At 36.1% G+C, this 72089-nt stretch overlaps 1 protein-coding gene and 2 pseudogenes across 1 annotated transcript; 1 reads left to right on the top strand and 2 right to left on the bottom strand.

Moving 5' to 3' along the window:
• Positions 1-42577: 42577 nt before the first annotated feature.
• Positions 42578-43416, bottom strand: LOC120263144 (annotated as a pseudogene).
• Positions 43417-46839: 3423 nt separating this feature from the next.
• Positions 46840-48853, top strand: LOC120263142. The gene is made up of 3 exons (XM_039271040.1): positions 46840-46984; positions 47748-47819; positions 47919-48853. Exons 1-3 carry the CDS (start codon positions 46840-46842, stop codon positions 48734-48736), a joined length of 1035 nt encoding a protein of 344 aa, XP_039126974.1. The 3' UTR covers positions 48737-48853.
• Positions 48854-59674: 10821 nt separating this feature from the next.
• On the bottom strand, positions 59675-70958 carry LOC120263141 (annotated as a pseudogene).
• Positions 70959-72089: the final 1131 nt, after the last annotated feature.

Genomic DNA, 72089 nt, shown 5'->3' with positions numbered 1-72089 from the left:
AAGTTAATTTCAATAACAATTTTAAATTAAAAATAATGTATTTAAATGTATTTATCTGATCAAACTTGGATAAGATTCATAATATTTATAAATTTTAAATGTTATTAGATAATTCATGAATTATGAATAATAATGTATATATTAGACTATAACTTATGATTGTATACTATTTCCCAAACTTATCAAATAATGTTTAATTTAATTACATGGAAAATGTGAAAATGGGTATGCTATATATTTTATATGTATATATACTATCTATATAAATATCTTCCGATAAAAGATACACTACATTAAGTTACATAAAATATTAAAAAATTCGATACACCATACTATACATGAACTAGGTTGTTTACAAAGATAAGGTAGGTCTTCAAATGGTTGTCTGCTATTTTTTTCCCTAATGGTCTTGCAATCTCAAACTCAAAACACAACCAATGATGTGTTAGCGTATTGGGTTTATTTTTTAATTGTCTAATTTTATATGGGTATTATAGTCTTTTTATATTTATGTTTAGTTTGACTTTATATACTCTTTATTTTCTATTCATTATTATCTTTTCTCCCACTGCAATAGAAAAACCCTAATTTTCTCTTCTCTTCTTACCTTTGGTTTCTTTGCACAAATTCTTTTTATAGATTTGATTTGTTTATCATAATAACAAAGAAATTAATCCATTGTACAACTTTCGCGGATCTCACGAGATTCTCATCAATTTGATTTGCATTTACATAGCCTGGTTGCCTTTGCATCAATCGATTCGTCTTCCTTTGGATTCCGTTTCTTTATTTGATTGGTAATTTATTTCCTATCTCTACTTGTCTACTTGATTGGCTTGGCTTGTATTTGAAGTGTCATAGCTGCAATGACTCGTGAAAGAGATGATTCACTTGAGTCAGTAGTATGCGATTGAACAGCGTAGAATTATTCATAGTGGAGTTGCGATGATGAGAAATCTTTTGAGAGGAAAAACTTATATGCGGGGATATCGTTTCGGCACTTTTGCTAAACCTACAGATGTTGGGGATGAGAGGTACGCAGTATGCATATGAGATATTTGGGATGTGCTTTGTAATTCCAGAACATCATTTGGACAAACAATTTGCATCGCAATCAATAGGCATCCAACTGCACAATGTAAGAGACAACCAAAGAGGTCGCTGGGACCATTTTAGAAAGATTGTATACTCGGGCCTAATTTCTTTTCAGCAATATCAATTAGCGATGAGATATCAGTGTTCTTGCGAGAAATAACATGAGATATTCAAGAGTTTTATTCTACATAATGCTCAATCTGGGATCGAAAACTGGCTTTTGAGCGGAGTCAGCGCGAGCTATGCAAAATTTGCACCATATATTACTTGTTGTGAAGAGCTAGCGCTTTGGTCCGATCATACCTAATGGCTCTTTCGAGATGATTTTGAAGATCCTGTGGCACTATTTTGCATCACAATCCACTTCTCTGCTGACTCTGTTGTAAATGAATTATCGGGCTGAAGATCCGCTTGAGTCACGAGTTGATAAAGGAATTCTTTTCTTCTCCTTATTCATCAGTGTTTGTAGTTCCTCCTAGGCTTCCTTCCAATAACCAAAAGCAAACTCAAAACAAAGATCGGATATGATGAGTGTATTTTTACAAGACAAAGGGTCATTGAAAGCACTAGTGTTGAAGCTACTAAAACTGAACATAACAGACAGCAATCCTCTTATAAATTTCAGTAATTAGTCACAACGACAATGTTTTAGGACCTTCATCACCCAATATGGCGGCAGTTGTTCCACCTATAGATTCAGGAATCACCCAAACTTTCAATACTACTAGTTGCTCGACCTCACCGAGTAGTTTCATAAGCTTTCTTGCTTCCCTGTAGCAAGTCTCGCACCCTCATTTCCTAATATAGGTTTGTCTTCTAGTAATAAATCAGGTATATCTTCTCATATATAGATCCTTGATTCTGGAGCTTCACATCGTATGTGACCTAATTTTAATTCTTTTATATCTATAAATTCTCCTTCTTGTGTGTCTATCATGGCCGGTAATGGCACTCCTTTGCCATTAGCAGGTGTTGGTTCAATTTGCAAGCCTAACTTGTCTCTTTTAGATGTTTATCATATCCCTAATTTTTCCTTGAATCTTGTCTCTATTGATCAATTATGTGATTCAGGTTTCTTAGTTTTATTTACTTCTTCTTCTTACTACGTGCAGGTGATGCTTTCAAGAAGCGTGATTAGAGATAAATTTCGTAGGGCGGAGGGATTGTACATTTTAGATGAGATGAGAGTTCGATGTTGCGCCTTCTACTATTGATTTGTCTTCCTTTTGTTTAAGTTCTTCTTCTTCTAGTTTTTACTTATGGCATTCTAGCCTTAGACATGTTTCTACTTCTCATTTGAAGTACCTCGCTTCTATGAGTGGTCTGGGAAAATTGAAAACTCTGATATTTCAGACTGTTGTAGTTGCAAATTAGCTAAATTTTCTTCTTTCCTTTTTCTAAAAAGTGTTCTGCTTTCTCAAGTGCACCATTTGATTTAATTCATTCTGATGTGTGGGGACTTTGCATCTATCCCTACATAAGGTGGATCACGATGTTATGTTTCTTTCATTACATGATTATTCTCATTATTGTTGGGATCACCATTGATGATATTATGTTATCCCTACAAAAGGTGGATCACCATTTATTTTGTACTTTTATCAAAACCCAACATAATGTTGTTATCAAATGTTTTCAATGTTATTTAAGTGGTGAATGTATACCTCTAATAGATTTTCTGAATTGCTTGCTTCGGATGGAACTTTTCATCAAACCTCTTATACTGATACCCTATAACAAAATGGTGTTGCGAGAGAAAAGCACTGAGACATATTTTTGAAACTACACGCTCTCTCTTATTGTCCACCAATGTTCCTAGGAAATTTTGGGGAGAAGCCATCCTTACTGTTATACATTTAATCAATAGAATTCCCTATTCCATCACTTCAAGGTTTGTCATCCTTGAAACAATTATATTGTCATGCTCGATTACCTCGTGTCGAGGGTTTTTGTTCTACTTGTCTTGTTCTTTGACCTCATGTTGAACGTAATAAACTTACTTCTCATTCTACTCTCTGTGTTTTTCTTAGTTATAGTGAGAGTCAATGATTGAAGAACTATCTGCTTTATATAAGATGGGTATTTTGGTAGGTTGTATAGTGTATCTCACTATCACTAGGCCTGATATTGCTTATGTAGTTCATATTGTTAGCTAGGTCTCCATTATATCGTTGTGCTCAGTATTCTCGTGACCTTCGAGGAACACAATTTCAAAGTCTCACTTTTTATCCTTCCACATCTACTTTAGAGCTACAAGCCTACTCGCATGTAGATTGGGATGGTGATTCTTCGATCTCAAAGTCTACCATAGGTTTCGTATATTTTTGGGTGATTCTCTCATCTCTTGAAGAGAAAAATACAAACTATTATCTCTGCTCATCTACTAAAAGTAGAATCATCGCGAGTGGCTATCCACTATAGCTAAAATTGTTTGGTTGCATTGGCTACTTGCGGATATAGGTGTTTCTCTTTCAAACCCCACTCCTATGTATTGTGACAATACTAGTGCTATTTCCGGGATCACATGTAACTTTGTTTTTCATGAGCGTACCAAACATATGGAGATAGATTGTCATTTCACTCTTCATTATCAAAGTAGCACCATCACATTACCTATTATTTCTACTTCCATGCTGACTCATGACTTGTTCCCAAGGTGCATTCCACTCCACTTTCGATTTTTAGTTAGTAAACTCTCGATGCTTTACGTTAATGCATTAGTGAGTTTAGCAGGGGATGTTAGCGTATTGGGTTTATTTATTAATTATCTAATTTTATATGGGTTAGTCTTTTTATATTTATTTTTAGTTTGACTTTATATACTCTTTATTTTGTATTAATTATTATCTTTTCTCCCTCTACAATAGAAAACCCCTAATTTTCTCTTCTCTTCATCCCTCTGGTTTCTTTGTACAAATTCTTTTTGCAGATTTGATTTGTTTATTATAATGCACAAAATCTCTTAATCAATATTTAATAAACAAATATTGAATATTAAGGATAGCCCATGATTTCACTAATACTCGCTCTACATCTCGAACCACAACCACTTATTTTTCAAAAGAGCGATAGGCCGTGAGGCCCTTGAAAGCTGCTTTCCCTCGCTATTGCAAGACCGTCTCAACCTTCTTAATATGGTGCACCCTTGTTGCTTTCATCTTCGACCTTAGTCTTCACTACTGCCAATCTGGCAATGTTGCTGCGGTAGATAGAGCATTCATTCTGAAGTAGATCACCTATACTTACCAAGTTCAATCTTCTTCTTGATTGCATGATTCCGAAAACAATATACATATCCAATGATTGCATAGACATTAGTTTGGAAGTGCAAGAGTGTATATATAAATGATATTTTATTATATATACACAAAACAAATTTGGAAAAACTACGAAGTTACAAAAAATTGAATGGTGTTTTTTGAATTAATCTTGTTATTGGATTTAGGACACTATGTTATTTATATACTGCATTTAGACATTATTGCATTTATGTTGGCAGTTATGACCCTTGTTATTTTTTAAATTGCATTTGCATTTAGGATTATGTTTGGACAAGTTTGTTGGTTTGAATCTGTTTAGTTTCTTAGTGGATAAAGAATGTGGTTTGAATTCAGTTATTAATATCAATGATAAAAAGACAGAAAATACGGGAGTTTGTTACCACTTCAAAAATATTGTTCTTCTTCATAGAGTATGGGCATGTGTTTTGTTTTTTCTCTGATCCTTTCTAATAGTTTTGAAGTATAATACAATCAATATAATCCTCTGGAACCTCCTCCAACCTTCCCTTGGATTCATGCAGGAGCTTCTCCACCTTTCGATCTTGCACCATGCATAGCTGCTTGAAAGCCCATTCCAGTATGGTGAGCAACTCTGCCTAAGCGAGTTCCTCGATGTTCGGCACATGGAGTGCAATGTAGCAGAGCAAGATGAGTGCCCCCATTTGAACACCTTGCTCTCCGAATTACACATGCTGAATGAGGTGCTTTGTTCCTCTAGCCTTGCGGATGGCCTTGGAGTGATCATGGTGGGGATAGTTCTCAGTACATGCGAATTTGGATAGCACTACCGCCACCACTTTAATCATCACCTCGTCTCTGTTGTCTAGGAAGCCCATCAATGGGCAGATGATCCTCGTCTCCATTATTCTAAATGTTCTTGATAAGCATTTGAGTGCTATAATGCTTAGAATGAGGAGCTCATCGTGCTATGGTTTCTCGGAGAGAATGATATATTCTTAGTAATTGGCTTACCATCGCCTTTGCTGACAGGGTTGTGGACTATGAAGCAAAGAAGGGCTTTTGATTCGGTGATGCTCTTAGAGATGGCGAGGTTGCCTTTAGCCAGCTATGAGAGGGCTCTAGCGGCCATGGCTTCCATATAATTGTTCTTTGTATTTGGGTCCTCGTATTCCCTTCCTTTGATGCTCGCTCCGAAGAGGGATCCATTGTTAGATCTCAAGGGCTTCGCTGCATCGTCAGCTGAGCTACCAGGTGGCCATGATTCCCACTCTCAAACAAGTCATCAATCATTAATGTGAGGTGGTTTCCCACTGCTGCTGATGTCCTTATTGGCAAGCACGATGGAGTGGATGGAGTTCACCTTTGACTGGAGCACGTACTTGTTGTGGTCTTGCATGGTCTCGAAGGCGAGATGACCAATGAAAACCATATGACATTATTATGTGCAAAGCCATCCTCCGAATTAGGGTAGATGCTAACGAGCTCTGTAACTGCCTAGCAACCGTGGCTTGAACCTTCATGGGGGCATCATTGAGGACCTTCGTGAAGGGAAAGCAAACACCGGCCTAGACCATTCGATCGATGCACTCGACGTCTCATGACAGGAGTCCGTCCGATGACTTGTGCCGCATTCTCCTAACCCTCCATGCAGCCTTCTTTGACGAGCTGAAGTAACAGGTATATACTGTCCCCCTCAACAATGTGCTTCTCATACCGTTATTGTCCCAAGAGACTTTCTTTGGTGACGATAACAAGTGGCAGGTGATAATGGTGGCAACAGTGGCAGACGAGGTGACCACAATGAACATGTTTTATTATTATTATTTAGTAATATGTATATATATTTGTATTAGCTTTATCCGGTTGTTTCCTCTCACTCCTTCACGTGATTTTATTTTTATTATTTATTTATTTATTATAATTATTATTTCTTTTTATTTGTCGCGTGATTTGTATTCGTAAAGTAAATCTTGGGATTTGGGAAATTAGGTAGCCTTGACATCTATGCTTTTTAGATGATTACTGAGATTTATGTATTTTTAGACGCTTTCTGATTTTTGGTTGATCTTGAGATTTGAATATTTTGGATCACCTCAATATATGTGCTCTTGGGCTGCTCTTGAGATTTGTGATTTTTAGATCGCCTTGAGATCGTGTTCTTGAGTTAATCTTGAGATTTGTGTATTTTAGATCACCTTGAGATCGCATGTTCTTGGTTGATCTTAAGATTTGTGTATTTTAGGTCTCCTCGAGATCAGTGCTATCAACTAATCTTGAGATTTATGTATTTTAGACCACCTTGAGATCTGTGCTCTTGGTTGATCTTGAGATTTTAATATTTTAGATCGTTTCGAGATCTGTACTCTTAGCTGATCATGAGATTTGTGTATTTTAGATCGCCTTGAGATCTATATTTTCAGCTAATCTTGAGATTTATGTATTTTAGACTGCCTTGAGATCTGTCATCTTGGCTGATCTTGAGATTGGAATATTTTGGATCTCCTCGAGATATGTGCTCTTGTCTAATCGTGAGATTTGTTTATTTTAGATTGTCTAGAGATCTGTACTCTTAGGCAATCTTGGAATATATCCAAATATTATCAAATTTGTTTATCTTAACCATATATTATAGTAATTCCATTATGATTTGGGCTGCATGTGATTAAGATAAACATATTTTAAAATTTTGATTTTGATTTAAATTAGGAAATGTATTTGATATATGAATATTTTTTATTTATAATAATTAATTAATTAAATATATATAAACACATGGGTTTTTAACTCGTTGGATGATAATCCAATGGCTACTAGCGGATATCCTTACATTTTAAAATCTAGGGGACGTCTCTCGATGATGGGTCCTCTATATTAAGGGAAATAATCAATCATGGTGTTGATTATGTTAAAAAGATATTCGAGATCATTAATCGAGGTGCTAATTACGTTAAGAAAAATATTCATGGTGCTATTTATGGCAATGAGATAATCATGGTGATATTTATTGGAGATTTGTTTTATAGGGATAATTATGAAGATAATTGGGAGTAACTTGAGGAGAAAGTTAGGGTGATTTCGCATTTGTATTCTCTATATAAAGGTTCAAACCTTCTTGTAATCACATATACTTACACATTTACAATTCAATTTTCTTCTCATCAATTCAATTGTTTTTTCCATATTAAATTTGCTTTTCATGGTACCGGAGCTGCTTTTTAGGTTTCTCTCGAAGGTGCATCACCTTGGGAATATCATATTTTCTATATTTTCTCATATACATCTACATCTACTTCAAAAATTCCCCAATTTCATCTTCCTCATCTACATCCAAAGCTGAAATTCCATCTCCATCAAAAATTTCCAATACTAGCAACACAATCATAAACCACCTTTTTTGTTCAAGAATTTCTTGATGCTATCATCACCACTAGAAAAAATTATTGTTGTAGAAGACATTTTGCAAGTAATTTTTCCTAACTAGAGTTACTTTATCTCTTCACAAAAAAAAATTGATGGCAACATTAAAAGATATTACACAACTAATTTCAATATTTCTTGATGGCCATAACTACACACAATGGGATACATATATGTGGAGTTGTTTAAAAGGAATGAAGTTGTGGCTTTGTTGTCACCGTGAACAAACAACACCAATCAAACAACCCGATGAATCAATGACAAGTTTGCTAATCGACTTGAGGGACTGGGAAAGTAAAAATGATAGGATCCTCACATGGTTTTGCCAATACAATAATTCCTTCTATCAATGTTCATTTCTGGGTGTTTTGCACTTGCAAAAATAAGCCCGGGATTTTTATTACTACATGGTACAACTCTTCTACCCTTTCTCATCAATATTATCTTATGATTACATTGTCTTAACTTCGACAAGAATTAGGTTAGTCTATTGATGAATTCCATTCCAAAATGTAACATTTGTGGGATATGCCTGGGTGTTCTGAGCCAAACTTCAAACATAAGCAAGATATTTTTCTTACTTATTGAAATCAAATTTGACTTATTCAACTTTCTTATGGCTGTACAAGATGAGTTTGAAAATACTAGGTCTTCACTTTTGGGTAGACATCCTTTCACCTACCTAGAGAATGCTCTAACATAATTAATATATGAAGAAACCCGATTAGCCATGACTCACATTCATCATCCAGATGTTGTGGTTGTTATTACTCCAAATTTCTCCTTTCGGGTTCTACTCGACCCTTGTTGTAAATATGGGCTAACTAATCAACTTGTTGCCCAATTTAAGGCCAGCTTTCATGCAAATGGGACACGACTTTCGAACTCTTAAGTACCACGGAATCCTTCTACTTTAACATCTTTCACAACTACATTTTCTCGTTGTTGAAGAACAAATCATCCTCTTACTCAATGTAAAGCTGTATATCATAACAATGGAAGTCAGCTTTCTACTCCTCATACAGCTGTAGCTACTACAACACCTAAAGCGGAATCCACATCAGAGTCTTCTGGTAAATTTACACTTTCTTCAGATGACCTTCAAGTCTTGATTGATCAAATAATGTCCAAATCTTAACATACTGCAACGTCTGCCCCACTCCATTTAGTAAAACTTGGTTTTTGAATCCCTTTGTGGAAATCATATGACTTCTGATCCTTCATTATTTAAGAACACATTGCCTATACCAAATATTTCCAACATTACAACTTCTAATGGTTCTACCTAGCGACAGCTCACATTGGTAATATAGATACTTCCACTTTTTTCTACCTAACACTCACCTTGTTCCTTACCTCGCCTTCAATTTTGAATTTTTATTGGCCAACTTTTGTGATCTTGGTCTTGATTTACATTTTTCAACCGTTATGGATGTGATTGTATAGGATCCTCGGATCGATCGAGAAAGTTCGGGACATGGTATAGATTAGAACACTATTTGAACTTGAAAGCCTAAAAGTTCCATCACATTTCATTAATCTTTGCTACACCTAACTCCAATTCCTCTTCTACTTCTTAGATCAGTGGCACTCTAGATTTGGTCATGAATCTTTTTATTGTGTTAAATCTTTAGCTTCTCTTTGGTGTTTTTAAGGCACATTGCAAAATAACACTTTTTGAATGTTTGTCTTGTCAACTTGGAAAACAACATGCATTACCATTCAATAATAGTGAATCCTCTTCTACTTCACCATTTGATTTAGTTCATTCTAATATATGGGGACATGCTCCAATTTCTACTTTGGGAGGATCATGGTATTTTCTCATTTTTATTGATGGTTTCTCACGATATACTTGGTTACATTTGTTTAAAAATGATCTAAACTCTTATCAATTTTCATGAATTTAATAACATGATCAAGACTCAGTTTCCAGCACAATAAAAAATTTTCAATCTGACAATGCTGCTGAATATACTTCTGCTAACATTTGTAATATAGTAAAGAATCATGGCACTATCTCTCATTGGTCATGTCCTCATACTTCCCAACAAAATTGTTGAGCAGAAAGAAAACATTGGCACATAGTTGACACTGTTCATATTCTCCTAGTTTCTTCTTCACTTCCTGAAAAATTTTGGAGAGAAGCTGCTCTTACTACAGTATACACCATTAATTGAGTTCCCACACCAGTTCTAGGTACACGATCCCCTTACGAATGCTTATATAATAAAATTCATGATTATCATTTTCTTAAGGTTTTTGGGTGTATTTGTTTTGTTGTTTTTACTACGGATCATGAAAAGAGAACTAAACTTGAGCCTCGTGCTTGATTATCTTTGTTTCTTGGGCTATGGTATAGAACAAAAAGGATATGGGTGTTTCAGATCAATCTATAAAGCACTTCGTATTTCCTGCCATGTGGTCTTTTGGGAACATAAACAATATGCTAGTATATACCCTTTGTCTTCACAATCTCCGTCTTTACATATTTTCACTGATATATCTTTTGATCAATCACCCATTGATGAAACCTATGTAGGATCTTCTCGTTCAAATAATGATCCATCTTCCTTGACTTCTTCAACTTCTGATCTAAATGAGGTTTCTAATTATACATCTGTGACTTCCCCACATACATCTCTTCCTCTTCGTCAATCCACCAAAGTCCGGGAACCAAACACACAACTTCGTGATTTTTATTGTTATTATGCTCTTGCCACACTACATGAACCACGTACTTTCCAAGAGGCCTCTTCTAATCCCATGTAGCGGAGTAATGTCGGAGGAGTTACAAGCGCTTGACAAAAATCACAATTGGGACGATTGTTGATCGACCACTAGACTTATAGATCAGTTTGACTGTAAGTGGATTTACAAGATCAAGACTAGGTTCGGATGGCTCATTGGAGCGTTATAAAGGGGTGTCATGTTGCTCGAGGCTTTACACAAGAATATGGTATTGATTATGAAGAGACTTTTGCTCCAGTTGCTCGTCTTACATCTGTTCGTGCTGTTTTAGCTGTTGTTGCTGCTAATGCATGGCCAACATATCAAATAGATGTTAAGAATGCTTTTCTAAATGGTAACCTCACGGGGAAGTCTATACAAAAGCCATCTCCTGGTTCCTCTCTACCATCTAATAAAGTTTGTAGTCTTCATTTGATAACTATATGAGCCTTAAACAATCTCCTCAGTGCAGTTTTCGAGTCCACTATTTCTCACAACTAGGCTTTGTATCAAGTGATCATGATCCTGAGCTTTTTACTCGAAAAACAAGACATGGTACCATACTTCTTTTACTTTATGTGGATGACATTATTATTACATACGATGATGTGGATGATATTCAAACCCTAAAGACTTTTCTCCATTCTCAGTTTGAGATGAAAGATCCGGGTTCCTTGAGGTATTTCCTAGGTCTTGAAGTTAATGATGACACTACAGGTGTACACTTATCCCAAAAAAAGTATGCTTCTGATCTTATTGCTAAAGCTGCATTGGTAGGGAGTATTGTTTATCAAACAGTTACTCATCCAGATATTGCTTATGCTATCCATTTAGTTAGTCAGTTTCTCTCTTCTCCTCGATCCACTCATTTTGCTACAGTTCTTCGTATTCTCATATATGTAAAGGGTACCATGTTTCATGGGCGATATTTTTCTTCTGGCTCATCTTTGGATTTAAAATGTTATGATGACGTAGATTTGGTAGGGGATCACACCGATCGCCATTCCACTACTGGTTATTGTTCTTTCTAGGGTCGTCACTTATCTCTTGGCCAAGTAAGAAGCAAACATTTGTCTCCCGCTTTAGCATTGAGGCTTAATATCATACTCTTGCAAATGCAACATCCAAATTAGTATGGTCACGATGGCTTCTTCAAGACATGGGTGTTTCTCATCATTCCAGCATTCACATTCATTGTGATAATCAAAGTGCTATTCAGATAGCTCATAATGATGTCTTTCATGAGCGTACTAAGCATATCGAGATTGGTTTTCACTTTGTTCGTCATCATTTGCTTCAATAGACACTTCAACTCACTCCTATTACTACTCAAGTTCAGAAAGTTGATATTTTTACCAAGTCATTTCCCCTAGTTAATTTCTTACACAAGTTTTCAAACTCAAGTTGGTTTCTACATTACCACCTTGACAGCGAGAGAGAGAGAGAGAGAGAGAGAGAGAGAGAGAGGGAGGGGTAAAGGACATAATCAATTATGGTGTTGATTATGTTAAGAAGATATTCAAGATCATCAATCACGATGCTAATTACATTAAGAAAACATTCATGGTGCTATTTATGGCAATGAGATAATCCTGGTGACATTGATTGGAGATTCTTATAGAGTTAATTATGAAGATAATTGGAAGTAACTTGAGGAGAAAGTGTGGATGATTTCTCATTTGTATTCTCTATACAAAGGTTCAAACTTTCTTGGAATCGCATATACTTACACATTTATGATTCAATTTTCTTCTCATCAATTTAATAACATTTTCCATATTCAATTTGCTTTTCACTCTATATATATATTATAAACATATTTATTTATTGATTTATAAGAAGTTATATTTAATTTGCTTTCCACTCTATATATATATATTATAAACATATTTATTTGTTGATTTATAAGAAGTTATAATACAATGAATAGTGAGAAAAAAAATCATATTATAAAACATTAATGAAGTGAATGGCTATTAATACATGACTCTTCATTTTCCCTAACTCTTAAAATTTTCTAAATTATTAATCTTGTTTTTTAAATTTTTTTATAATATTTATGAGTAAGTTTAATACATTTGACTTTTCATATGACTTGGTTTTATAATTTTATAGCATACACATATAATACTGAAGTGAATGAAAAAAATTGGTTGTTTTCTTTTTCTTTTTGGGATATTGTGTTTATTTACTTTCTTAATTTTATAATAATATAAAATGACTAGTAAAACTAACTCAACATGCCATAGTTTATTAATGGTAAATTAAACTCCAGGAATCTAAGGTATCAAAAATTTTTAAAAAGTTAAAGAAATCCAACAATTTTGAATTATATTAAGAATGTTAGAAGCAATAAAAAATATGAGATATCTAATTATTATATTAATCATATATTAATATATATTAATAAAAGGATAAGTATTTATTGGGATATACTTTCCATATCCTAATGAGTGGATAAACACATTATTCTACTCTACTTGTCTCATGCAAAACTTACATTGATAAACCAAGTCCTGTATTTTCATTGAAATTGAGTAATTTTACTTAAATTTAGAATAAGAATCACTACACCAAAGTAGACTTTTTGAGGCGTTTATTTTTTAATTTACCGGCTTTATAAGCGCCGCTAACTACACTACCGGTGCATTTACAAAACGCCGGCCAAAATGCCGGTGATACATTCGTCGGGATCTTACCGGCGTTTAACATTTAAATCGCGCCATAATAGTGCATGTTTATACCAATAAGCGCCGATAGTATTGCGGTGAAGATCTCAACATCAACAAAGATATTCCTAGTGTTTATAAATATAAACGCGGCAATTTGTTAAGCGCCACGGTAGCGCCTATATAGTAAACGCCGCTCACTCTATCGATGTTATCCCGCGATAATATTTGAAAACGCCCTGCAGATTTCGAATTCTGTGATTTTTTATTTTTCATTAGCGGCATTTATTATAGAAAACGCCGCGAACAATTATACCGAATTGTTTGATTTTTGGCATAATTCACATCCCGAGCATTTTGTATTGATTCCATCTGAAATACCGGAATAAACATTGGTATTATAACACTCACATATATACCTGTTTACACACAAACCATTAACCATATACAATAGTTGATAATTTCTAATATTAATCCACATTAATTCCAACAACAAGTCACATTTTAGAGATTCCAATCATAAGACAATAAGTTTCATGAACACCAAATTAACTAATATCAATGTCTGTTATTCTTGTTCTTGTTCCACATAAAGTCATTGCATAACACATATATAAATGACTACAGACCTCCAAGCATCACAAACACCATTACTTAAAAATTTGCAGAAGGGTTATCCTACAAATAAAATAAAATCATTAGTAGATGGACCTAGCTAGGCATAACCAAAATAATTCGTGCAATGTTAAAATACCTGCGACTGTGAGGATGAACCAATATTGTTAATTCCGGGAATAGAAACGCCAAGAAACTGATTTTGTAGAAAGGTAAGTAGAGCATTGTATTGAGTATTTTATTGTTCTACTTGAGCTCGTTCTTGCATACGCTCGTCTTTCATTTTTTGCATTTCTTGTTCCATTTAATGAAGTCGGTCAACAAGTTCACTTGATTGAATGTTTGAGTCGGTAGACTTTCGGGTTGTCAAGCCTCCATAATAGCTTTTAGGCGTTGGACCTAACCCGACGCCTCTCACTCGGCCACATCGTTCTTTTCCAATAACTTGTGTTAAAATTTCACTCTCAACCATTTGCATATCCTCATCTATTGTTTGGCATCCAACTAACTTCTCATTTGCCGACTCCTATATCAATAAACAATTTTTAAAAGAAATAATATGCTTTAAAACAAATTGTAAATTGATTAAAGAACACTAAAAACATAGGTATAATTACCATAATTTGTTCGGTTTTCGCATTCATGTGAGACCCATCCTTCTTCGTATGGGTTGCTTTAAAAAGTTCTATGCGACCTACTTTTCTTCCTGTGCTAACCTCCTACAAAAAATTGAACACAAAATTAGTTTGAATGACAAACATAAAAAGTTTATAGTCACATACCATTTCTTTTTCCTTTCTCGCGAAACTCTTTGATCCACAAGTTTGTATTTATTTTTGTTGCTTTCTACTAGCAACCCCAAGTTTTTCTGAATCCTACATACGACATGCATTTTAAATTATAAATAACAAAGATAAGTTACTTTCATTGAAATAAGCAAAATATTTACTCGAATCTCTCCTTTTTTTGAATACCAAAAGTCAACTAATTGTTCCCATTGCCATCGAATAGTAGCACTTGGATGTTTGTCCTTGTTTGCATCTAGACCTTGTTCTCGCTTGAAATGTTTTGTTTCATATCATGCTTATAATCCCTCCATTTCTTCCCCAAAGATTTGAGCACATACTCTCTTGAAATTTCAAGAGAAAATCGTAACTATATGAAAACATTATAAACCATTTGGATTAGTAAAAAAAGATGCTTGCATATTTATAAGCATAATATACATTTGAAGAATTTAGTTAAGTGAATTTACCTCAATAAATTTAAATAGTTCATCTTTCAATGTCTTTGGTACTTTATGCCAACTCTGATATTGGAGGCCAATATGTTGACCCGATCGAGCAAGCATACCTAGAAATGTAGCCAATAATTGTGCTTCGGGTCCAATTGGTTGTCCTAATTGATTGGAACTCACTAAAAATCCTTTTCTTGAGGAGGTCATGTCCATAACTCTTTTTATAGTAGTTCGACCTCTTTTTCTTTGTTGTCCTTCATTATCAACTATAATAATATATATACATATCATAAGTTATAAGTAAAAAATCCAAATACAGTGAATTTTAATTGCAATTGAAGACCATGAATTACCTTAATTTAAATCACTGCCTTCATTTATTGGGTGGAGATTATCTAATCTTGTGCATGTGTTATTGGTTCCAATTTCATCATTATGGTTTGAATCATCTGATGAAGATGGAGTTGAGCTATGTGGAGTAACGTCAGATAATGGAGCAGACCTTGTAGAATCAACATTGACTGATGGAATCGAGCTATGTGAAGTAATGTCAGGTGATGGAGCAGATTTTGTAGCACCAGCAGCACATCCACTTGTATTTTTTGCAGCATAGTCAGATTGGACCATCTTGATATCCTTCAACTTTGCTCTCCGCATGTTTTTCTTTGTCTACAAAAAAAGGAAAAAATGATACAGTTAAATGCTGATAGAAGTGCAGGTCCATCAATACGCTGATAGAGCATTATCAAGTGATGACAATAACTATTGTTCTTCTATATATTCTTCACACAATAAGGCAATTTCCATAGCATTGAAGTCAACAGTCAAGAGTGAAAAAATTCAAGAAAAAACCTGAAATATTAATATAGTTGATGTTGGCGAGTGTCAATAGTCAAAACTGAAAATATCTACAACTCAAAACTGAGTGGTGAGTGTCAACATTCATAAATGTCATCGTCACCATCCTGACGAGCCCAATGGCCGGCATCATGTGTACTGAAAATACCCTCATCAATAGAAGGAAAACATTCAGTTGTAGGTCCAAGATCTGCAATTTCATCACCCATGTTGTACACCTCTCTCTGCTGATTGCGTGCATCACAATGAACCAACCGAGTTCTTTTGGGTCTTCGTAATAAAAACTTGCTTCACTTGAGATGAAAGTACATATGGCTCATTGAGAATGTGTTCGCCCGTGTGAATTGTGCAAGAAAAATTAACCATTGTAGAACCCATAGCTTATCATTCTTGATTCTACTATTGGTCACATCAGCCCAATCACATTTGAAATAGCACAACCTTGAACTTGTTGAAATAATCCAACTCAATTATATCGACTCAATATACCATAATAGTCGACATTTCTTCTAATGGACTAGCATCCCGCTGAATCGGCATAGCTCATCGTGGAAGAAGTAACAAGAACTCCAGAATTTTGTGTTCTCCTACATCTTTCCTGAGATTTTGTATGAAATCGATATCCATTAATGATGAGCCCTTTATACCTTTTTATAATTCTCGTTTGGACCTTTTTGAGGGAATTTAATGTCTTCAATCACCCTCACTACGATTAGAAATTCGCCCAAATTACATGTATGTAATTAAACATATCTATTTGAATGTACAAATATAAATGGGGAGTTGATATACATAAAAGGTTTCGAATTGCTTACATTTTGCCCTAACCATTCATGGAAAGTTTCAGTAAATTTCCTATCAACATCCCGTGCGATTGAACGTCGACCACGCATTTGATATCTAAATATGTTTTTATACTCACTGCAAGTAAGGATATTATAGCATGTGAACGCACAATTCCATCACCAAATAAAAAAACCAAAAATGTTTGGCTTACTCCTGGAATGGTTCAATAGCTTCATGATGTAATAGCACATAACGATGTGCTTGTGCCCATGATCTATCATCCAACTCCACCACATCAATTTTCCCTATTGGCTCTCCGCCACTTTGGAATAGATAACAACTTGCAATACTCTCATCATGAACTTGTCTTAGATTTCTCGCAGGTTTATCAAATACAGTTTCAACATCAACCAAATACCTTGAACAAAAAGTTACACATTCTTCTGCCAAATAAGCTTCTGCAATAGACCCTTCAGGAAATCTCTTATTTCGGACATAATTTTTTAATTTGAGCAAAAACCTACAACAATAAGCTAAAAATATTAAGCGTCCAAATTTTTCTTGATAATATATTATAAAAATTATTGAACGCGGAAACTAATACCGTTCGATTGGATACATCCATCGATAATAAACGGGACCTCCGAGCTTAGACTCCAATGGAAGATGTATAACCAAGTGCACCATTATAGTGAAGAATGAAGGTGGGAAAATCTTTTCCAAGTTGCATAAAGCTATTGCAACTCGATCTTGAAGCTTGTCAATGTCTTCCACCTTAAGTACTTTACCACAAAGGATTTTGAATATATTTGAAAGTTCTGTAATGGCAAGAGTCACTTGTTTTGACATGGATGAGCGCAAAGCAATTGGGAGCAAATCATGTAGTAATATATGATAGTCATGAGATTTTAACCCTTGAAGTTTTCGTTCTTTCTCATTCACTGCTTTGGAATATTTGAAGAGTATGCATCTGGAACTTTTATATTCCTTAATACATGACAAAAGAAATCTTTTTCAACATTGGACATGGAAAAGGATGCCGGTGGTAGTCTTGTATTTCCATTGGAAAGATATTCGGGATGAAGCTCTCGACGAATGCCCAATTCCACCAAATCTAGTCTACTTTTTAAATTGTCTTTTGATTTCCCATCCACATTAAGAACTGTTCCAACAATATTTTGACAAATATTTTTCTCGATGTGCATGACGTCGAGATTGTGGCTAAAAGATTATACTCCCAATAAGGTAATTCAAAGAAAATGGATCGCTTCTTCCATAGTATTGCCGCATGTGATTCATCTTCCTCTATCCCATCTTCATCATTGTCTCACGGCGACATTGGACGCTTGATGTTGTCTTTTCACTGATGTAGAATTAGATTTGGATTTCTTCAAATTACATTTCGTCCCTTTACCATATGTAAATTTCAAATCTTTTAACAGTAACAAAGTATTTGATCCAGAAATTGCTGAAGGAGCTCCACACATCTCAACTGTGCCATCAAACATATGTTTTTGTAATCAGAATGGATGATCATTTTCTAACCACCGTAGATGTGCCATGAAACAAAACTTTCTCCCATTAGATAACCATCTTGAAGAAGTTTGTGCCACACAACAAGGACATGCATATTTTTCTTTGGTACTCCAACCTGATAAATTTGCGTAAGCTGGAAAATCGTTAATAGTCCATAATAAAACAGCCCTCAACTGAAAATTCCTTTTCATTGATGCATCAAATGTCTGAACACCAACCCACAATTGCTTTAACTCTTTAATGAGAGGTTGCAAGTAGATGTCGATATCATTTCCAGGACCTTTGTCGCCTGGAATAATCATTGATAAGATGAAAGAAGGTTGCTTCATCCCAATCCATGGCGGCAAATTATAGGGAATCAAAACTACTGGCCAAGTACTATAAGATGTACTTAAAATCTTGAATGGGTTAAATCCATCTGAAGAAAGCCCAAGCCTAACATTTCGTGGTTCTGAGGCAAAATCTGGATATCTTGCATCAAATGATTTCCATGCCTCAGCATCGGCAGGGTGTCTCAAACAGCCATCATTTGTTCGACCGGTAGCATGCCAAACCATATCAACTGCAGTCTTTGAAGACATGAAAATCCTTTGCAATCTTGGTATTAAAGGAAAATACCGTAAAACCTTTGCGGGTCTCTTATGAACGATATCACCATCATCATCCGAAGGATGTTTGGGATCATTCGACACCCAGCGAGAACACCCGCACACATGACAAGATTGTTGATGTTTGTTATGCTCCCAATATAGCATGCAATCATTAGGGCAACTATGAATTTTTTCATACCCAAGACCCAAATCCTTGATGACTTTCTTCGACTCATGACTACTTCTAGGAATAGCAGCTAAGGGAAAAAATTCTTGAAGAAATTCAATCAACAGATCGAGCCCTTTTCCAGTCATCCCACACATGCATTTCAGATGAAACATGCGAATGCAGAAGTACAATCTTGAATGCTTTGAACCCTCATAAAGGTTTTCATTCATTTCTATCAACAACTTGTAAAACTTTGCAGCGTCATCTGAAGGTTGTTCTTCATCTACCCCTTGTAGGTTCCATCCCCGACATTCACATCAACATCAATGTCACAGATATTAGGATCCGAAGTCTCTTGATCAACTTGATGCATATTAAAAGCTTCCCTTAACAATTCATCCATGCCATCTTTCCTGACTTGAGGGGTTATGTTCTGAGAATTTAAACTTGATGTTGATGTGAAAGTGGTCGTTATATTAGCAGTGGGTGATGGAACATGTTCTCCATGGAAAAACCAACATGTATATCCTTGTAGAATTCCATCACATATTAAATGTTCAAGCACTACTTCACGGGTTCGCCAATGAATATTTACGCACTTTACACAAGGGCATACAATCATACCATCTTCGCTTGCATTATCAAATGCAAACTTAAGAAATTCTTCAACTCCATGTTCATATTCTTGGCTCAACCTTGACTTATGCATCCAACTCTTATTCATTTCTGCTTAATATATAAAAAATAATAATTGGATAGTTACAAATATTGATTATTATAAAAGACAAATCCTACCTTGAAATTAATGTTATGTATGTGTATGTCCCATACAATGCATACTATAAAACTAATTTAAATTTAGCACTATTAAGAAATAAAAGGTTTTAAACTAAATTGAAACTATTCAATTGATAACATATATGTCAACTTTAATTGGTATTTTAACCAAAAACATATCCAATCAACCCTCCATGCCAAAATGAAACTAAAAAAATGCTACAAATTTAAAGAACAAGACCAACATCAAAAGGAAAAGAAAACCAAATTCCAAATCTACTGTTAGGTAGGTCCAATTAAACCAACAAAGTGGGGAATTAACTGCCTTTCATCGGCAAATAAAATCTAATTAGAGTCACTTAAACCCTAAATCACCACCTACATTGCACAATCAAATAGCTAGTGACAAGAAAAACCATAAAAATATCACAATAAAATATAATCAAACCTAGACCAAGCCAAGCAAATCACTTAAAGATATCACAAAATTTGGGGATGAAGTGATGAACTAATCACTTCTTTGCTTTCAGATTAATGGATTCAATTGGATTTGTAAGAATTAATCTCTTTTACATCCACAAAAAACTATTAAAAAAAATGATGATGATTACAGTTAAACAAGACAACACAAGAAAATTCATGTTTAATACCAAGCTTGTACCAAGTATACAAGAAGCAATTCTTGAAAGTGGGATTTGATCTCAAGGTTTGTTCACATTAGTTACTTAAAAAACAAAAATAAAATTAAAAATAATATCAGTTACAAATAAATGCCTTTAAGTGGGATTATCCGATTTGGCTTCTTGTAACTTGTAAGAGAACCAGTATTATAATCTTGATTTATCTCACTTATAATAGCTTTTAATTATTTCTTGATTTCTTGCTTAATTTTGAAGCTTTCTCATTATATATATATATTTATACATATATCTCCTTTGTGTTTGAATGTATTTCAAATATCCAATACTATCCTTGTATTTTAGGAAAAAAATTGTTTATTACAATGACCTAGCACATGAATTTATATTTTTTAACTTTATAGCATATATATTTGTAAAATATCTTGTATGTTAACATATCATGTTATATCAGTTCTTACTTGAATTTTTAACATAAATTTTTTTATTTCAAAATAATAACAACTTCGCCAAATATCTACCTCATTAATGTTCATATAAATTAAAAATAATAATTATTATTATATTTTTCAACCATCAACAAAGAATGATAATGGATATTATTCATAAACACAAGACTTATATTTTTATTAAATTATTAATATAAAACTAAGCACTCAAATATAAATCTAAAAAATATATTTATTTTTTTTGGTATTGTATCACAGTACTGATTTCTCCCCATAAGCAAACCAAAAAGTACACTTGCTAAGATTAGAAGCAAGACCAAAAGAAGAATTAGCAATGAAACAAAAAAATCAAAGAATCTGAATCCCTCTACTCATTATCAACTCAAGCATATCACAATATTAGAAACAGTTAATAATTAAAAGTTCTATAAACCACGTGCGTCTCTCTACAGGTTCTTCAGATTTGGATGAAGCCCAACAACAATGGATACTAGCTATCAGTGTATTCAATGACCAAGAAACCGTTTCAGTACCCTACATATCAATCAGAAACTGTACATACAGTTTTTATTGAAAATTATCTAATGCTAACTACCTCCAATTTCAGGGAATGGTACTAATCTTCTTTTTTTCTAGAGCTAGTCTGATGGTTGGGACTGGACAAGCTAACTGGATGGAGAATAATAGAGGCATGGCATAGATAGTTGAAGCGGTTAAACTGCTCAGCTACGCAAGTTTGTTTTCTTACTATGTTGGCACTTGTTTGCAAATTATTCTGTCAGTTAATTCAGGTTGATCTGTTTTGCCATGAAACCAGAAAGACATCCTACATGTGGAATCCATGAAATCATGAGTTTTAATCTTTTGCTTGTTCTTCATTCTTTCCTTTTTTTTATTGAAATTAAGCATGCATGGCTTGGCCTCAGTAGAACATGTTAATTTGGATGGCAATTCATTTTCAGGTTCTGTATTTTCAAGACTTCTTACCTTGTTCAATACCAAACTCATCTCTGAATGCATTGACAAACATTGCTTGGCAAAGCTATGGTCTAAAACCTCCGATTCATGCCACCAACTATGACGAAGAGGCTGTACTTGAATGGGAAAATTTACAATCATTTGCTCACATTAGCATCGCCATTTATAGCTACTATGGAAGATATCCAACATCATCTAGTTTACTTGAAATCTTGCATCCCTGGGTATTCATTAGTTCTTTATTTCATACATCCACATCACTTAACCTAAGCCACAGCCATGGAAACACAGCAAAGAACTACTAGTACAAGTGAAAGATATCTCACAAAGAAGGCCATCAAACTTGCATTGGATGATGTCAAGAAAAAACACACAACAGAATTGCTCAGCTCTCACGCCAAGCAAGTTTTATGCTATACCCTAAAACAGAAAAGATTTTTCTCACCCTTTTTGTCATACATGCTTGCTGTCTCAGAATGCATTAGAAGATAGTCATTACATTTCTTAGTCCCAATCATATTCAAAATTCAACCATACATAAACCAATGGAGCACGAGTTCACCAATCATCAACAACTCTTCAGGTGACACAACAATGGATTCAAATCAATTGCTACATAAAAATGTCCAATTTTCTAATCTTTCTAAAATTTGAAATCAAGGCATCAAAATATAACTTGTTCCCCTTTCATCTATAATTTGACAATAAAATAGTTTCCTAAGAAATTTATCGGATGTTTCAATCAAAACATCCGATAAATTTCTTAGTATAAATGTAACAATCAATCTGCCAAAAGAATAAATTTCTTAGGAAAAATTAGCAGCTAGATGCATGAGTTTGTACATAAAGTACCTGAAGAACTTGAAATCAAATGATCTTTTTTTCAAATGAGGGGGAGGGCGGCTTAAGTATAGGTCCTAGCTGGAGATCCTCCTTATTCCTTAAAATCACACCAAAATCGCATCAAAAACCTAACGCAAAATATTCCAATGAAAATGAATACCCAAAATCAAAGCTCACCGGATAGAACCTGAGACTCTTAAGAAGATCCGCAACTAGCAATCAACTGCCCCTCCAAATCAAAACAATCCTTGTGGAGCTGAAAGAAAATGTGCCAGTACAATGATTTAGCAAGGATTTAGCACGAATTACTGAAAGATAAACAGATTACAACATGCGAACCCACAAAACAAAAAATACCTAAAAAACGCACAATCAGGGACCAAGGCCTGTGAGGAAGACAACGATCAGGGTGCAAAACCTCACGGATTAGGGAGATAATCAAGGACCAATGCTCTCCAGGACGCCAGACACACTTGGAGTTTAAAGAGAGAGAGAGAGAGAGAGAGAGAGAGAGAGAGAGAGAACGCTGGAGATTTTGTAAACATATATCCCGGCGTTTATAAACTTAAACGCCACCAACAATTTTTTTTCTTTTTTATTACTTACCGAGAAAATGAACCTCCCGGCGTTTAATACATAAACGCCGTCTTTATCAATAATATTCCCGGCGTTTATACGATATAAACGGCGCGACAAAAAAATTTCCCGCGCCCAAGTTTTTCTTAGCCCGCGAAGCAAACTACCAGGCGTTTTAATAAAAAAACGCCATAAAATGTGCTGCATTGCCGGCGTTTATGGAAAACGCCGGTATAAAAGTGGCCCGAAAGCACTACTTTGGTGTAGTGAATCCTATCTTGTTTATTTTGTATTAATTTACATCAACTATTTTAAGTTTCTATATTTTAATACTAGGACTAAAATTACTATTTTCTTCCATTATTTTCATTAAATTAATGTTTTTTTTTGTCACTTTCCCTACATTTTTTTTTAAAAAAAATTATCACTGTTGTAAGGATGGAGTAATTAATTAAGGTATTTAATTTTTATATGAAAATTTTTGGATTTTTAATTCATTATTACAACGCAAATAGAGTGAGTTTGTGGGGGTGCATATGGTGTTAAAAAAATTTAAAAAATATAATGACATTAAAAAAAAAATTAAAAATCAGCTTGAGACTTGTCAAAAATTAAAATCAGCTTGAGACTTGTCAAAAATTTAATCTCAATTTGTTTTTCCTGAATTAAAATTATATTTTAAGGGATCTAAAAATCTAAAGAGCTCAATTAGGATGCCAGAAAATCTAGGATGTTTTGAGCATGGGCTTAAAAACACAGTTGAAAAATAATTTATCCTACTTTATTGGTTATTTTTTATTTTTTGACAAATATGACAAACACGATTAGTTAGAAGTTTGTGCATACACCGAGAATTGATTATTCAACATGTATATCATCACCCAGCAATACGGAGTTTTGAGTTATAAGTTCATACCCATATTGGAAATCCATCCCAACTGCATATATATCCTAAAGAATTAAACTTAGAACATTTAAAAGTTCCACTCACACACATTTCATAGTAGGGGCTACTATTAATTACTAGATTATGAACCCTTTAGGTATTCTATTTTATTTAAATAAATAATTTTTATACTGAGTTAAAGATTTTTCTTAAAAAAATAAAGATTTAAAATTAAAAAAAAAAAGAATGATTGAGCTACACAGGTTTTATTTTTTTAAAAAAAATATTACATATTATTTTTGCTTAAATTAGTGTGATAATTGAGTTGGTGCAGTTTGGCGTGTGTATATATATATATATACCTGGTTTTGTGAATAAGATGAGCTGGTGTTTCAGGTGAAAAGATGAGCAATGAGAGAAGGAGCAAGAGTACAAAAGTTATGGAGTTCAAAATCACAAGTTTGGCACCTAAATCTCAACCCTGCACCATATTCCTTGTAACCCATGCAGGTGAAGGTGGCTAAAATGGAAGACTTCACCACCTTGGTTTGGCTTTGCCATTGTCATGATCTCCATGGATGATGGAGGAGATCTAAATGAAGGAAACCTCTTTGATCTCTTTGGTATCAAACTATTCATGTTGTTGGTCTTTTTTTGTAAAACGGTAACCATGTTACTATTTTCCACTAATATATAAGCAAAACGGTAGTTAGGTTATCGTTTTACTTAAATATGTAATTATTTTAGAAAATACTTATTTTATTAATTAAAAAATAATATGTAATATTTTAAAAAAAAGAGCCACCAAGTATCCACTAAAAAAATTTACAAAGAGAACAATTTTTTCCCATTTTTTTAGTTTTTAAAATTGGTCTTGTGCAGTTGGTTTGTCCATAATTAAAAACCAAAACATTGGAATCATTGCTTGGCTTAGAATCACGTGAGAGATGAGTGGCTTTGCTCTCTTGGAGGCATCCAAAGAAATTGGGAAAATTTTTCATATAATTCTCTTAAAAACAAATATTATTATATAACATAAATATATAAGTTTTAAATTTTTTACTCACACAATTTCTATAGTAACACCAAAAATATACAGTAAGGAATGTGAGAGAAGAAGCTATGATTCATTAGGGTCATAACCAATAAGTAAATAAACAAGGGCACCCACAAGTGCTTAATATCGGGTAGGATCAGTCAACAGCTCACCATCAAAAGAGGAGAGATAATGGTGCAACTCAATAGGAGTGGAGGCAGTATGGAGATCAGTAATGCCAGCTCATCGAAAAATATCATAAATGTACTTCTGTTGAGACACCAAGTAACCTCGACGAGAATATGTGCCTCACAGACCCAAAAGGAAACGAAAGAGGTCCAGGACTTTTCATCCGAAACTCGGTGTGCAACACGCTTCGAGAGAAAGAATAGTATATCAAGACATCATCATCGTAAATAGCTATATCGTCAACATAAAGAAGAAGAATAGTGAGGCCTCTGAGGAGTCTATTGAGTAAAGAGGACATAATAGTTTTCGACCAAGTGAAATCAGAGAAAGAACCACACCTGGTCAACCCTTAAACCAAACACGAGGGAGCTTGTTCGAGTCAATAAATAGCCCTGACGAAGATGACAGTACATGCCGAGGAGAATGAGGAAACAAGGAGGATAACTCACAGAAACATCCTCGGAAAAGATCCCTAGGGTAAGAAGGCATCGTCACATCTAACTAATAAAGTGGTCGCTGAAGAGCGACTACAATAGCGAAAAGAAGATGACCAATGAAAGTCAACTTGGCCATAGAGCAAACATGTCTCCTCCTAGTCAGGCCATACTCTTGAGTGAAACCATGAGTAACAACGATGCATCAGTAGCACTCAATGCTACCATCACTTCGGGTCTTGCTCGATAGACCCACGACAACTGATGGGAGTAACACCTAAGTGAAAATGGAACAAGCTCCCATGTATGCATGAGCTAAACGGTATCTGAGTTCCTCCTGCGCTATAGCCTACCGCCAATGGGGATGACTCACAACCTCACAATAAGTCTACGCTGCAATGGGATTGGAATCAATAGCAAGGAAAGGCCTCGGAACTCTTCGAGTAGGTAGAGGAAAAGAGAAAGTGCATATTGAGTAGGAAGATCTGTGTCGAATGATATCCGGTAATAAACCAGATGGATCAGGAGCATCTTCCGTGAGAGGGTGAGTCTGTGAGAGGAGGATGAATCACCAGAAACCATCTAAGGCACACCAGAGGATGGAGGAATAGAAGAAGTGTCAATGGAGACTCAGTGGAGAAGGCACAAAAATTAGCAAAGTGATGATGGAAATTGAATAACTACCTAAGGAAGGGAAGAGGATGACACTAGAGAAAGACCGAAGAAAAGAAATATTTGAGGAAGATGAAGAAAAAGTAAGGTGTGTCTTCAAGAAATGTATAGTGACGAGAGATATGAAAAGGGTGAGATAGAGGATCATAGTAGCGATAGTCCTTGTGTTGAGAACTATAGCCTATAAAAATCCACATGGTGGAACATGGAGAGGTTTGTTCACTCAATCATGGGCAAAAAGGACAAAATAAAGTACAACTAAAAAGTGTGAAGGTGGCCATAAGAGTGAGATTGAGAGTAAAGACGCTCATAACACTACCGCATGATAGGGTTTTTACCAAAGATTTTATTAGGCGAGCGTTTTTCCATAAATGCCGGCATATCTCACATCATTTCATTGTAAAACACCCTCAAAAGCTCTTTTTCAGTATGGAAGAATTGGGCAGCTTTATACAAAGGCTAAACACCGATGTTGGTTTTCACATTAGCCGCATTTATCATTTAAACGCTGGCAATGTGCATGCAGGGCTCTAGCCGGAAAAAGGATTGACATGGAATTTGAGAACATCAACGGGTTTTCTCTAAAATGCCAGTGAGATATGCCAGAACATGCTTTTTGTTTTAGCGGCGTAGTTATCAAACGCTGGGAGTTTACCCTTGATTTGGTGGCTGCGAAAAACGCACGAAAAATTTTATGCTCTCGCTTGGTTTGTAGGTCGCCTCTCAAACCAAGCCAGCTTCTCCATTGTGTCATCTGCCGAACGACCTTCTAATTTCACCTCGCAGTGGCCAAATCTCCATGGGCGCCTCCAAATCTCCTCGCCAGCATCCTCTTCTCATATTGCAGTGTCCAAATCCCCATCAGCCCAAAGATTCTCTTTATTAGTTCACCGTGCATGCCACCGCCAATCCCTCCATCTCTCACAACTAAAGGTATCACTCTTCTGTCTTACAACTTCTATCTAGCCTAATAGTATTTAGAATTTTTCCTTATTGAATGTGTGATTTTGTGATCCCTTTTTGTTGTTCTATGTATTCTAAGAACCAAGTTTATTGGCCACGCTTGGTCTACTCGAGAAATCTCTTTCACTCTTTCACTCTTTCGCTCTCTCGAGTAGCTCTAAAGCAGGTATGTGATCATTGCCTCGTGAGTATTGATTCCTTTTTTATTTCTTGTATCTATGGTTGAATTGTAGTATTTGTTGTTGTTTTTTGATCATATTGATTGATCTATTGTTTGGTTTTATTTGATTTTTATCGTATGTGATTGTTTGATTGGATTTGGAATGATGGGAATAGATGATAATTGGTTGATTTTTGTTGATGTATTTATCAATTGTATGCTCTACTTCCACGCCAAAATTTCATTCTTGATTGGCTCGATAGAGGTGTAGTAGCGGCCTATGTGAACTTAGGGTTTTAGGGTTTTTATTTTTATTTTTGTCCTTTTAATTTTTAAGTCAATGTTTGAATTGTTTTGAAGTTAATTAAGTTTTTGGGTGATTATTATAACCTGAATGTAGCTCATTCTATTATTATTTCATAGTTAACAACTTCTACATATGTTTGTCCTTTATTTTCATGGATTAGGATTTTTATTATGCAAGGTGATTGGCTCTATGGAGTTGCATTATATGTTTTCTTTTTGTGGTTGTTAAAAAGATGCTTTGTTTGTTCTTCTTCAGTTTCTTTTTGACTATGATTTTTGGATGGTTTGTTTGGGGGCTCAAATGGAAAGAGAAAAAGTGGGCTTGAATTAGCTCTCAAGTCAATTTGGACTCTCTTTGTGGTCCTTTTTGTGTTCTTATTGTTCCTGGTGTCTTTAATGATTTAAAAAAATAGACTTGATCATTGACAAGGAGCATCATCAAAGGGAGACAAAAAGAAGGGACAAGTAAATGTCCATGTTTGATGCTATTGACTGACAATTGGGCAAAGAAAAGAAAAGGGAACGTTAGGTGCAACTCTATGGTCACCACCATTCATCCTCTCTAGTAGACCCTAGATATCATGTATTTAGTCTCAGTCACTAACATTGATTTTGTAACCTCAACAACTTCAAAAATCTCATGTCCCTTGCATCATTCTTGATGATCCATCGACCTCTCTCATATTTATCTTTTTCTTTTTCTTTGTCCTCTTATTTATAGACATGCAAATAGATCTTTATCGAATATAAGATTATATAGTTTAGAATATGTATATTTATTTAGTGAGTGAATTTAAGCTAATCTCTTGATTGATTGAACAAATTTATCTCATGATGTTCCTATCATTTCTGATTGTTCCCTATTCACTATTGAAAACATTGTATCGGGTTTAGAATATGAATATTTATTTACTGATCGTTCTATCATTTTTGGTACAATTGTTTCAACAAATTTATTTGTGTTGTAGATGTGATAATGAAGGAGTACGACAATATATCACAAGGGTGATTGCTATTGTGAATTAGATAAGAGGCTTAGGGATAAGGAACTTACGTGATGAGGAGGTAGTTTCAAAAGTGATGAGAAGTTTGTCTCAGTAGTTTGATCATGTAGTGACTTCAATTGAAGAAGCTAGAGATGTTGCTAAGTTGTCTTTAAATGAGGTTGAGTGGGTCCTTGCGGTGCACATGACACTAGGGTTTGGTGATGTTTAATGATAAATCGCATGATAGAGTATTTGATAGTGAGGAGAATCATCCGTGGCAAGAATTATATAAGAGGAAGGGGGAGAAGTTTCAGAGGAAGAGGTAGAGGAGTTGGTGGTTCCAGAGGTGGTAATCATGTTGATCAAAGGCAGTTCAATCAGAGGCAACAGTATAGTGGTGAGTTTAATCCAAGGCAGCAATTCAAAGGAGATCAAAGACAATTTAATAGACAAGTGGGAGATCAAAAACAGTTTATTGATCATAGGCCTAGTAAAGGTGGTTTACCAAATGTTTAGTGTTTTAATTGTAAAAAAAATTGGTCTTGTGAAGTCTCACTGTTGGTCTCAAGACATAAATTTTGAGAGAGGATCTAGTTCTAAAAGTGATCAAAATTTAAATGAGTATGGGAGGTTGTTTATGGTGCATGATGGAGTAGAAGTAGAAGATTCATCTAATTGGTTGTTAGACAGTGGAAGCTCAAATGACATGACAGCTAAGAGAGAATTATTTCATCAATTAGATGAAATAATGAGCGATAATGTTAGATTGGGTGATGATAAAGAGGTTGATGCTCTTGGTAAAGGGTTAATTGCAATTAATGTTCATAGAGGTGAAGTGATATTACTTCATGGAGTGCAGTACGTACCAAATTTTCCTTATAATCTTCTTAGTGTGGGGTAATTAATTGAGAATGGGTATATTGTATAAACATGGTTGCAGGTGGAAAAATGCAAAAATTAGGTGTACAGTTATTGAATGTCCAATGGAGTGAAAATAATTTATATCCAGTGGAGTTTTCAAAGATTGAGCAAGTAAATATGGTAGTTAAAAGTGAAGCTTTATATTTATTATGGCATTGGAGATATGGGCATTTAAATGCAGTTTTTTAAACACCATGATATGGTGCTTGGATTTCTACTTGTGAAGAAGCTAAATTATTATGAAGATGGTGTTAATGGGAAGCTAGCAAGGTTGCCATTTCAGTTAGGAAAATCTTGGAGAGCAAAGCATAGACTACATTTAGTACATGCAAATGTTTGTTGACCTATGCAAATTTAATCTCATGGAGGCAATAGGTATTTTTTGTTGTTTATAGATGATTAATCTTATGTGTTGGATTTATCTTCTCAAATAAAAGTATGAAGTATTTAAAAACTTTCATAATTTCCTGACTCTTGTTGAGAGGAAAACAGGACAAAAACTTAAAATCCTTAGGCCTGATAGAGATGGTATTAATTTCTGTTAAAGGAGTTTAATTTATTTTGTACTCAAATGAGCATTAAACTTGAGTTGATTGCTCTATATTCCCCTCAATAAAATGGAATTGCAGAAAGGAAGAATAGAACTTTCATTGGAAAAGGTCAGAAGCATGTTGAGTGCTAGGTAATTGCCAAATATTTTTGGGCAAAAGTAGTATTAACAGTAGCAGATTTATCTAATTTGTCACCTACTCCTGCTGTGTTCAGTAAAACTCCACATAAAGCTTGGTTTGGGATGAAACAAAGAGTAAATCATTTGAGAGTGTTTGGATGTGTAGCATATAGACATATAGTAATTCAAAATTTACAAAAATTTGACAAAAGAGCTCAGATGGGAAGTTTTGTTGGCTATAGTCAAGATTCTATGGCATACATAATTTATATTCCAAATTTTGGGAAGGTGATTATCAATAGGGATGTATTGTTTATTGAAAATGAGGTTTGGAATTGGGCATGAAATGAAACTCCAACTAAGGGAATTATTTTGTAGGAGGTGAGCAGAATAGTATAGTGTCATCGTAATAAATCTGAGAAAAATAATCAATGCAATGTTTCGATGGATCGATATTTTTAAGAGATGAACTACTAGTGAAGGGATTTCTCCAAGCAGGCAGTCTGCATAAGTTAGTGATACTAGTGTTGATGATTCACCAATACAAAAGAGTGAGGAAGGACTCAGTTGTTCTTTTGCTTAAGTAATGACAGTTCCAGTGAATTTTGATGAGGCACAGCAACATTCAGAATGGAGAAATGCTATGGCAGAGTAAATGAAGGCTATATAAAGAATAGAACCTGAGAATTGAGTGAATTACCATTAGATAAAAAACCAATTGGAGGAAAGTGGATATTTAAAACTAAATATAAGCTTGATGGTGAATACTAAAGTACAAAGGCTAGACTAGTAGCCAAAAGGCTATTCACAAGAATTTGATGTGGATTATGAGGGATTTTTGCTCCGGGTTGCTCTACGATGGAAATAGTGAGATTGATGTTAGCATTAGCTGCATAGAAAAATTAGTCAAGATTTCAGTTAGATGTGAAATCAACATTTATGAATGGTGATATAAAAGAAGAGGTCTATATTGCACAACCTAAAGGTTTTGAGATATCGGGGAAGGAGCACATGGTGTACAAATTACATAAGGATCTACATGGGCTTAAACAAGCTCCAAGAGAATGGTATAGTAAACCTGGATGGGTATTTGTAGTCATAAGGGTTTCACAAAAAGCTATACTAAATATACTTTGCATAAGAAAATTAGTAAAGAGGTAGATATTTTGTTGGTCTACGTGTATATGGATGATGTAATTTATATGAGTTCATCTATGGCCTTATTAATTAATTTCGAGATAACATGAAAAACTTATTTGACATGAGCGATTTGGATATTGTATCTTATTTTTAGGATTGGAGGTGAAGTAGCATGAATATGAAATACATGTTTCACGATATGTTGAGGATTTATTGAAGGAGTATAATTTATTGCATGTAAGTCGATCGATAGTGCCTTCAATTCCAAGTGCAAAGTAGCAATTATATGAAGTGCAAATGAGGGTGGATGTGACCAAGTATAGGAAAAATAATTGCCAACTGATTTATGTGACTCATTCAAGGCAAAATATTTCTTTCTTTGTTAGTCTTTTATCCAGGTTTATGCATAAGCCTACAAAATACATCAAGAAGTCGCTGAGCATGTTCTCGATACTTAGCAGACACAATTTACTTTGGAATTTTCTATCAAGGATGTTGTAATTATCTTTTGCAGGGCTTCTCTAGTAGTGATTAGGGTTTAAATCCAGTGGACATAAAAGGCCCAACAAGTGTGGTATTTAATATGGGCTCGAACAATTACTAGCTATCTAAGAAATAGGATATAGTTGCTCTTTCTTCAACTGAGGTAGAATATATTGCTTTGAGTGCTACATGTTGTCAAGGGATTTGGTTGTTGAAGATTGTGGAATTAAGCATGATGATACCACTACAATCAATTGTGATAACAAATCTTGTATAGTTGTGGCCAAAAATCTGGTTCTTCATGGAAGAACAAAACATATGGATGTGAAATTTAATTTCATCAGAGATCTAGTCCCAGAAAAACAGTAAACTTGGAGTTTTGTGCATCTACAGATCAACTTGCAGATGTGATATATGACCAAATTCTTGGATGTGAAAAAGTTTGTGAAATTTATAGCACAAATGGGAGTGTGGAATCTTTAATCAAGGGGGAGAATGTTGACAGTTGACTGAAGATAGTTACAGAGAAGAAAGAAGCAGTGAAGGTTTAAGGTTGATGGATGTAAATGTGTTTATGTTGTTCTGTTTGTTAAGTTAAGTGTCTGAATATTTGTATATATATAAGTTTGAAAAGTAGCTAAGTTAGTCATGTGTTAAGAGGGAAAATAGATGAGATGAAATTGAGTTGAAGTGAATGGCTAAGATTGCTCCATCAGATCAAAAGTTTAAGTTGGAGACAGGAGATGTCCTAAGTGACTGGTTTATTTATCACGAGTGGCACTTGCCTTATGACTTAGTTAGTATTAGTTTAAAAGCTTGAACTGATGTATATTGATAGATAGAATAAACCTTTGGTTGCTCTCTCCTCCATTTGTTTTCCTCTGTTTTAATGTTTGATTAGGTTTTTTTTTATCATCTCTGTATTTTTAAAACTCTCGACATTAACAATTAATATCAATCAATACACAACGTTAGAAAACAACACATGCAAATACTATATACAGATCATACTCTAACAAAAATGAGAACCACTTAAGTAACAAAAGCCGTAAGTGTAAAACATGACATACACCACCTTCTGCAACAAACTCATTAAATTTCCAAGCTGACTTTAGCAAGAGGTATAACAAGACAATCACAAAGCATTTTCCAAAATATTATATTATATAAATTGTATAATTTTCTTCTAAAAAAAAATTCATTACATAAGTCATTTTACTTAAAGAATTAAACATATTTCATTATAAGATAATGATAAAAAATACTCACATCAGGAAAAAAAAGGTATTTAATATAACAAATGTATCTTTGTAAACTTACTGTCTTTTACGGTAATGCCATTCCCAAAAGGCAACACATCCAAGCAATGTAGCATTGTAACTAGCATGTACTGAAGCACACTCCTGATCAATAATATCATTATTAGAGTGCATGCGAGTTCGGATGCAACATTAAAGGGAAAATTTGAATCATTTAAACTTCCTCGGGTCTTCTCTAACAAATACTTTTTTTGTTAGAGCTTAGATTAGTTAATGGGCCATATGGGCTCATACACAAACTCTAATATTTACTCTATATATATACTCTTTGTCTCTTTTCTTAATTGAGTATCCAAATTATTTCTCACTATTCTCACATGGTATCGAGGACTAGGTTAGACCTACGTGGCCACTCAGCTCCATAGCCGCCGCCACCGCTATCGCCGCCATCACCGCCGCCACTCTAAACCCTAGCCTTCAACTCTCTTTTACCACCTCTACCACTAGCCACCGCTCATCTCTTGTCATTCCCGTTGTTCTTTGGGGACCTGTTGATGTTCCTCAGGCCTCACTAGTGATGCCCTTGTCTTGTTGCTGAAGGATTTGTCTCTTCGTCATCATGTCTTCGTCTCATGGGTATGGTAACGGCTTCTCTCGTAGTGGTTGAGAAGCCAGTTGTGGTGATTATCGGGGTAGGTTTGTGTGCACCTTTTATCGACAGATGGGCCAAACTGAGAATCGTTGTTGGGATAAGTATGGTCGTCCGGTAATGGTCAATACTAGTACAGAGTTGGCCGATCCGTCACCTACTTTTTGGTCTTTGAGCAGTCGTCACTATCTCTCGGGCTGACTTTGCATGGTTTTAACTGACTACGAGCACGCATTTCTCATGCCATAGTCTCTTCTCCCTATTGCCTTAGGTAATGCCTTTCTTGCTTCTAGGGGCAGTTCCTGGATTATTGACTCGAGTGGCCTTCTCATCAGCATGAGTACAAAATCATCAAAATCTTTCTCCATCTTTTTCGTTACGTGGCAATTTCGATGGATGATCTTGCTTAGTGTCGGGGAGAAGGAGTTGTGCGGGAGCTTCCTCTAAACTTAAACTAACTGATGTTCTTTTTGTACCTAATTTTCCTATCAACTTGCTATCAGTTTCTGCGATCACTAAACAGTTGAATTGCAGTGTTACTGATAATGCTTTAGAATTTGTATCTTCTACTGTGAATTCTTTATGTGCGTCCTTTGGGATTATTCATCAAACCACCTATCCACACATCTCTCTGCAGAATGGGGTTGCTGAACGAAAGCATTGTCACATCTTAGATATTGCACGCACTCTCTTAGTGGAGCGTAATATCCCTAGGTATTTGTGGCCTAATGCTATCTTAACTGCAGTATATCTTATTAATTGTATGCCTTCTGCACACCTAGGGGGAGAGGTCCCTCTACGTCGTCTTCTGATATTGAGTTGTTTCACTTGTCTCCTCGTGTTTTTGGTTATGTTCGTTTTGTTCAGGATTTAACTCCTGGTTTGGATAAGTTAGTGCCCGTAGTGCTTAAATGTGTCTTTAGCCGGATATTCCCGCTTTCGACGTGGATATCGTTTGTACCACCTGACTAGTCAAAAGTACTATGTGTCTATGGATGTCACATTTTTTGAGTCTCAATCTTTTTTTTGCTGACTCGGGTTCTCACGATTTGTTGACCTACTGACATCGATATTGTTCTCTCTATTCCTGTTTTGGGATACTCCATGTGCACTGTGCCTAGTGTGACGCCTCCTCTAGTAGATCCAAATGATGGCCATTTTGGACAAGTTTATCATCGCCGCCAAAATGTACCACCACCAGATTCACCTCCTTTGATTGTCTCCCCGGATGATGCAGACCGGTATCTTGAACTTCCCATTGCCTTTCGTAAAGGTATTCGTTCTTGTACGAGACATCCCATCTCACTTTTTGTTTCTTATGATAATCTTCACCCATCCTTCCGTACATTTGCCCTTTCCTTATCTGCTGAGTCGATCCCAAGGAACTACCAGGATGCACATCTACTTTCATAATGGCAGAAGTCAGTGGATGAGGAAATGAAAGCCTTGAGATTTCGTGGTACATGGTAGCTCGTGCCTCGCCCTGCTGATACCAGTGTTGTCGCTTGCCTATGGGTCTTCTCTATCAAGCACAAAGCTGATGGTACAGTTGATCTCTACAAAGCCCGGTTAGTGGCCCATGGTTTTACTCAAACTTATGGTGTTGATTATGATGAGACTTTTTCACCGGTTGCTCGTCTGAATTCCATTCGCATTCTACTGTCGATAGCTATGAATCAATCATGGGCACTCTGTCAACTTGATGTAAAGAATGGATTTCTCTATGGAGACTTAGTTGAGACAGTGTTTATGGAGCAACCTCCAAGGTATGTTGCTCAGGGGGAGAATGTAGTTTGCCAGCTCAAGAAAGCGATCTATGGTCTGAAACAGAGTCCTCGTGCGTGGTTTGAAAAGTTTAGTGTAATTGCAGCTGCAGATGGTTTTCGTAGGTGCAATGTGGATCACTCCATGCTCTATAAGAACACTTCATCTGGATGTGTTGTACTTGCGGTATATGTCGATGACATCTTGTTGACGGGTAGCGATTATCAGGGCATTCAGAGAACTAAGGAGCATTTAATGAAGCATTTCATTACACGAGACATGGGACGACCCAGATACTTCCTTGGTATTGAGTTTGCATATGCCAAAGGAAAGATGATGCTTTCACAGTGGAAGTATGTATTGGACTTACTTGAGGAGACTGGTTTATTGGGTTGTAAACCAGAAAGTACACCTATTGAGCAGTCACCACCCTTCTGGGAGGCATCATCCCCAACTCTCTAAGATCCAGGTCAATACAGACGTTTGATTGGTAAGCTCATTTATCTAACAGTTACTCATCCTGATATATCTTACGCAGTTGGACTCTTGAGTCAGTTTATGCATGAGCCATAAGAAGTTCACTGGCAGGGTGCTCTGAGGGTGCTTGCATATGTTAAAGGAGCTCCTGGCAAAGGTCTTCTCTACAAGAATCATGGTCACCTAGACATTATAGCCTATTCTGAGTCAGGTTATGCTGGCGACAGAGGTGACAGAAAGTCTACGTTAGGTTTTTATATGTATGTTGGTGGAAACTTGGTTACTTGGCAAAGTAAGAAGCAGAATGTGGTTTCAAGATCGAGTACTGAAGCAGAGTACAGATCAATGGCACAGACAGCTTGTGAGATGGTTTGGGTGCAATCTCTTCTATCTGAGTTAGGATTCCCCATCATAATACCTATGTAGATGTTATGTGATAATCTGGTCACCATCTTGATTGCAAATAATCCAACATTCCATGAGCGTACCAAGCATGTGGAGTTTGATTGCCACTACATTCGTGATATGGTATTAAAGGGAGTCATCTCTACACCATATACCCAGTCATCTGAGCAATTGGCAGATATCTTCACCAAGGGTTTAAGTGTCAAAGTTTTTAGTAATCTATGTAACAAGCTGGGCATGTTTGATATATATGCTCCAGCTTGAGGGGGAGTGTTAGAGCTTAGATTGGTTAATGGGCCATATTGGGTCCATACACAAACCCTAATATTTCTCTATATATACTCTTGTACTCTTTTCTTAATTGATATCCAAATTATTTCTCCTATTCTCACACTTTTCTAATGCCATTCGAAATTTCTTAATCGTCAAATCAAGACTATACGTACTCATGAGCATATGAACATAATGGAAATTAATTCCTTGAACTAGAGGCTTATTCCTCAGGCTGATAGTAGAAGTAATACACTGACAAATACAAAGGAAATAGTTTCATTGAAGATTTACTCTAGATTCAGGGTTATGGAAGCCAATATTAACCTCAATTAGCATTTGCACTAGTGTTGACCTAACACTAGGTTAGTTGGAAATTCGCCTCTTTCCAACTATTGAAATGAAAAAAAAAGAAGTCTTCACACAATGAGAATCTTTAACTTGTGTAAACAAAGCTGAGAAGATTATTCTTCAAATAAATTCTACACCAAACTAATACCCTATGTCATGTATCCTAAGTTCACAACCAGTAATTAAGTTCACAAATATTTTTCAAGTTTAATAAGAACAGCTATTCCTTTACTTCTAACTGATCATTTTTACAATTAAAAGAGCAACACCAATCATTCCTGGAGAGCGCAAAAAGTAGCAAATGGATGCTTCTTCACATAATTTACTATGTGAACATTGTACATTTGTTGAAGAGAATGCTTACAAGGCAGGAAGAGGCTAATAAGAAGTGGGAATTCTTCACCAATTTTATGCTATATCATGCATGAATATTGAACTTGTGCTATTTCATCAGGCAAAACAATTAGTAAAAAACTCATAGCTGGAGCTGATGGTCCCTTTTTATTGCTCTCTTAATGAACAAAACCATTTTCATTAACTCCACAAACCTAGAACAGTTATGTCTCATCCGCTATATCAAAAAGTTTGTTGACAACTAAAGCTAATATTTGCAAAGAAAGAAGAATGTATGAGCTCCCAGTCAAATTTAATTACAAAGTTACAAAATTCATCTTCAACAAAAAAATTGAATAAATAAATAAAAATCCAAAGCTGTCATTGGATAAGCCGTCTTTACAAAGAAAAAAAAGGCCCGAACTTAACATAATTTCACCATAAACAGAACAATCTTAAGGAAAAAATCTCACTTAAAATTTATCACACAATGCATCATAATCACTAACATATAGCCACAGACTTAAGAAATCTTTCAAAATATGAAGCTTGAAGGAACCAAGAATCACATCACATTGCAACCAAATTAAAATCGTATACTTTATCACATTTTATGCTCATCTAATCCCAAAACATTTACAAATAAAGAAAAACAACGACAATTTTTTACATCACCCAATACATCACAAAAATTTCCAATCCCTGCAATAATTATCAAATGGAGATCATCATTAGAGATGGCAATCTATACCCTACCTGACGGGTATACCCGTACCCGTACCCTACGGGGTATGGTAATACCCTCTTTGATCGGGTACAGGTATGGGTATTACCAGTTATTTTTATAGCTGGTACGGATCGAGTATAGATATGCCCCTACCTTACCCGTACCCTTATCCGTTGAAATGAGTATGGTAAAACCCATACCCAAACACTTACCCTCATATATATATATATATATATAATTTTTTATTAAGCTAAACATTTACCCACAATTTAGTAATTTACCCTAAATCTATTTTCAGGGTAATTAATTTGAAAATAATACTTTAAATTTTCTCTTAATATATTATTTTGAATTTTATTTAATTTTTATATTTGTATTTGATAGAGTTTAATATTATCAAAATTGAATTTTGGATATATATTAAGAATGATAATTAAATAAAACAATTTAACGTTATAAAATAAATATAAAAAATTATATCACAATGATTTATTCTATAAATTATAAGAACATCCTAAACAATAAAATGCTATTAAGAAATCAATTGGATATATAAATTAACAATTAATTTACAAACTTATGAGAATTACTTAATTTATAATTGCACTTCAATTCAAAATCTCACTAGACATTTATAAAATTTGAAACTATATAAAATATAAATAGTAGATATATGAAAAATTAAAAAAAAACCTAGATAGTTAAGCTTAAACAATAAAAGTAGAGTTACAGTTGAGTCCTAAATAGATGGCAATAAATATCAATCAATTTTTTATTTTATATAAATCAATTTGTTACATATAATTTTTATATGATTATATGATTTAAGATAAACAAATATGTATCACGTTGTAATTTTGAATTTATGGACATGTGTATAAACATTGTATTGTAATGAATTATTATTATTATTATTATTATTATTATTTAAATTTAATTAGGTAATTTGAACAACTAGTAAGCAGGTACCCGCAAGTATACCTGTACCCTACAGGTAAAGGTAAGTGTATAATTTTTTTTACCCTGGAGGATACGGGTAAGGATACGGGTATAGGGTAAGGGTTACAGGTATGAGTAAGGGTTTTGACATACTCTACCCATACCCTATTCGTTGCCATCCCTAATCATCATCAAGGCATTAAAGAAACAAGAAAATCACTTACGCTGCTCTTGGAAGTAGTAGTTGCCCTAAAGACAGCATCCAAGGCAGCAGATGGTTTGGCCAGTCTTGCGCATCCAGAATTCAATGGCTTAGATAACCTTCCCCAGTGTCCCCATTAGAAAGGCGGTTCAAGCAATGGAGTGAATAAGAGATTTTGGCTGAGTTCGGAGGGGTTGAGTGATAATGAAGTGATTTGTGCTAAAGTGTTGTTGGCTCAGAGTAGTTGTAGAGACGTTTTGGTAGTATTCCAATGGTGTTCTGGTGAGGTGTAGAAGTTGGGATTGCTATTGAAGTTGGTATGAAGATCGAGAAGAAGAGCAGTTAAAGTTGTTGTAATAACAATGAAGGAAGGGAAGTTTTGTAATGGGAATTGAAAGTTAGTTGGTAGTTATGCTGAGTAGGATGAGTACTTGCTGACGTGGCATCAGGGTATTGGATGTAATAGATGATGTAAGATAGTGTAATCTGACTCAATGTCAAGATCGAATTTGGGTCATAGAATCATTTAAAGTAGGGGGGCTCATGTATGCGAAATAATATAAAATGTTGACTTGTGTATGAGAGGCAAATGGTTAGAATGTAAAGTATAGTGAATGAATTGGAATTTTCTTGCACTTCTTGACCATCTTGTGTTCTTCTTATCTTTCTCTTCTCTCTTCCTCTATGTTTTTGTGATTTTCTCCATATCATTGGTATAAGAGACTTGACCCTTTTCAAGTTTTGTACCCAATAATGGGAGGAAACATGACATTTTTTATCTTGAAAATCTCATCAAGGTGTCTGATGAGAGGCACAACAAGTCTATGGAGAAGATGCAAGATCAAAATGCTAAAGCTTTAAAGGAATCAAAGTTATTGATAGCTGGAATAGAAATTCATTCATTAGAGATGCAACATCATCTTCACAGCAAGTTCCAAATGGTGGAGTTGGAATCTTGGGTGTTGCTTTGAATTATAATGGCATAAGCCATTATACCAAGTTGGAATTCCCAAGGTTTGATGGCGTGAAAGACAAGGAATGTTGTACAAGGTGGATCAATTTTTTGAGATTGATCATATTATAGAAGGGACCAAAGTGAAGTTGCCATTGATCTACTTTAAAGGTAAGCCACTGTACTGGTTTCAATCTTCCTTGAAGATAAGAGAGAGAAAGGTAGGTTACTAATGTGGAATGAGTTTGTAGAAGCTTTATTTGCTAGGTTTGGGAAGCATATTGTGGACTCCTTTCTTTTCATCCGGCCTTTGATTAGGATTGACCAGTTAAAAAGCATGGATCACAAATCAAAATTTTAATTTATTTATATTTCAGATGATTACAGGTTCATGACTTCTATTTGGGGCAAGCCCCTAATATTAATTACCCCAGACAATGCCATGGGAACCTCTGATTAAGAAACGAGTGTGAATGAGAAGTAACTAAGTAAACATAATAATTTTTTTATTTATTTCAAAGATGCATATGAACACATAATCATAGGCAAGAATGCAAAAGTAAGAAAGTTATTCTCTAAGAGAGCTTAACAAGAGAGTTTTTGTTTTTAAAGAGAGAGCTATTTTTAATCATTCCCTTCAAAACTTTTTTTGCTTGGTACGTTCTTAACTCCTATACTAAAGGTATGTCGGAAGACCCTTTTTAACTCTATGAATGTGGCCCTCCTCGGTTTCTTCTCTTTTCTTCATGTAGGGTTATGTCTTGATACATAGCTTAGCTCTCAAACTGTGGCCACTCTGTATTTATGAGTTGCCCACTTGGTCATCTTTGTTTCTTTTATCACTGAAAATTTTGGCTCTTTGTGCTTGTAAAATATTCAGCTTCCTGACTTGTGAAACTCTTTAAGTCTTTGACTTCTGGGTGTCTTAAAACTTTAGAGTTGCATTTGTCATTTGCATGATGCATTTAGGTCTTGACTCTTCAATGCTTTTGAGCCTTGACTATTAGATCTTTAAGTTGTGACCCTTAACATGGTTAGGTCATTAACTTGACAATTTTGATTTGCCTTTAAAATGGATTTCAAGCTGTAATTATGAACTTGATTTTCGTTAGTTAAGCCATCAATTGAGTTCTCTAATTCATTTTCGCAAAAGAGACATCATAATGGGCTTCAAGAAAATCTTTGTCAACTCTTCTTTTTTCTTAGTGAGTGTTGACGAGAGATTTTTTTTTTTTGTGAACTCTCCATTTTTTTTTCTTTTTTTACTCTTCCTTCCACTTCAAGAAAGGATTTTTTTTTTTTCATTCTTTTTTTTTATTTCATTTCACCTCTTTTTACGCAAACAAGTGTCAAAAGACCTCATAATGAGCTTGAAGAGAGATTTTCTTTAAAAATTTAATTTTTCCATCCCAACAAGTGTCAAAAGACCTCAACATGAGTTCAGAGAGGATTTTCGTGCAGAAAATATGAAAATTTCTTGTTACCCCAAGAAAGTCAAGACTTCAAGGTGGAATTAGAGAAAATATGAAAATTTCTCGTTATCCGAACAAAGTCAAGACCTCAAGGTGGAATTAGAGAAAATATAAAAAATTTCTCGCTACCCCAAGAAAGTCAAGACTTCAAGGTGGAATTAGAGAAAATATGAAAATTTCTTGTTATCCCAAGAAAGTCAAGACTTTAAGGTGAAATTAGAAAAATTTATATAAAAATATTCTCGTTACCCCAAGAAAGTCAAGACCTCAAGGTGGAATTAGAGAAAATACGAAAATTTCTCGTTACCCCAAGAAAGTAAAGACTTCAAGGTGGAATTAGAGAAATTTATAAAAAAATTCTCGTTACCCAAAAAAAGTCAAGACTTCAAGGTGGAATTAGAGAATTTTCATAAGAATTTTCTAGAGGAGGCCCTGCAAAGAAAATTACCGAAATACCCTCAATTAATTCATCCATCATTCATTTTTTCTTTTTCCCTCTCTTTTCTTTTTACTTGCCCTTCAGTTTTTCATTCTTTTTTTTTGTCCATTTTTTACCTCTTCTCTTTTTCTTACTCATCTTTCATTCATTTTTTTTTCCTACTCATCATTTATTTTTTTTTGAAGCATCAAGAAGAACATCTAACCCCCAAACATCAAACTTTTATAGGGTCAAAGGCAAAAAGGGACAACTGGTGCACGCTTTCTTAATAAAACGAGGAATGTTCTTCAATCCGAAATAAAGTGGTCATGCTTGTTGCGTATTCTCTGATGTAGAAACTTCAGTGATGAAAGCACTACCAAAGAATCACCATCTTCATAATCCATTAGGCAAATGATGCATAGTATCTCTATCTTGAACACTTTTAGCTTTGTAACCAACAGAAAACAAAGAAGCAATTGTATCAGCAGAAAGGGTTCTACTCTCAATTCCAACTACTTAACCTAATGCGACAAGTTCCTCATATGATAACTCATCTGGGTCAACATCTTACCAAGCACCCCGGGAATTTCCAGCATGATGGGCCCTTTGATGTTCCACTTCCCAATCATTCAAGCCGGAAAAGGCCATCAACCGAGCAGCGATCTCCCGCTTCTCCGCGTTCTGCAGTGCCCTAACATATGCTTCATCGATATCCAACTCCGCCGGATTGACAAGATGCCCGTCTTCAACGAACTCATCCTCCTCATAGTCTTCTTCATACTCACTCCCCTCCTCATGATCATGAACTTCAAAACCCGACCATCATCCTCATAGCTCCTCAATGAACTCAAATAGTCACTACTTATTCCATGGCCACTCATCAACATCAGGTATGCTGCCTCCTGTTCTTGGAGAGTGCCCGCAAGGGCAAGATCGGCATCCACTTGGCTGAGGTTGGTGAACGGCGTGTGGGTTGGCAGTGATATGGCTTGGGCAGGATCCCTATTGCCCTGATGCTAGCAATGATGTTGGAGTTAAGGTTCTGATCGGCGGACTTAGCTCCGGTGCGGACAGTGGCGTCATTGAGTCGGGTTGAATTGTGGTCCTCGTCAGAGCGAGATCTCATCCGACCACCACCGCCCATGTCGCTGTTGATGATGATGATGATGCTCTTGAGATAGAAGACGAACAGGCTTCGATCAGTGGGCAAACGAAGAGAGAGAGAGGGGCATATATATGCATGGTTTGGAGTTCACAACGAGAGACGGAAGCATGTCCATGCACTACACCATATGGGGCTTTCAGCGGCATTTTTATAGTCTTTTCGCGGCGTTTATAAACGCCGCTAATTTCATGGCTGGCGTTTATAATAAATGCCGCGAGTAGTGCCGCCGAAGACAATGTCATTATTTTAGCGGCGTTTAATTAAATAAACGCCGTAATATTAGCGGCGTTTTATACAAAACGCCGGCAAATTTGTAAGGAACGTATACATATATGCGCATCAAAATAGTGGCGTTTACCAAACTAAACGCCTCTAATATAGCTTCAATCATAAGTATGAAATATGCATGATATGCACTCAATTTCACAAAAAAAACATCATTAAAAGATGGGACCCGGTGTATGTAGAGGCAAGGCATCATGTTCATCATGCATACATAAAGACTTTTCTCTTGCCATATATATATACATATATATATATATATATATATTTCCCTTATTGTGTATTTCTTGGATGAAAGATGGGTGCAGTACCTTGTTGAACACTGTGGGAGAAATTTTGGCCGTCCGATGACCCTTCTCCAAAATTTCTTTCTCCTTCCCCATAAAGAACCAAGGCTTCTTCGTCCTCTTCTCTTCTTTTTTTTTCTCCTCACTTTTTTTTCAAACACTCATTGTATTTTTTTTTTTTCTAGTCTCTTCTTTTTTTTCCCCTCTCTTTCTTCTGTCTCTCCTCTTGGTTTTTTTTCGTTCCACCAAATCACCAAATCACCAACTCCCCCCAGATAATGGCCCTTTTTTCTTCTTTGCTCAAGTAGGAGAAGATGGTTTATCAGTATCATTCCTTTTATTTATCTTTTTTTGTTTGATTTTAATTCAAAGTAGGACACCAAGTTCCTAAGGGATTAGAAATGAAAATTTTCTATATAAACAAGTGCCCCCCTTGTAGCTTCCTCACACACAATAGTTGGGAGAGGAAGGTACAAGTACTTTCAAGCTCCAAAAGCCTTCAACCTACTAGAGGTAATACTTTTTTTCCTTTTTTTTTACACATAATAACTGGTTCTTTTGACCTTACATGATTCGGGAGCTTTTATCTTCTAATTCTCTCTTCCAACCAAAATTCTCACTCCATGTGTGGCTTCCTTGTATTTTCTTTTATAGAATTTCCTTCTACTCTTTTTTTTATGCAATAGAAACTCCTAAATAGCTCTATGCATAGGGCCTCACTTTTTCCTAGTCTTCTTTTTCTTGAAATCATGATTATATGCTAACTCATCCCATGAGTAGCATGCCACTTCTGTTTGAATATTCCCATTAGTTTATAATAAAGCCGCCCCCCTTTTATTATTATTATTATTATTATTATTATTATTATTATTATTATTATTATTATTATTTCATTTAGATTTTTTTTTATCATGGGTGGCTTGCTTTTGATCATACAAGCTTCCCTAGGTTATCACAATCCTCAAATTTTTATAACAATAATTTCTTTGTTTTTTTTTTTAATAATAATGTTGGGACAAATTTATTTGCAAATACTTATCATTAATTATTTTTTCTTTTTTTCAGTTTTTTTTAATGGCTCCCATCACCAAAGACAAACTAGTAGAGCCCCTTTACGGACCATATGATGATCATGACAAGGCTCCCGACGGACTACCAATTCCGCGACATTACCCCATCAACTCTAAGGATGTATAAAAGCCAATTCGGTACAATGGAAGCAACTTCAATGAATGGACTAGTGTATTAAAGGAGTTCTAAGACCTTGGTAAACTCACACCAAATGGCTTCAGAAGGAACAGAGAAAACCAAGTGATATTATTAAACCCATGCGAATCCGTTGCAACGAATCTCAACTTAAACACACTTGGCTACCAGGTCAATGCCGACCCCACAACTATTATATGGACAGGGCTGATTCCATTCTACAAATATGCCCCCATCCAACAAGTTATGAACAATGGGCGTTCGAAGTTATAAGGAAGTCATCAGATGCACTAAAGTACGTTGGTATTGTCGGGGCAGTTGTAGTTTCCACCGGATCATATAATTTCGACCCATCAATCATAAAGGGGCTTATTGAGGTGTGGTGTCCAAACACCAACACGTTCATCACCCCTTTTGGGGAAATTGGGATCTCTTTATAGGATTTGAGGTACATTGGGGGATTGCTAATCATAGGGGATCTTTATGAAGAATATATCCCACCGAACAACAATCTTTATTTTAAGGACACTTACTCTACCACTTTGCGAGATTTGCTTAAAATCTACCAATGGATTCACCTTTAATCTTCAGGAAAGACTAAAAAAGTCCCTTTTTCCTTGTGGGTAGAATTCTTCTTTAAAGAGTCGTACGAAAAAGGTAAGTTTGTAGAGGATGAAGCTCATCCCATGCCACATGCTTCAGATGAATGCAAACTTACCGCTTTTTTATCCTTATGGTTATGTTGTTTCATAATGCCACGCAAAGGATCGCTCATTCGCCCAGAAACTTTCCTAATGGCGACCAAATTAGCTAGCGGGATGAGGGTTTCTTTAGCCCCCGCTGTATTGGGATATATCAACACCAAGTTGATTGCAATGGCTTTGCATCCCAAGGGGCCATGCTATGCCTCGGCTTATTTACTGTGTCATTTCTTTTATGGTTGGATCGGCGCACACTTTGAAGGAACCTATTCTCGACTCAAATAGCCAAATGATCATATAAGAAATATAAATGGGTTGCGAGAAATTCCAAGCTTGGCTTACATATCAGGTGTAAAAGCTTCCACCTTCGCTCTTAAAAGAGAAAGCAACATATTGAGGAAGGAAGAATATTTAAAGTGGTGCCCGTTTACTTATTCCAATTTCAAGAACGAGGGTTGTTATGAAGATCATAAAGAGCCAAGAAACAACCATAAGTTGGTGACAGCTCAAGCGGAGTATTTCGTCTTACTCCGACAGAGCATTATTCCTCTACGTCCTGGTAATAACCTTCATGCTCAGCAATACAACCCTCACCGATTCGCTAGACAATTTGGCTATGACTAAGGTTTCCCACAGAAATCCAAGTATCAAAACATCCTCAAACTACCGGCCTCTTGGTAGGCTATTGGCACCATCATAGTAGGAGAAAAACAGGATCTCAATTTCATATCCTATCTCACAAGCGCCAGGAACAACTTCTATATCCGTATGCACACTTTTGGTCGGTTAGGGTACATACAACCTTGAAGTCCATTTATCACCTCCTTAATGAACAAGGTCGATCGGCACAAATTTTTAAAGACAAAGCCCCAATTGAAAAAGAAACTCCTCCTCAAAAAAGAAAGCAAGGTAGCCATGACATCCAAATGGGAAAAGGCCAAGTCAGATCTTTTGTGCCTCATGTGTCTTCTCCGGCAGAGTTGAGAATTTCTCCTAAAAGGGTTCGAATCACTTCATCATCACAAACTCATTCGGTGCATCTACATGAACCTCATCAATTGCCACCTCAAGGTTTGTACTTCAAGTGTAATTCTTATTTTATTATTATTTTTATTTACTTATTTTGTTAATTTATTTCTCAATTATTTATTTATTTATTTTTTTACATCTCAAACCCTTCTCTTTTTGAATGGGGCCCAAACTTCCTTTTTTTTACTCAAACTTTTTTTGAATGGATCGCGAACTCTTTATCTCTTTTTCCTTATTCTGAGTAGATCTTAAACTCCTTTTTGAGTAGATCTCAAACTCTTCTTTGAGTAGATCTCAAACTCTATTTTGAGTAGATCTCAAACTCCTTTTTTTAGTTGATTTCAAACTTTATCTTTGAGTAGATCTCGAACTCTATCTTGAGTAAATCTCAAACTCTCTCTTTTTTTTTTTGAATCGATTTCAAACTTTATCTTTGAGTAGATCTCGAACTCTATCTTGAGTAGATCTCAAACTCTCTTCTTTTTTTTAATTGATTTAAAATCTTGTCTTTGAGTAGATCGCAAACCCTACTTTAAGTAGATCTCAAATTTCTCTTGAATTGATTTCAAATCTTGTCTTTGAGTAGATCTCAAACTCTCTTTTTTTTAGTTGACTTCAAACTTTATCTTTGAGTAGATCTTGAACTCTATTTTGAGTATATCTCAAACTCTCTTTTTTTAATTGATTTCAAATCTTGTCTTTGAGTAGATCTCAAACTCCACTTTGAGTAGATCTCAAACTCTCTCTCTCTCTCTTTTTTTTAATATTATGAGCTTATTAAATATGTGGGTTTTCTTCCATTTAGGTGCCATTCCTAACATAAGTGAACATGGAGAAGATCAAGCTAGCGTCTCCAAACCGGAATCGAACCCAATAGGTATGCCACTTAAGAAACTTTTCTCACCCTATTTCTTCTCAATTGTCATTCTTTTTTATGTTATCCTTTTGTTCCCTTTTATTGCATGTCCTCATGAAGCTTCTTCTCCAAAGATGAGCCCCTACGTACATGACTCCTTCTCTTCAGATTTTGCACACGACGACAACTACACGCCCATCCTTGATGCTAATCCTCCCATAGAAAGCCCTTTCTCAAAAGAAGCTTCAAAGTCACCGCAAGTCATCCCTTCTCCTCAACATCCAAAGGAAGACTCTACTCCAAAAGCTATGGAGGTTGCATCTATGAGCTCGTCTCTTCCTCAACTTGTGAGAAAAGACATAGGCTTGGAGTCTTTTTGGGTAAATAAGCTCATTGAAAAGGTGAAATCATCGCGTCCTCATAAACAAGAATCTTTGAGGGAGGAAACCTTAAAATTGCACAAAAACTTGATGACACATGGAGCCAACATTTCAATCACAAGAGACAAGATATATGAAGTAATTGATATGGCCAAGATTTCCCATGACACAAATAATGGAGGAAGTAACCTAAGCTTGGCAGAAAATGAGGAATTGATGGCAAAAGAGGAAAGGCTAAAGAAGACCAAATTGTCTCTCACAACAATGTCCCAACATATGGATGAGGCTAATATGGAGCTCGTACATATAAGAAAGAAATTGCAAGAGTTGAGAGCCCTAGAGGAAAAATTAAAAGCGCAAGAAAAAGAAAAAGAACAAATCATCTCCTCAGGAATGAGTCTCTTATCTGATACTCCTCCCATTGAAGAAGTGAACAAGTCCTTCGATGATATTCATCAACAAATTGAAGCACTTGGAGGTGACGGTGACAAATCACAACCCTTATTGTCATCTAAGGAGGCTCTTGCCAACTTTGAGAGAGCAAAAGCTCAACTTTAGGTTTAGCTTATTTTTTTATCTTTGAATCTAGCTTAGCTTACTTCCTTTACTTAGTTTTAGGCCATATCTATTTTATTCATTCAACTTTAACTTGATGTAGCCCATGCCTTCTCAACTTTTCTCCTTAGCAATAAAAATTTTCACTTTGACCATTCAACCCAAATAAATTTTATGACTATCATGAAAGATTCAACCACCTAATCGTCAACTTAAAAAAAATCAACAATGAAGACCACCATACTTAACAAAATCTGATTTAAACTTATGAATTTTTTGTAAGAAGTAAAATGAACTCTAAACTTAATCTCCACCGTCCATATTGAAGATGATCACATTATGAACATCTAAAAATATTTCCAAAAATATCCCAAAATATTTAACCATTCGATCATCATCTTGATTACAAGTAATTTCCATGATGATTATCAATGGATTTCACTGTTGAGTCACGAATTTGTTTTGAAATTTTCCGAACTTAAAATATAATCATGACCGATCACATGAAACATCACAACATCTTAAAGCTTTAATAAAATTTTCAGATTAATCAGAGAAGTTATCATAGTCCGATTAAGCTTTGATCCACTCGGGTTTTTGGAGGACAAATTTTCTGAATCTTAGCTTGAAATTTAGAATTCTTTGAAAATCATCGGAACTCCAAATTTAATTTCAACTCTTCATATTAACTAATGTCATGTGTTTATGACGTGGTTAAAATTTCATAATGATCAAAGCTGATTTCAATACCCGATTAGCTACTTGATCAAAACAACTCTTCTATGAAAAACTGCAGATTTTGCCTTCCAACTTCCTTATTTCTTTGATTCTTATTATTATTTTTTTTACTTTTTATTTTCTTCCTTTTCTTCCCTTACTTGATCTTATAGCTTCTGATAAGATTTGCATGTAATCTCTTAGAACGAAATTCACAAGAATCAATTTCAAAATTCATGGAATCATATCTTTTTTCAATTTGACAAAGAGAAATAACATGATAGAATTTGTGTTTTGCCTCAAGAAGCATATATCTTGCTTGACTAACTTGCTCAAACAAGAGCACTGGACATTCCGTCATAGGCAAACACAATTTTTTTTTATTTTACAATATGCCTTCATTCAAATGGAGAAAAGAAAAAAGATAATGGAACTTGTAATTTGCCTCGAGAAGCATATGTCATGCTTGACCAACTTGCTCAAACAAGAGCATTGGACATTCCGTCATAGACAAACACAAGTTCTTCCTGTCTTTTTTGTCTTTTTTTTTCTTTTGCTTTTGTTTGTTTTTTGTTTAAGCATTTTCATATCATGCATTACATGTACATCATGGATAATATTTTTTCAAAAAACGCGCATTGATGGGTGGCATAGGTCATCTTCGATCGGCGTCGACCAGCTGATAAGCTCCATCTTTGTAGATAACCTCTATAATGTATGGGCCTTCCTAATTTGACTTGAATTTGCCCCCAGCATGGTTGTTGGTGATGATTGGTCTTCTTAACACCCACACCATCTCTCCTTTCTCGAAAGTTCGAATACGAGCCATCTTATTGTAAGCTCGAGCCATCCTTGCTTTGAAGACTTCAAGGTTCTATTGGGCCTCTAGCCTTCTTTCATCCACAGCATCAAGCTTATCCAAACACAAGCGAACTCTATCTTCATTTGTGAGTTCATTTTGTAAGGCAATTCTTAGAGATGGAATTTGGACTTCAAGTGGAAGGACAACTTCTGTACCAAAAACCAACGAGTTTGGTGTTGATTGAGTTGGTGTTCGATATGTTGTTTGGTATGCCCATAAAACTTCAGGAAGCCTTTCATGACAATCCCTTTGACTTTTTGAAACTGTTTTCTTCAACAATTTGGATAATGTTTTATTGAATGCTTCTGCAAGACCATTTGCTCTAGCATTATAGATAGAGGAATACCTCTAATCTATTTTGTAATGCTGAGCAAACCTTAAAACCTTGAAGCTTTTAAATGCTCGCCCGTTGTCAGAGATGATCCTTCAAGGCATTCCAAATTAATATAGCACGTGGTCTTTGAAGAATTTGATGATGTTTTCTGCTTTTACTTCCATTAAAGGAATGGCTTCTGCCCATTGTGAAAAATAGTCAGTGGCCGCTAATATAAAGCGATGCCCTCTTGATGATGAAGGCTCAGTAGGGCCTATCACATCCGTCCCCCACATTTCGAAAGGTCATGAAGAGATTATAGGGTGTAAAGGATTGGGATGTTGATGAATAAAATCCCCATGACCTTGGCACAATTTGCACCATCTTACATATTGTAGGCAATCATTGATCATACTTGGCCAATAGTACCCAATATGTTTAATCTTCAACCGCATCTTTGGTCCTGACTGGTGAGCTCCACAAATACCAGAATGGATTTCATGCATGACTTCTTCAGACTCCTACTTCGAAAGACATCTTAGTAGGAGTTGATCATATGATCTTTGATAGAGAACATCATTAACAAGGGTAAACCTCATCGTCCTTTTCTTTAACTGTGTCACCAGAGAATTTTTGTCTGGGAGTTAGCCATACTTCAAATATTTAATGAAAGGCTCCCTCCAATCATCTTTAGACACTGTCAGAACTTCTTCTTTTCTGAGCTTCTTGTTTTCTAATTCTTCGTCAAAGCATGAACTCAACACTTGCATGTTTCGAATGGTGACTTGGATCTCCTCTTGATCTGGATCAACCAACTCTTTTGCCAATTTGGCTAAACTATCTGCTTTTCCATTAATCGACCTGGAAACTCTCTCCAGCTTAACATCATGAATTTGCTTCAATAATTCAATAACTCTATGATGATACTGAAAAAGTTCTTGCTTATGAGTCTTGAAACTTCCTTCAACTTGATTTATAATGAGTTGTGAATCGCCATATATATGCAAGCTTTGAACCCCCATATTGACTACTAGCTCCAATCCAGCAATAAGAGCTTCATATTCTGCTTCATTGTTAGTACATGGCTTCAACAAAGAAAGAGAGTATCTTAGGATCCCACCTTCAGAAGAAATGAGGATGAGTCCAATACCAGCTCTAACTTGAGGAATTCTAGGTCTAATAGCTGGTTGGATAAAAGAAGCTCCATCGAAGTACATCTTCCAACATTGTTTTCCCTCTTCAATTCCCAAAGTATCTTCATCAGGGAGATCATACCTCAAAGGAGATTCATCGGGTAAAGGATGTTCCGCGAGAAAATCTGCCAATGCTTGACCTTTGATTGCTTTTTTGTGGAGTATAAGTTATGTCAAACTCCATGAGTATCAATACTCATTTCGCTAATCTTCCAGTAAGTAGTGGTCTGGTCATCAAGTACTTGAGTGGGTCTATTCTTGAGATAAGAATAACTTTATGTGAGAGCAAATAATGCCGAAGCTTCTTTACTGCAAACACCAAGGAGAGACAATGCTTCTTTATTGGTGCATATTTGTTTTCAGCACCCACCAACATTCTACTAAGGTAGTATAGGGCATTTTCCTTCCCTTCTTCATTCTTTTGGGCTAGTAGAGCTCCAAGGGATCCATCCAAGGTTGTTGTGTATAAAATCAATAGCTTTCCTGCAATTGGTGCCGTTAACATTGGGGATTCAGTAAGTAGCGCTTGATTTCTTCAAAAGCAGTTTGGCATTCATCGTCCAACTTGAAGGGAGCATTCTTTTTCACCAGCTTTGAGAACCACTTTACACCGCCTCGAAAAGATTGGCGATGAACCTTTTTAATATAGGCAAGACGTCCTTGAAGGACCTCATCCGCTTTCAATGTCTTTTGGAGGTGGCATTTCTATGATCGCTTTAATTTTAGAGGGGTCAATCTCTATTCCTCGGTGCCTCATGATGAATCCAAGGAATTTTCCGGATAGCACCCCAAATGCACATTTGATAGGGTTCATCTTCAAGTTGTATTTTCTAATACGATCGAACACCGTTCTCAAGTCATTGAGATGTCAATCTCTTGATTGTGTCTTCACCACTAAATCATCTACATAGCACTCCACGACTTGGTGAATCAAATCATCAAAAAATTTTGTCATGGCTCTTTAATATGTTGCCCCCACATTCTTTAGTCCAAACGGCATAACTTTATAGCAGTAGATGCTTATTGGTGTCCGTAACATAGAGATGTTTTTTTCATCCTCTAGGTCCATCTTGATTTGGTTGTACCTAGAGAAACCATCCATGAAAGAAAACATCTCATAAGAGGAAGTATTATCAATTATGATCTCCATAATGGTAGTGGAAAAATCATCTTTGGGACATGCTTTGTTTAAGTCCCTAAAGTCCACACATATTCTGATTTTCCCATTCTTCTTCTTGACATGAACTATGCTGGCAATCCAATTAGGGTACTTTTCTTCCCTTATGAAACTAGCCTCCAATAGTTTCTTTGTTTCTTTAATGACGCCTCCTCCGATCAAACTTCATCTTTCTTAGTGCTTGTTTTACTTGTGGAAAACTTGGGTCAATGGCGAGCTTGTGCACTGCTATTTCTGTGTCAAGCCCTGGCATCTCCTTATAACTCCATGCAAAACAATCAATATATCTCGCAAGGATGCTTTGAATGGCTTCTCTCTTCTTGAGCTAGTTGTGCACTTAAGAAAAGCGGGTTTAGGATCACTCTCACTTCCCAAGTTGATTTCCACCAACTCATCAATTTTTCGCTTCCTCCGCCTTCGAGCTCGTAGTGCATCTTTCAACTTTATATCTTTTACGAGATGATCATTTAATGTTACTTCAAGTGGATCTTCATCTTTTGTATCCGACCCTTCAATAGCTGACACCATGCGATATTCACATATTTATTCATCTTGAAACCCAAGTCCCTTTTTGCTTTAAGCCTTTGACCTTGCATAGCAATCTTGTAAGGGTGCCGTAGTCTCTCAAAGAGAATATGTCTGTCTTTTGAATGCTTCAAATTAATTCCGGCTTGCTTTATTAATTTTCTTAGCTTAGAAGGATAATAATCTGGAACACTCAAAGGCCAAGGTTCTTCATCTTGCATTGCTTTACTCATCAAAAATATCTTCATCCTTAGATTTATTGGGACTCGACTTATAGAAGAGAATCTCTCCTCCTCTTGATGGCTAGAAGGCACATAGAAGATAATGAGCCATTATATCGAGTTAACATGTAACTCATCAAGAGCTTTTGTAAAGGCCCTCCGTATTCTTTGTAATATGAAGAGAGCTTTTCAAACCCGAACTTAATCATCATCATCTTCTTTTTAATTGGTAGGAATGAAATTTACCTCATCTGTGGCTTTGACGATGAGCGTGAGTGAATGATTTGTATATCTTCATGATCTTTTTCTTCTTCTCAAGACCTGTGGTCACTACTCCAAAAGTGCAGGGTTTCAAAGGCAAAAACAAAGCTCTTCTTCCTGAAAGTGAGCTCGGTAGTTTTTAGTGACTTTCATAAGGGCATCATCTTTGGTCATGCAGAAGCTTGTTCTGCTTTTGGTGTATCCACAAAATGCCCTTGCATCCTCATAGTTGATTTTATGCACACCAAATGGTTGAATCTCCCATCTATGAGGTATACATCATCATCTTTATATGCTTCTAACATTGGTGCAAAGTGGAAGGAACCACATAGTTTTCATGTAGCCATGGTCTTCCCAACAATGCTCTATAGGAAACATCAGTGTTGATAACATGAAACTTCACATCCGACGTCGCGCTTCCCAAATCTTAAAAGGGAGAGTACATCTGACCCTAAGGGCTTTGGACTATGTCGGGTCAAAGCCTCTGGACAACAAATCTTTTTCAAATTTGAGTAGGTGATATGTCTCCAACGCCAAGGCATGCAAAAGTCTTTAGTGTCATCGACGATCGACGAGCCTTTCGATCAATGAGGATTCGATGACTCTTGTCCCATCACAAGACCCGTAGACATATAAGGGTCTCATTGTGCCCTTTTTGTCCCCACCAACAAGTCCTTCTCCGAGAAATAATCGCCGAGAACCAAATGCGAGAGCTCACGCATGAGCTTCAAGAACCTCTTGGACTGGACTAATCTCTTCTATATGGCATCACCTTTCCGAGTATTTTATATTTAGGCACTCCCTCTTGACTTTAGATACACGTCAGCCTCGCTTCGACAAGATTGTCGCAGCTTCGCAACCTCGTGACTGTCATTCAAACCTTTCTTTAAAAGCTTGTCTCTGCTTTTACTCACATATGGTCGCCACGACTGCAGGTATACAGTAGAGAATCATCCTCATCCGGTAGTAGAGCTAAGTTCATCTTCATCATCAACATCATCACACGCCTTCTGTTATGGTAATAACCTCGCTTGATAAGTCCAAACTATGGGCCCTTCATATCTTGAGATCAGATAAGTCTCAGGAGTACTCCCTCAACCTCCTTATCAAGGAAAGGACGATGTAATTAGGGCTCTCTCCTTTAAGAGGGAGTCATATGAGCTTCAATATGCTTCACAATTGACTTTACTTATGGAATTTACCGGTTTTGATGCGCCTCGCTTTTTCCTTGTTCTGGATCTTTCTCATTCTTCCTTTTGATTTTTACATGGGCTTTCATCTCGCTCGAGCTCCTCCGCCACTTGGATACTGTGGAGCTCTCTCAACTTCTTCAACATCTTTCTTGACTAGACGACCCAGTGCAAGCTCTCGAACCTCGAAGAGGAGCAAACTCTTTGGGAATTTGAAAACCTCCCTCAGCTTGCACTCTCTCGATATGCCCCTACAGCATCTTGCCTCCATGAAGCTTTCTTCTCTAAGTACGTATTCGACACATAATCGTATGTTTCACTACGACCGGGTTGATCAGCAATACATTTTTAGATAAAGTGATCTTTTCCCTCCTAGCACCGCCGGCCAATCCAATTCTTCTTTTGAATACATAGCGCTCCGAATCGAACGACCCAATAATCCCGTGATATGGATAGAAATTTGGGTGATCTTCTCTCTGTCTCTGCCTCTTCGGTCGCTTGCTCTCCGGCAAAGCATGCAAATCCACCTTCAGACAAGATCTTTAAACATCTTCATCACTTTGTCTCTTTCGGAAAGGAATACTTTTTCTCATTCTCTTGAAGAGAACTTACGTGCTTGGGTGGTTCACTCTACCCGAGTCGAGTGGTGGTTTTTGGCTATCATAATTTGTTGGATGTAGTGCCCTCCTTTACATTATCAGTTGCAAAGGCCACATGCTTAACACCTTCTGGTTTTCTTGGTTTTTCTTTGTCCACTTTGGTGGGTTGCATTGTGGATACTACCCTTGGACTAGTTCTTTCCAATTTTTTGACTTGAGAGATCAAGTCTTGGAAGGTATGAATATCGGATGAGCTGAGGAATGGAGCAATCCAATTATCAATATTCCCCACCAATAGTCCCACTTCTTGCACCTGATTGAGTGGCTTCTCACACTTGATGCTCAAGTTACACCATCTCATCACATAATCTATGACCTTCTCATCCTTGTTCTGTCATGTGTTGGCTAGATCAGCTATGGTGATTTTATCAATAACTCCGCCGAACCTAACCCTAAAGGAGTGTTTCATTTGCTGCCATGTCTGAATGGATTCAAGTTGTAGGTTTGCATACCACTCAAAAGCCACACCAGTTAGACTAGCAGCAAATTGTCTTAACAACAACGACGGGTTGTTACTTGTGTCCCCACATGCTGTTATGAAATGAGCTAAATGTTGATCAGGGTTCCCTAAGACATTAAACTGCTTGAACTTAGGAACATTGTATCCTTTAGGATAAGCCACTTGATCATGAAAGCTTGAGTAGGGCTTATCACCATCACTTTTTAGTGTAGCACCCTTGGCTTGCTTTAATTGTACAGCAACTATCTTTTCTATTTCTTCTCGAGATATCACTGCTCAGTGCATCGCGATGATTCCAAATTTGCTCATGTAACCCAAGTACTTCTTCTTCATCATCTTCTTCCTCTTGAATAACTTTTCAGTACAGATGAGTGCTTGCCTCATGAACCCTTGAATTATCATGGAGTAGGTTTTTGGACCTCGATCACTTAAACGAGATATCACACCACCGAGATGCAAATAGCCCGCATCACGTATATGTGATCTTTCTCTCATCGATCCAATTGCTTTTTAATCTTACAACACCGGATCTTTGTTCAATGTAAAAATAAGGTTGTCATCTTCTTCTTCACTTGAATCATTATTCCTCCTAGGAGGAGTTTGAAACCCAGCTACTTGGGAGAAGGATTTTGCCTTTTCTTGTGCCGTTTCTTGTAATACTTGATCAAAATCTTCTTGTTGTATGCCACTTGTGCCAACTGTTGTCTTCTTTCTCAGCCTAGTAAAGGGACACTCAGGCTCAGACGGGTGTTCAGACCCTTCAGTAATTACCCTTACGGTGTGTACTTCAAGGTCTTTCATCTCCTCATCTTGTTCCATTATCCATTGGGACTTTGAATGAGAAACGAAAGGTGTGGTCTTCTTGTAAGCTTGCTTCTTCGGCAATGCAAGCCAATCAAATACGGAAGCTTGTGATTCTGAGAGTAAGTTCCTTTTTCTTAGGTAAAACTCCCTCGGTGTCATCTTTTCAGTTTGTAGCTTCTTGTAGGAGGTCTAGTTGTTATAAATCTTCTTGGAAAGAGTGCCCTTGAATTGTAGGACTCTCGTGGCTCTACCCTTTTCATCATGCTATTTTGTGAAGATCGAAGCTCACCAGTTGTGGAGTTCTTCTTCACCATTCTCAGCTGTGTGAAAGAGTTAGTAAATGAACTTGAAGAACCATTCCCTGAGTCTTGGAATGAGACAAAGCTCACCTTCTCCTGAGGTGAGGATGTCTTCCTCTTGGTCAATCTTGGGCACCCCATTATAAATAATTTTGTTGGGGTAGCCTCGGGCTTCTTGAAGATACCACTTTCCTTCCCTCTAGTAGTAATCCTGAATGAAGGCTACTCTTCATCGTCTCCTTCCTTAATGTTAATAACTTTCTTTGTGGAGGTGAGTCGGTCAAAAATAGATGCTTTAGCAACAACGACGTCCTCTTCGACCTCAGCAGGCAGAACCATATTCAGCGACGTCCTCTTGATAACAAGCGTGGGACTTGAACCTCAGTTGGTGATGACGGTGGGCTTAGCACGAAGTTGACATATTCTCAAATAGACCTAAATTTGATCTCAGCTCCCGCAACGCCTGTGTAAACGAAAGCATAGGGAAGCTTAACTTGTGTACCATCTCCAAGGAAAATGGTGCATGATGTAGCTGCATTGTTGGTGTTGTTTGTTGGTGCCATTGCGAAAACCTGAAAAGGAAAACCCTTACATTAACAACACTAGATAATTCTTCTTTTTTGTATCTACTTTTTTTTTCATTTACACTTTATTTCAAAGATGGGAGGAGAAGTCGGTCCCCACCAGGCATGCCAGACTTTGTGGACTCATTTCTTTTCACCCAAATTTTCGATTAGGATCGACCGTTGAAGAGTATGGATCATGTATCAAATTTTTAATTTTTTTATATTTCGTGATGATTGCAGTGTTCATGTCTTTCTATTAGGGCAAGCCCCTCATTATTACACTACCCCTGCACAATGTCATGGGAACCTCCGATTAAGAAACGAGTGTGAATGAGAAGTAACTGAGTAAACATAATAAATTTTTTATTTATTTCAAAGATGCATATGAACACATAATCATAGGCGAGAATGCAAAAGTAAGAAAGCTATTCTCTAAGAGAGGTTAACAAGAGAGTTTTTTATTTTAAAGAGAGAGCTATTTTAATCATGCCCTTCAAACTTTTTGCTTGGTCGCTTTTAACTCCTTTACTAAAGGTATGTCTGAAGACCCTTTTAGCCTGTGAATGTGGCCCTCCCCGCTTTCTTCTTTTTCTTCATGTAGGGTTATGTCTTGACACATAGCTTAGCTCTCAAATCGTGCTACTCTGTATTTATGGAGTTGCCCACCTACTCATCTTTTGTTTCTTTTTATCACTAAAAAAACTTTGGCTCTTTTGTGCTTGTAAAATCTTCAACTTCCTGACTTGTGAAACTCTTTAAGTCTTTGACTCGGGTGTATTAAAACTTCAGAGTTGCATTTGTCCTTTGCATGATGCATTTAGGTCTTGACTCTTCAATGCTTTTGAGCCTTGACCATTAGATCTTTAAGTTATGACCCTTAACATGGTTAGGTCATTAACTTGACAATTTTGACTTGCCTTTAAAATGGATTTCAAGCTGTAATTATGAACTTGATTTTCGTTAGTTAAGCCACCAATTGAGTTCTCTAATTCATTTTCTCAAAAGAGACATCATAATGGGCTTCAATAAAATCTATGTCAACTCTTCTTTTTTTACTCTTAGTTCCACTTCAAGAAAGGATTTTTTTTTTTTTTCCTTTCATTTTTTTTTCTTTCATTTCACCTCTTTTTACTCCAACAAGTGTCAAAAGACCTCAGAATGAGCTTGAAGAGAGATTTTCTTTAAAAATTTAATTTTTCATCCCAATGAGTGTCAAAAGACCTCAACATGAGTTCAGAGAGGATTTTAGTGTAGAAAATATGAAAATTTCTCGTTACCCCAAGAAAATCAAAACTTTAAGGTGGAATTAGAGAAAATATGAAAATTTCTCGTTACCCCAAGAAAGTCAAGACTTCAAGGTGGAATTAGAGAATTTTCATAAGATTTTTCTAGAGGAGGCCCTACAAAGAAAATTACCAAAATACCCTCGATGAATTTATCCATCATTCATTTTTTCATTTTTCCCTCTCTTTTCTTTTTACTTGCCCTTCAGTTTTTCATTCTCTTTTTTTTGTCCATTTTTTACCTCTTCTCTTTTTCTTACTCATCTTTCATTCATTTTTTTTCCTACTCATCATTCATTTTTTTTGAAGCATCGAGAAGAACATCTGACCCCCAAACAACAAACTTTTATAGGGTCAAAGGCAAAAAGGGACAACAGGTGCACGCTTTCTTAATAAAACGAGGAATGTTCTTCAATCCGAAATAAAGTGGTCATGCTTGTTGCTCATTCTCTGTTGTAGAAACTTCAGTGATGAAAGCACTACCAAAGAATCACCATCTTCATAATCCATTCGGTGAATGATGCATGGATTAGTATCTCTATCTTGAACACTTTCAGCTTTGTAACCAACTGAAAACAAAGAAGCAATTGTATCAGCAGAAAGGGTTCTGCTCTCAGTTCCAACTACTTAACCTAATGCGACAAGTTCCTCATATGATAACTCATCTAGATCAACATCTTGCCAAGCACCCCGGGAATTTCCAGCATGATGGGCCCTGTGATGTTCCACTTCCCAATCATTCAAGCCGGCAAAGGCCATCAACCGAGTAGTGATCTCCCGCTTCTCCGCGTCTTGCAGTGCCCTAACATATGCTTCATCGCTATCTAACTCCGCCGGATCGACAAGATGCCCATCTTCAACGAACTTATCCTCCTCATACTCTTCTTCATACTCACTCCCCTCCTTATGATCATGAACATCAAACCCCCTCAATCGTCCTCATAGCTCCTCAATGAACTCAAATAGTCACTACTTATTCCATGGCCACTCATCAACATCAGGTACGTCGCCTCCTGCTCTTGGAGAGTGCCTGCAAGGACAAAATCAGCATCCACTCGGCTGAGGTTGGTGAGTGGCGTGCGGGTTGGCCGTGATACGGCTTAGGAACGATCCTCATTGCCAGCAACAGCAACAACATTAGAGTTAAGGTTCTGATCGGCGGACTTAGCTCCGGTGCGGATAGTGGCATCATTGAGTCAAGTTGAATTATGGTCCTCGTCGGAGTGAGATCTCATCCGACCACCACCGCTCATATCGCTGTTGATGATGATGATGCTCTTGAGAGAGAAGACGAACAAGCTTCGATCGACGGGCAAATGAAGAGAGAGAGAGAGAGGCATATATATGCATGGTTCGGAGCTCACAATGAGAGAGAGAAGCATGTCCATGCATTTAAATTATTAAGAACATCAACGTACATGCATGCATCAATTTTGGAAAAAAGAAATCATAGGCTTGTGGGACCGATTGCATTCTCCTTTTTAATGCATGAGAGAAGCATCATGGGCATGAAATATGCATGATATGCACTCAATTTCACAAAAAAAAAATCATTAAAAGGTGGGACCATGTGTATGTAGAGGCATGGAGGCATCATGTTCATCATGCATACATAAAGACTTTTCTCTTGCCATATATATATATATATATATATATCCCTTATTGTGTATTTCTTGGATGAAAGATGGGTACAGAACTTTGTTGAACACTGTGGGAGAAATTTTGGCCGTCCGATGATCCTTCTCCAAATTTTCTTTCTCCTTCCCCGTAAAGAACCAAGGGCTCTTCTACTCTTCGTCCTCTTCTCTTCTTTTTTCCTCCTCACTTTTTTTTCAAACACTCTCTGTATTTTTTTCTAGTCTCTTCTTTTTTCCCGCTCTCTTTCTTCTGTCTCTCCTCTTGGTTTTTTTTCGCTCCACTAAATCACCAACTCCCCCTAGAAAATCCTAAACTCCGGGTGAATTTTTTCAAAGAAAATTTGAATTCAAATTTTCTGATTTTTATCCTTAATCTCCTCCTTTTTTTCCCTTTTTTTATATTTTTTACATATATTTTTTATTATTTTTTTATTAGTATTTATTTTATTTTATTTTTGAATTCCCCTCTTTTTTCATTAATATATTTTTTAAAATTTCAAACGACATTTTCAATCAATATGTATATCTTCAAATATATATATGTATATTTCCTCTCTCCTCTTCTTTCTTATAGTAGGAGAAGATGGTTTATCATTATCATTCCTTTTATTTATATATTTTTTTTTTTAATTCAAAGTAGGACACCAAGTTCCTAAGGGGATTAGAAATGAAAATTTTCTATATAAACACATATGTTTGATGATCTTGTTGCAGAACTCAAGAAGCTGAAACAGGTGAGTTCTCTTTAACTTTATTAAGAAGAATTTGATTTTAGATTGAATAGAACCAACTTGAATGAGGCACAGGCAATAAGTCACTTTTTGGGGGTTTAAAGTAGGAGATTGTGTTGTTGTCTATGAGGTTATTCAATCACACTATACTATAGTCAACTTATGCATTATGGATTAAGAAAGGTTCTTGGACAATGAATAGAATTAATGCATCAGATGGTGGAGTGTTGTAGAAACTATGGCAAGAATAGTAGTAAATACCAATTTGGATTCCAATAAACCAAGAAATAGAGTACTAGCTTTTCATGGCTCTAATTAATGCTGACAATGTTCCTTCCAAATTGACCAAGATGTTAGCATTGAGGGAGTTGGATGAACAAAGACAAAAGGATTTATATTTTTGGTGTGAAGATACGTTTGTTTAGGGGCATAGATGTAACAAGAGGCCGTTGTATTCATTGTCAATAGAAAATGATGGGAATAAAGATATGGAGGTGCCAGAGGAATAGGAAACTGGATAGGAACTATTGATGGAGAATTTAGAGATACCTCAATTTTCTGTACATGCTCTGATAGGTATTGCCAGTTTTTAAACTATGAGAGTCAGAGAGAGTTAAAGTACTAGGATTTTGTTTTTATTAACTGACTCTGAAATCTCATACAATTTCATTGACAATAAGATTGCTAAACAACTTGGGTGTGTGTTGGAACCAATCCTGACAGTGAAAGTTTTTGCAACTAATGAAAATGAGTTAGTCTCCAAAGAAATTTATAAACATTTTCAAAAGGCCATGCAGGAAAACCAATTCCAAGTTGATTTTCTGATTCTACCTTTGGACAACTTTTATATGATTTTAGGAATTCAAACTTAGAGATATTATGTGGAATTTTAAGAGATTGCAAATGAAGTTTCACGTAGGGATTCAGGAATGTCTGTTACACAGAAATAATATGCAAGATTTAAAGCTTGTCAGTCAAGCAAACATGCATATGTTGTTGGTCAAAGAGACTCAATTATTTTTGACACAATGTTTTACTATAACTATTCAATCTATGATTTCAGGTTCTTCGAACAAAACAATTGAAGAAGAATTGACTGTGGTAACTAAAACTATGCCTATAGGAATTGCAAAAGTTTTATACCCATTTGCTCATATTTTTGGTAAACCTAAGGAATTACCTCCACATAGGTAATTTGATAATCAAATTAATTTGAAAGAGGGTGCACAACCTATCTGCTTAAGACTATACATGTATGGGGCATTACAAAAAGATGTCATAGAAAAATTGACTTAAGAGCTTTTGGGTTCATGTGTAGTACACCATAGTCATTCACCACATTCTGCAGTAAGAAAGAAGGATAATTCTTGGAGGACGTGTATAGATTACAGTGGGTTAAATCACATTACAATAAAGGATAAGTTTCCAATGCCTACTATTAAAGAGTTGTTTGAGGAATTGCATGGAGCAGCAATGTTTACAAAATTGGATTTGAGATATGATTATCACCAAATCAAGATGGATCCAAGAGATATACACAAGACTATTTTCAATACCCACATGGGGCATTATGAATATTTGGTGATACCATTTGGAATGGTGAATGAACCATCAACATTTCATCATCTAATGAATCTGATTTTCAAACCATACTTGAGGGAGTTTGACCCAGTGTTTTTTTTATGATATGTTGTATTTAAGAATGGCTAGGACTATCTACTATTAAACAACTGAGATGGTTTTTAGGGTTGGCTTGGTCATTACAAATGTTCATTGGAAACTATACTATACAAAGTCATTCTTAATAGAGCAAAAGAAGTTATCTACACCCAATCAATACACATGGTTAGCAAAATTGATGGCATATGACTATAAAATTTGGTACAAGCATAGGAAATTAAATGTAGTAGCCGATACATTGTCAAGAATTAATGCTTTAGAGGTGAATTTACAAGTTGTTTCCAAGTGTAACTACTGATTTAATGGAAAGAATTTGGGGAACTTGGGAGAAAGATTCACATTTGTAGGTTGTAATTCAACAACTAAAGAGGGGTCAGATAGTCAAGCATTACTCTTGGTTTCAAGACCAACTAAAGAGGAAGAGAAAATTTGTTGTAGGGAAAGATGACAAAATAAGATGGGAGATTTTACAACACTATCATGACAGTTCTTTGGGGGACATTCAGGAATAAACGCTACATATAGAAGAATTTCTGGAGTATTCTATTGGAAAATTTTATGGAAATATGTAAGGGAATTGGTGAGGACTTGTAGAATTTACCAAATACATAAACCAAAATTAGTCTCATGGTTTATTACAACCCCTACTAATTCCTCAAACTACTTTCTCAGATATTTCTATAGACTTTATTGAGGGAATTCCAAGATCTAATGGGAAGAATGTTATAATGGTAGTTGTGGATGGGCTTACCAAGTATGCACATTTCATTACTTTATCTCAACCTTACACAACAACAAGTGTGGCACAACTCTTCCTTGAGAATATAGTCAAATTGCATGGATTTCTTGTTAAAATAATGGTGATCGGGATCCAATCATTATGAGTAAATTTTTGGGAGGAATTCTTTTAAGTTTGTTTTTGGATGGAGGTAATAAACACTATTAGAATGAGTATTATTGTCAATAGTACTTTATACCCATGTTTGAATGCACAATTGTTAGAATGGGAATGGAGTGTGTAAAGAATGAACAGTGGTATTGTAGAGGCATATTTATTACTGCCCCAAAAATTGAGAGGAATGACAATGTTTTGGGGAGGAATGAATAGTACCAACTTTTGAATTGATACTTATGACCCTTAGAATATTTAATTAAGTAAAATTTATAAAATTAAATAATTAACCGTAATAATTAAATTAAATAATAATTAAAATAAAAATTATTATATAATATGATTATAATAATAAAAAGTAAAAATGACATTTTTTTGCACATAAATAAGATTTAATTAAATTAAATTATTAAAAATTACTCTTTTGCATTTGTGTATATTTAGTGAAGTTATTAAATTATAATAATTAAAGTGTAGTAAAACCTTTTCTTATTGAGATTTAATTATATAAAAATCAATTATTTAAATAGTTAATTAAAAATAATTAAAAACTAATACTAAATAAAATAGAGATATTTAATTTAAATATTTAATTATAATCATTAATTTTAATAATAATGTTCAAAAATATTTTTTAAATAAAAAATGTATTTATCATGTAATCAAATTTATGTGTATCAAGGGTATAAAAAGTAATTTTGTCACTAATTCCATTTACTTATTTTTCCATTCCCAATGAAATATTCTTCCAACCAAAACACAGTTTTTCATATACATTCCTATTTTTTTATAGTCTCATTACCATTCCCTTTCCCATTCTCATTCGGTGAACCAAACACACACTAAGATTCAAAGGATGGAACTCAAACATTTTTCAACATTCTATCCACAAACTCGATGGACAAACGGAGTAGGGAAATAGGTGTTTTGGAGAGTTATTGCTTTGTATAACAGGTAATATACCAAAGATTTAGAGTGCTTAGGTGACTCTGCTAGCTGAGTATTGGTATAACACATTATTCCATACAACAATAAATTTAACCCCTTTTCAGGTATTGTATGGGATTCCTCCACCAATACACTTATCATATGTTTCAAAAGATTCACCTGTTAAAGCTGTTGATTTGTTACTCAAAGATAAGGAAGTTGTCATTCAATTACTTAAGCATCCACCCACAAAGATACATCAAAGGATGGAAATACAAGCCAACAACCACAGGACAGATAGAAATTTTCAAATAGGAGATATGGTATTCCTAAAGTTATATCCTTACAATCAATGTTCAGGAGTTACAAGAGTATTTCCCAAGTTAGCAGCTAGATTCTATGGTCCTTACAAGATTATAGATAAAATTGGCAAGTGTACTTACAAACTTGATCTTCCATCCTCTTCTACCATACATGCTTGTATTTTCATGTATCTTTGTTAAAAAGCTGCTTTGACAATAGAAGATGAAGATATAGCTTTGCCTCCTTCACCCGTTCCAACAGTTTAGTTAAAAACTTTAGCAAAATTGAATCGAAGATAGTGAAGAGAGGTAATGTGGTTCCGACTTAATAGCTTATACGTTGGACGAATTCTTCTCCAACAGATGCAACTTGTGAGTTTGTAGAAGATTTGCAACAACAATTTCTTGAATTTCACTTTAGGACAAGGGATTTTGAAAATGAGGAGTAATGATATGAAGTGTTTTGTACTGAATGGTGGCTCAGAGAAGTTGTAGAGATGTCTGGTGGTGTTCCAATGAGGTATATGTTGGGATGTTATCACTCAAATAGGGGAATTACCATGCGAAAATACATGCCAAAACATAGTGGATAACAAAATTTTTAATGGCAAGTAAACATGATAAAAACCCTAAGCGCATGCGTAACTAGGATTAAAAATCTAAATAAATAGATAAATAAAAAGTTATACCTATCTTTTTGATGACGATTACGAATGCACCATTGTTCCCAGAAATCGAAAGGGACTGCGAATCGCGACTCCTCTCTACTATCACGTACACACGAACGCCTTTAGGAATCAAGTACGTATTCTAGTACCTCAAGAAACAACACTTGTTTCTTGGTTCGAATAACAAGCACCCGATATTCAAGAGAAAAAGGGGCTGCAGGCGCAGCGGCGGAGGGTTCCGGCAGCGGGATCCCACAGTGGCGGCCAAGGGAGAAGAGTGGGTTGCGCCTTTGTGTTTCTTAAGAGACAATCTCTCAATCACTCTATTTTTCCCCCTCTTCTTCACATTAGGGTTAGACCATCTATTTATATTAGAAACCCAAAACCCTAATTTACGAAAAAACCCATCACTCCTAATCAAATTAGGAATCTCTTCTTTACTTGATTAATTAAACCATTTTAATTAATCAAATTGATTAGATTGGATCAACACTTAATAAGACCCAACCCGAATAAGCTATTTGCTCCACCTAATTTAGGTTTTTCACCGAAACCCTAAATAGGTGATCTAATAAGTAACAAATACTGAACCTTGATCCTGGCATTCTCAGTGTACGATCCTATAGGTCCATTTAATATTGGCAATGAGCTTAAACAATTTTAACGCTCATAAATCATAATTATTCTCAAGCAAGATAATACAATTACCCAATATTAAATGAAGGTCAATTTTTAAAATTAACGGAACCTATCGCAACCTCATACAATCTTTTGCCACTAAATATCTTAATTAGCACAAGGCATGGAGCGAGTCACCCTTATTTTAATGCTAATTAATCTCTTGATCTCGTAGTGAAATGACTAGGTCAAGTAAATGATAACTCTTATTATTTCCCTTGGGCATGGCCACACACTACTCAGTCTCATTAATCAAGTGGCTGGTGATATTCACTCACTTTTCAGAGTGGGACAATCCCTTCACTTCACTCATGTCTCTCAGCATGAACCGTGACATGCCCAAATATACCCGTACTTGTCACTCACTTACGAATGAAGTTAGGTGTAAGTTAAAGCATGTAAGGATTTGACACCGCCAATATGCGTAAACCGCAAGTGCACGGGTGTCGAAGCAATACCTACGTGAGGGTAGTCAATCCACGGGTGGAAATCAGGCTACTAGTACTCACTTTTCTCTGCAACTCTAATGATAAATGGAAAGGTGAGATGATCTAATGTGTGAAAGAAATGAAGTCAATGAGACAAATATGCAGGGTAAAAATGGATGGAGATCTCAATCAATAGTGCCGGGGTATTCGGGCAATGCTCCTAGGATTCGTATTAGGTACCGAATCAAACAAAAGTGTTTTCTAAGGATGAGTGTTAAGTCGGAAATCCAAATATAATCGGATCCGGCCTCCCGATCACCGATACTAGTCCCCCACGAGGTCCCGTGGAGAAATCGCTCAATCTCAACACCTCACAACACTATATGACCGCAGCACTCTAGGGATTCCAAACTGTATCCAATTCCTAAAGATTGATCCAACCCTCAATTTCCGCCAAGGATCCTAACCTCAAGGTCCCGGCGGAGAAATCGAGCAAATCTCACGCCTCCCACCAAATATGGTTGCATAGAGCTTAGGAATGGAGATAGAACACACCAACTCGAGGGGAAAGGGGACACTTCACTATCTCATGACTCACTCTCTCAACCCTCTTCAATCTTGAGGTTCTAACCTTAATGGAGATCTCTCCCACCAAGGCAACAAATCATGCAAACCAAATAACCATAAGATCAATAAGGCAAGCAAGCATTAAACAATCAAGAATGAAACTTAATCAAACTCGGATTAATAGAAAACACAAAGCAAATCCACAAAAGATGAGAATCCTAGGGTTCTACAAGCCCAAATACACCTCTAGGGTTTTTAGCTCTCCATGGAGCAACATACAAAAACACACCATCAATGAATGAAAGTACATTAAATCAAAGAAATAAACCCCTTATATATGAACTCGATGGCCTTGATGGAGAGCTTCGACGCTTGAAGGACCCACTCCGAGCTAGGTTCACCGTGGCTTCCTTTTATGCTATGACGGAGGAGGAATCAATCAAAGTTGGTGACGAAGCGCCCAAAAGCAAAGAAAGACCTCCTCTCCAAAACCCTAGCCGTCTCACCCTCAAGAGCCGCAGCAAAAGATGAGAAAGAATAGGCAAAAACGGCTATTTATAGGCCTTTAGATCGGCGGTCGTCACGCTGCCCTCACGCCAGCGCTGGATTTTCCACGCGCCCGCGTCAGCAAGAATTTCCACGCCGGGCGCTGAATTTCCGCGCCGTGAATGAGGGTAATTTTGTTACGAGTGAAATTGCTGAAGTACTTTTCACAAACCGCGATCCGAACACTCTTCTACCAGGCCACATGTCCGAGCACACGCCCATGTGGTAGGCTATAAAACTTTTCTTCACCGACATATTCTTTGAGAGGTCTTGCAATCTTCACAAAGAGAAGGAATATGAAGATGTGGCTGCCTTTGTGCCCTTCCAAATAGTGAATCTGACTTGAATCTTCTTAGAAGTTGGCACATCTCCACACGCTTACGTAATCGCCTCTGTCTTGATCCGAATTGAACAAGAACTCCCAACATTGTGTCTTTATAGCCTATCTTTGCTTCCTTTTACTCTTTAAAGCATCTCACAACCTATATGCATAAAAGAAACACAAAATACACAATATAAGACATAAACCACGAGAAAATGATGCTCAACGCATGTAAAACATATAAAAATATGTCTACTCAAGCACTTATCAGGATTTATCCGAGATCTATAGTGATTTCAGGTCGAAGGATTTGAGTATAAGAATTGCTTGAGAAAAACACTTATGACTTTACAACCATGTAGTGTTCTCAAGACGGATCGATCCAGGTACACTGTTCCTTAACATGGATCTATGTCCTTTGATTGATATCTCATATCTATGACCCATAAAAATAAGGCCATCTCACAAAGACATATCTAGTCTTTAATTTATTTTCATTCCCATGAAAAATATTTTGACTAGGGACATTTAGAATATTGTTCTAGTTTATGCTTCAAGGTTTTACTATCCAAATCACACATTTGATAACTTGATCAAAACCAATATTCAAGGATATTTTATCCTATTAGCTATACACAGAAATAATGATAGATAAAACGATGCCTCATTATAATTATCCAAATAATAAGAGTTCATACAATGTATTGGGACTAGGGCTTACACTAACAATCTCCCAGTAGCACTAGTCCCAATCAGGCATAACTCTAAGACCAAAAGACCTAACATGACAATCATGTTTTGGCCTAACCAACTACTTGGTCAACGGATCAGCTACATAGTCTTCTCCAACAATCTTGCAAAATTTCACATCTCCTTTATCGACGATATCCCAAATGAGATGGAATCTCCTTATTATGTGTTTGGACTTTTAGTGTGACCGGGGCTCCTTGGCCCGTGCATGACCCCGTTGTTGTCACAAAAGAGGTTTATTGGATCTAGGATGCTTGGCACAACTCCTAATCCAAAGAAGGAACCTCTTAAGCCAAACTCGCCTCTTAGCAAACGATTCGATGCGACTATATACTCAGACTACGTGGTAGAATCAGTGATAGTGTCCTGTTTGAACTCTTCTAGCTTACAACACCTCCATTCAAGCAAAATACATAACTAGATTGTGATTTACTGTCATCGATATTGGTTTAAAATGCAGCATCAGTGTAACCCGTTACAATGAGCTCATTCTCATCACCATACACTAAGAAGTAATCTTTAGTCCTTCGTAAGTACTTAAGAATACTTTTGACAGCAGACCAATGGTGTTCCCCTAGATCGTGTTGGAATCTGATAGTTATGCTTAGTGCATGTGCAACATCCAGCCTAGTACATAGCATGACATACATGATAGATCCTATAGCAGACTTGTAAGGGATCTTACTCATGTGTTCCCTTTGTTCTTCAGTCTGAGGGCAATCCCTTTTACTTAGAACAACTCCCTAAGACATGGGTAAAAATCCTTTCTTGGAGTTAGACATACTAAACCGTTTCAGTATCGTATCTATCATATCTATGTATTTTTCTTGACTTAGTCCCAAAAGCTGTTGTGATCTATCCCTATAGATCTTTATACCAAGTATAATCTTAGCTTCACCTAATTCCTTCATTGAGAAACACTTCCCTAACCATTACTTAACATTTAATAATGTTGGGATGTCGTTTCCAATAAGCAAGATGTCATCGACCTATAACAATAGGAAAACGACTACGCTCCCACTAACCTTCTTGTACGCACAAGTCTCATCCTCATTTTTGAGAAAGCCAAACCCTCTGACTGCCTCATCGAAACAGAGGTTCCAACTTCGGGATGCTTGCTTGAGTCCATAAATGGACCTCAGTAGCTTGCACACCTTGTTAGGGTTCTTTAGATCGATAAAACCCTCAGGCTGTGTCATATACACATCCTCAAGGAGGTTTCCATTGGTTTTTGACATCCATTTGCCATATCTCATAGTTATAATATCGCATATGGCAAGAAGAATCCTAATGGATTTTGAGCATGACTCATCGGTGAAAAAGGTTCCGTCATAGTCGATACCATGAGTCCGCTTAAAAGGTTTCGCCACTAGTCTACCTTTAAAGGTGTTATCACTTTATGTTTTGAAAAATTCATTTTGCACTCAATGATCTTAGCACCTTCCAGTGGATCAACCAAAGTCCATATTTGGTTATCATACATCGATTGCATTTCATATTTCATAGCTCCAAGCCATTTATCCGAATTAGAACTCTCAATTGCCTCTCGGTAGGCTGATAGGATCATCCCTGTCCAATAGCTCTATGATTTGATTGTCGTAATGAGAAAACCATATTTCTAAGGCTCATGACCTAATCTCTACCGCATCTTCTTTGGTTCTTTTGGAATGGGTTCGGGTTCCACAACTCTTTGTGAATTTGTTTCCATTTCCAAACTGTCCTCTACATGAATTTGTGGTACTTGAATCTCCTCAAGTTGTAATCTACTCCCACTGTTCTTCTTGAGAAGAAACTCCTTCTCCATGATAACAGCATTCTGAGCAACAAACACTTTGTTCTCGTTAGGGTTGTAGAAATAGTATCCCTTAGTTTCCTTGGGATACCCCACAAATAAGCATTTATCGGTCTTGGATGCAAGATTGTCCGATGTTAATGTTCTAACATGTGACTCGCAGCCCCAAATTCATAGAAAAGTCATATTAGGCTTTCGCCCAGTCCATATTTGATATGGTGTCTTTTCAACTGCCTTAGTTGGAGTTCTATTTAGCAGAAATGCAGCAGTCTCAAGGACATATCCCCAAAAGGATATTGGAAGACCAGTTTGAATCATCATATATCGAACTATATCCAATAAAGTTGGATTCCTCCTTTCCCATACACCATTCCACTGAGGTGTTCTAGGAGGAGTGAGTTGTGAAACTATTCCTCACTCTCTCAAATAATGATCAAACTCTTGGCTTAAGTATTCACTGCCTTGATCTAATCAAATGGCTTTAATACTTTTGCCAAGTTGGTTTTGTACTTCATTCTTAAACTCGTTGAATTTCGCAAAAGTCTCGGATTTGTGCTTCATAAGATAGAGCGTAGCCATCTACTCGAAGTCATCCGTGAAAGTAGCTAAGTACTCAAAAACCACCTCTAGAATGTGTGCTTAATGGTCCACATACATCAGAATGTATTAGTCCCAATAAATCACCTGCCCTTTCACCTTGTTTGTTCAAGAGTCTTTTAGTCATTTTGCCATGGAGACAAGATTCACATGTCTCAAAATGATTCAAAAATCAAATGAGCCAAGAACTCTATCCCTATGAATTCTTGAGATGTGTTTCTCATTTACGTGACCCAAACGATAATGCCGTAATTATGAAGGGTTCAACTCGCTCAACTTAACCCTTTTTAGTATCTATGCTATAGATGG

The sequence above is a fragment of the Dioscorea cayenensis genome, chromosome 6 (assembly GCF_009730915.1).
Source record: "Dioscorea cayenensis subsp. rotundata cultivar TDr96_F1 chromosome 6, TDr96_F1_v2_PseudoChromosome.rev07_lg8_w22 25.fasta, whole genome shotgun sequence".
Lineage (NCBI taxonomy): Eukaryota > Viridiplantae > Streptophyta > Magnoliopsida > Dioscoreales > Dioscoreaceae > Dioscorea > Dioscorea cayenensis.
The sequence above is the reverse complement of the archived record's forward strand: the minus strand, read 5'-3'. Positions and strand labels throughout refer to the sequence as shown.

Bases quoted from the DNA above. Each gene is read 5' to 3' on its own strand.
- LOC120263142 (XM_039271040.1), top strand. From the start codon at position 46,840: ATGGGAAAAGGCCAAGTCAGATCTTTTGTGCCTCATGTGTCTTCTCCG. The intron at 46,985-47,747 runs GTTTGTACTTCA...TCTTCCATTTAG, and splicing joins TCATCAATTGCCACCTCAAG to GTGCCATTCCTAACATAAGT. The intron at 47,820-47,918 runs GTATGCCACTTA...GTCCTCATGAAG, and splicing joins ACCGGAATCGAACCCAATAG to CTTCTTCTCCAAAGATGAGC.